This window comes from Podarcis liolepis, assembly GCF_965112155.1.
Source record: "Podarcis liolepis genome assembly, chromosome: W".
NCBI lineage: Eukaryota > Metazoa > Chordata > Lepidosauria > Squamata > Lacertidae > Podarcis > Podarcis liolepis.
Window position 1 is genome coordinate 2086627 of NC_139568.1, and position 72089 is coordinate 2158715.

Below are 72089 nucleotides of genomic sequence, written 5' to 3' on the forward strand. Positions count from 1 at the left end.
GCATCCACAAAAATTATCACTGCTTTTCTATTAATCTTTACTTCCAACAACTCTAAAATGTCTATAATGTTCCTTACATTGTCTGACATATGTCTCCCTGGGAGAAAGCCTGTTTGGTCCTTATGAATCTCCTGCACCAAAACTCTCTTCAGTCTTTTTGCTAAAATATCTGCAAAAATTTTGTAATCCACATTGAGTAATGATATAGGGCGGTAGTTTTTGACCTGATTCTTTTCAGTCTCTGTTTTCGGTATAAGTGAAATGAAAGCTTCTTTCCACGATTCGGGTGCCTTTTTCCCTTCCAAAATTTCGTTACAAACTTCCTTCAATGGTTGTATTATCCATTCCTTCAATGCCTTATAATATCTAGCAGTCAAACCATCTGGTCCTGGAGATTTTCCCAATTTCATCTTCTGAATGGCATCCTCTATTTCTTGTCCTGTTATTTTCTCATTCAAAATCCTTTTACTTTGATCTGAGATCTTTGGTAATCCGTACTTTTTAATAAATTCTTCTAATTCCTGCTCATTAACCGGCCCTTGTGCATATAGTTTCCTAAAGAAACTTTGAAAACAGTTATTTATCTCATTTGGTTTGTGGATAATTTTTCCTTCCATTTCCAGACTTGTCACAGTATTCAATTTTTGTCTCTTTTTCAGTTGCCATGACAGGAGTTTCCCACATTTGTCTGCCGATTCAAATGTTCTTTGTCTCATTTGCTTTATCTTCCCATTCTGTCTCTTGATTCATCAGTTCCATATATTGTGTCTGATAATACTTTATTTCTCTCAAAATCTCATGAGACTTTGGTTTGGACCTCAATTTCTTTTCAGCTTCTTTTATCTTTTCCAGAAGTTTTTCTTTTCTCTCATTCTGTTTTTTCCTCTTTATGGAGTTTTGTTGTATTAGGAAACCTCGCATCACGGCCTTGCTAGCGTCCCAAATTGTTCTTTTTTCCACATCAGTTCTCAAATTTATCTCAAAGTAATCTTTCAATGCTTTTGGGGCCTTTTTGTAGATCTCTTCATCTCTAAATAGGGTGTCATTCATCCTCCATCTGAAGGTTCCAGTTGTTGTTAGTTTCATCTCTATCTTCACTGCGTTATGGTCGGAGCAAGTCTTTGGGCAGATTTCTGCTTTTTTTATCTTCGGTGCCATACAACTAGTTACCCAAATTTGGTCAATCCTTGTCCAGGTCATTTTCGCTTCAGAGAAAAAAGTTCCCTCCCTCTCCAGAGGGTTCTTTACTCTCCAAATGTCAATCAAGTCCAGTGTTTCAGTCATCTCAAAAAAAGTCTTTGGAAGTCTTCCATCGTTGGAGATTGTCTGTCTCTGAGCCTTATCCATGTTAGTAGAGACAACACCATTCATGTCTCCCATCATTATAATTTTAAAGTCCAGATAGTCCATTAAAGTCTCATGCAACTTCTTGAAGAATTCCGCCTTCCCCTCATTTGGTGCATATATTCCCAATATCATAATTTTTTCTCCTTGAACTTGTATTTCTATTGCCAGGTATCTTCCTTGTTCATCTTTAAAAATCATTTTGGGAGCCAATTTCTCTTTTGCATAAATCACAACACCTCTTTTTTTGACTTTATCTGATGAAATGAATTCTTGTCCAAGCCTCTTATTTATAAGTAGTTTCCTGTGTGTCCTGGTCACATGCGTTTCTTGTAGACATATTAAATCCAATTGCTCTCTTTTCAAAATATGAAAGACTTGGCGTCTCTTCCTGGGGAGGTTAAGACCATTACAATTCCAACTAAGAAGTTGCAGAGACATTTTGGTACTATGTACCTACTCCTCCAACTGCTCCAAGTTTTTGTTCCTCCCCCGATGGTGGTAAAAGTCCAAATGAGAGATTTGCAATATCTGTCGATTCTTTCTCTACTGTTGTATCTACTGTTCCTTTCTGTAAGTCCTCCTGGTTTCTTTCCAAAAACAATTCTTTGTCTTGAACTGTTTTTATTTTGATCTTCCTTCCTTGTGGGAACTCCCACCTGAAAGGTATGCTGTTCTTCTTCAGAAGATAAACCAGATCTTTGTAGAAGGCCCTCACCTCCAAAATGTATTTAGGGATGTCTTTAAAGATCTGAACTTGATAATTCTGGATTACAAGAGCCTTTTGGTAGTGTAGATTTAGTATTTTGTCTCTTTCTTCTTTAGATCTCAGTGTAATCAAGCAATCCCTAGGCTTCTTGCCTTGCCTTCTGCCCAACCGGAAGGCCGTTGTTATTTCAAGTTCTTCCTCCTGAAGTTCGTCCTGCCAAAATTCCAGAATATTTTCTGTGAGGAATTCTGCAAGACTGTCTTTCTCATCCTCTGGAACTGATGTTAATTTAAGATTTTTCTCCTTTCTCTGAAGTTCCCACAAAGACAAAGTTGCATCATGTTCATTCACCTTTTTTGTAATTGGTGCAAGCTCCCTCTTAGTCTCTTCTGCTGTATCTTTTGCACTTTGAGCAATCTTTCTTGTTTCAGAATTTTCTTGAATAAGTTTATTTATAGAATCTGTATTAGAAGCTACACTTGCCGTGTTCAAGTCCAATCTTGTTGTCAGATCATTCAGTTTTTTTGTATTCTCCGCCGACTGCTTTGTCAATGCTTCCAAAGACTGGTTTATTTTGAGCAATGCCTGTGTCATTGACTCCATAGATGCAGTTGGTGCTTTTTCCTGTCCAGCTGGTGTTATGCCTTGCATCGAACCCCTTTTCTTTTGAGTTTGCTGAGTTTGTTTTGCTTTGGATCTAGTTGTTATCTCATCTGGTTGGCTACTCATGTCCTCAAGGTCAGTTCTCACAGGAAAGGCTTAGAAGTGGAAAATTCCACTCTTTTCCTCTCACAGTAACAAATTTTCTTTAAGTCCTCTAGAGGGAGCATTTAATTGTATCCAATTTAGAAAGTCAGAGACACATAAGGCAGGAAACAAAGAATCCAGAAAACAGAGTCCAAAAGTCCACAGTCAAAACACTTATTACAGTTTCAGTATCCTCAAATGTTCACAAAATAACTCCATTAAAGTCTTGTAACTTTATTTCAGTCAAAACCCCAACTTTGTATCCAGTTTAAATTGACAGTTCAGTTGCCCGGTGCCTTACTCCGGCAGCCCGACTCAGGGTTTTTGACAGTGGAAGATCTCTTTCCTCCGCTCCTTCAAACAGGTTTATAAATTTCCAATCTTACTTCCCCCCTTCTCCTGCTTACTGGGGGGAAGTTTAAGTCCGATGTCAGGTTTTAACAGCTTAGAAGTTAACCTACATTTAAATGCAGCTTTGTTCTTTCGTTGCTTTATTTACATGCAGTCCGGGGAGGCAGACTGTCGCGTATTCCACGCGGCGTTTTCAGCAAAGCACTAAGAGTTCCAGGTTTTTCAGTGCAGTCCTTTTTAATGTGAGCTATACACAGGCTATATACAAAAGAAACAGTCCATACAGAGTACTTACAAACGAATACTCTCCACCACAGCACCACCACACTACAGCACAACCACCACACCTCCTGTTAAACAGGCTCTCCTTTTTAAAACAGGTGATAGCCAATTACACTAATCACACTCCTGCTGAGTCACTCTGACCCAGCAGAGTATTGCATCATCCTGTTGAAGCCTGTAGACTTATCCAGTATCCTGCGAATCCCAACACTCCTCCTTAAGTCAAAGGCTTGAGACCCAATAATTCTCTTAAGTCTCGAAATTTAGGAGCATCCAAACATTTTGTATACAAATCTGCCACATTACTTTTTGTGTTACTGTGCTGTACCTTTAACACATTTCTTTCCAAAGCATTTTTCACATTTCCGTATCTTATCGCAATATGTTTACTTTTGCTTTTAAAGTTCTGTTGGTTGGCAAGCTGTTGTGCAGCCATGTTGTCACTTAGCACAGTGATTGGCATTTCAGAAGGTATTCCAAGCTCTTTTGTTAGGCAAGCAAACCACTCTATTTGTGATACACATTCGCTTATGGCTGAGTACTCTGCTTCACAAGTACTTGTGGCAACAAATGTTTGTTTCTGGGATTTCCACTGAACCAGGGCATTTCCAATATATATGGCATAGCCAGTGGTAGACTTTCCATTTTCTCTGTCCCCCCAGCTGGCATCAGCGTATGCATACACTTGCTGATCATGTCCTGTATCCAGCACCAGTTTGTAATCTTTTGTGCCTTTCAGATACCTTAGGATTCTTTTAAGTGCTACCCAATCTCTCTGAGCCGGGTCTGCACTTCTTTGGCTTAACATGTGCACTGCCAATGTTATGTCGGGTCTTGTCCAACAACTTAAATATAACAGAGAACCCAACAGAGAATGAAACGCTGTTGCATTCTCACATTTTTGCCCTTCTGGTTCATTTTTGTACTGGGTAGTTATGGGAGTGTCAACCTCATTTGCCCTCTCCATTCCATATGTCTTCAGTAACTTTTCGATTTTTTCCTTCTGACTCAGAGAGTAAACGCCCTCTTCATTTCTCTGAACCTCTACTCCTAAGTAATTCTTAATCTCTCCCAAATACTTCAGTTTGTATTTTTTACCTAGGCTGTTTATAAACCAAGACACTTGCTTTTGTGCAGTTGTTATTAGACAGATATCATCAACATACAAAAGTAAATAACAAACACTTCCTTGCACCATCGCTGAATATAAACAGGAATCAGCCAGGCTTTGTTTGAATCCCATCTTTTTCAAAGTTGTGTCTATGCATTCATGCCATAGACGTGCACTTTGGTGTAAACCGTATAGTGCCCTTTGCAGCTTTAACACCATGCTGTCTTTTTCTAGCTCATAACCTGGTATTTGCTGTAAATATACCTCGGCGTCAATAGGAGCATTTAAATATGCTGAGGCAACATCAAAATGATTAACTTTTAACCCTCTCAGACTTGCCATTGCTAAAACTGATTTTACTGTTTCAGCTTTTGCTGTTGGGGCAAACACTTCATCATAATGTATCATTTTCCTCTGTGTAAAGCCCCGTGCAACCAACCTGGCTTTCCTCTGACAACTACCATCAGCCAGCTTTTTCACTTTAAAAACCCACTTACAGCTTATGGGCTTTTTACCTTTAGGCAATTCTGTAGGTACAAACACATTGTTGTTTAGCAGAGAGTTATACTCTGCCTGCATTGCCTTTAACCACGCCTCTTTCTCTAGAGTAGGTAACTCTTGCACTTCTTCAAAGTTTTCTGGCTCAGTTACACAAACCTGGTTTATGGTGGCTGGGAACCCATAACGGTCTGGAGGTTGACCTTTATTACTTCTTGCAGACCTCCTTGGTTCATTAATCTCACCCCCTGGGCTACCTTCAGGACTGCTTTTGGGGTGGATTGACTCTGGAGATCTACCTCCTCCTGTCCCTGTTGCACTTTCTTCTCTCCCCTGCTCCATGCTAGCAGCTGGAGAAAAATGCTCAACCTTTACTTCCTCCCTTTCAGTTTCTCTGGGAGAGCTGCCAATTCTTAGCTTTGTTTCAGCTGCCTTATCAGGTATGCTCGGCAGTAAAACTTTTTCTGGCAGCAGGTTTGCATGTATCTTGGGCCAATTTCTTTGCTCATTAAAGCTGGCTGATCGACTATAACTCAAAAGGTTTTTATCATCTTCAAACCTGTAGGCTTTCGTACCACTTTCATACCCAAGAAATAGCAACTGCTGTGCCCTTTTCCCACCTTTTCTTCGGTTTTTCACAGGTATGTCAACCCATGCCTTTGTCCCAAAGATTCTTAAATGTTGCAAACTGGGACTTTTGTTATAGAGAATTTTATAGGGTATGTCATCTAGTACCCTTGACCACAAGCGATTCCCAATATAATTCGCGGTCTTAATACTTTCAGCCCAGTACTTAATTGGAAGATTTGCATCTGCTAACAATGCTTTCATTTGTGTCTGCAAGACACCTCCTCTACGCTCTGCTACTCCGTTCTCCTGAGGCGTGGCCACATTGGTAAGCCTATGTTTAATCCCTTGGGCACGCAACCAGTTTCTTAGGGAGCTTGCCATAAACTCCCCTCCCCTGTCTGATTGAATAGAGGACACCTTTTCACCAAGTTGCCTTTCTACCCTTCTTACCCAGAACTTCAAGGTTTGGGCAACGTCAGACTTTTGCTTTAACGGATAGACCCAGCCAAATCTAGAAAAATCATCCACTAGGATCAAACAGTATTTATTGTGGGAGACACTAGGTGGAAAAGGACCAGTTACATCAGCATGAATCAACTCCAGTGGTTTTTTGGTTTCTCTCTGGCTTGCTCTTGCTACTGGGCAAGCCCTGCTTTTAACCTCCTTGCAGATATTGCAGTCTAAGTAATTATCACAACTTTTTATGTTTTTCATCCCCCCACATAACTCCAATGTTTTGTTTAGCACCTTATAGCTAGCATGAGCCAGACGCCTGTGCAGGAGATGAATACACATATCATGGGTTGGGACATTTTGCACATTCGCAACCTTAGATTCACACTGCAGTACATACATATTAGTTCTAAGGCTAGCATTTGCCAACACTGCCCCATTTTGCTTTATCTGGCACTGATCTCCCACAAAACTTACTTCAAAGCCTGCTTTTGCCAAATCAGGAATGCTCAGGAGATTGTTTTGCAAACTAGGCACACACAACACATTCCTGAATGTGTGTCCCAGCTGTGGGAACACAACCTCCCCCTCACAAACCACATTAGCTTTCTGGCCCGTAGCAAGACTTACATGTTTTTTGTTTGAAGCCCTAGCATCAATTAGCAATCCTTTTCTTTTACAAAAGGTTTGAGAAGCTCCACTGTCCAGAACCCACAGCTCCTCATTTTCCTGACCATCTGCAGACACCCAAGCGGTAGACTCTCTCTGCTGCCTCCTGTGCTTCTGCTGTTTTTGTTGTTTCCTCGGGCAGTCCCGAAGCAGATGTCCACTGGACTTACAGCAAAAACACCTTTTTACTTTGTTGACCACCGGCTGGTCTGCAGCAGCTCCTCCTGGCTGTTTCTCCGGCTCCCGACACCTCTGCTCTTCTCGGCTGTTGTTCCTTCTGGGATGCTCCAACAGCTGGGCTGAGGTCATCTTTCGCTCGGCACGCCTGTCCTGCTCTGCATACAACCGTCCGGTCACGTATTCCAGAGTCAGCTTATCAGTCTCTACAGACTCGAGGGAGTTGACCAGCATATCATAGCTGTCATCAAGGGAACTCAGGACTATAAAGACTTTGTCCTCTTCCCCCACAGGCCTCCCTCTTAAGGCTAGCTCCTGGAAACAGCCTGTTAGGAATTTTAGGTGGTTTACCAGGGAGTCCCCCGGTTTCTTCCGACACCGGTACAGTCTCCTGGTCAGTGTTATCAGTGAGCCAGCTGTCTCTCGCACATGGACAGCCTTGAGCGCATTCCACGCCTCACTTGCCGTCACCTTATCAGCTACGTAGACTAGCTGGCTGTCGTCCACTCCAAGAATGATCGTAGCCAAAGCTTTCTCATCCTTTTCAAGCTGGGCCTCTGCTAGTGCCAGCTTTTCATCGTCGTCCTCATCCTCCTCTGGGGGCTGCGGTGGCTCTTCCACCACTTTCCACAGGCCCTCACGCTTGAGGAAGTGTTGCATGCGGACCGACCAGGTGCTGTAGTTCGTGGCCATCAGCTTCTCCAGCAACACGCCAGTTCTGGACTGCTCCATCCCTGCAGCTCACCTCCAGCACCCACGGCTAGATAACTGCCACCTGTACTCTTGCGCAGCGGGAGCGTGCTGGGCCCATAACCCTGTCGCGTATTCCACGCGGCGTTTTCAGCAAAGCACTAAGAGTTCCAGGTTTTTCAGTGCAGTCCTTTTTAATGTGAGCTATACACAGGCTATATACAAAAGAAACAGTCCATACAGAGTACTTACAAACGAATACTCTCCACCACAGCACCACCACACTACAGCACAACCACCACACCTCCTGTTAAACAGGCTCTCCTTTTTAAAACAGGTGATAGCCAATTACACTAATCACACTCCTGCTGAGTCACTCTGACCCAGCAGAGTATTGCATCATCCTGTTGAAGCCTGTAGACTTATCCAGTATCCTGCGAATCCCAACACAGACTTCCTTACTTTATGCCTTTCCCGTTTTCAGCCAAATTTCTCAATTTCAACTTTAAATGTCCCGTTCCGTCTATCACTCTTACTCACGGGTTTTGCAGTCCAATTTCAGTTTCAGGAAGAAATCAGCGCTCTCTGTTCAATGGCGACGCGGCTTCACTCCGCAGGCTGGGTGACGACTCTCAGCACCGCGCTCACACCCGATGCCGCTCCGTAGCCTTTAAAAAGGCTCTTTCGCAGTACCGGGGGGCGCAAAAGGTGCCCGCCGAGTCTCCTTGCTCACAGGCTTCAGCGCCTGTGATTTTAGGGGTCCCCCGCTCGCCGTAGCGGGTCAGACCCGAACTTGCGGAGCAGTCCTCCCTCGGAGCTCGAGGCAAGGATCGCCATTAAACACTGGCGCCGACCGGAAGTCCCATTCCAACGTTTTTCTAACATTCATTAATTTTACAGTATTTCTGTAAATAGTCTTTAAACTTTTTCCAGTCTTCTTCCACCGACTCTTCCCCCTGGTCTCGGATTCTGCCAGTCATTTCCGCCAATTCCATGTAGTCCATCAACTTCACCTGCCATTCTTCCCTGGTGGGTAAATCTTGTGTCTTCCAATATTTCGCGATGAGTATTCTTGCTGTTGTTGTTGGGTTGGGGTCAGTTCTAGGTTTGGGTTAGGGTTAGGGTTAGGGGTTAATACTAGGCTTGGAATAGGGTTAGGGGTTAGGGCTAGGATTGGTTTAGGATTAAGAATAGGGTTTTGGTTAGGGTTGGGTTAGGAATAGGGTCAGAGTTAGGGTTAGGGGTTAATGCTAGGGTTGGTTTACGGATATGGTTGGGTGTCAGTGCTAGGGTTGGGTTAGGGGTCAATGCTAGGGTTGGGTAAGGAATAGGGTTAGGGTTAGGGCTCAGTGGTAGGGCTGGGTTAGGATTAAGAACAGAGTTAGGGTTGGGTTAGGAATAGGGACAGGGTTAGGGTAAGGGGTCAATGCTAGGGTTGGGTTAGGGATAGGGGTCAGGGCTAGGGTTGGGTTGGGATTAAGAATACAGTTAGGGTTAGGGATGGGTTAGGTATAAGGTTAGGGTTAGGGTTAGGAATAAGGTCAGGGTTAGGCTTGGGGTCAATACTAGGGTTGGGCTAGGGGTAGAAATAAGGCTAGGGGTCAGTGGTAGGGTTGGGTTATTGTTAGGCGTCAGTGCTAGGGTTGGGTTATTGTTAGGGGTCAGGTTTGGGTTAGGGTTAAGAATAGGGTTAGGAATCGCGTCAGGGCTAATGTTAGGGATTTGGGTTAGTGCTAGGGTTGGGTTAGGAATAGGGTTAGGAATAGAGTCAGAGTTAGGGGTCAGTGCTAGTGTTGGGTTAGTGTTAAGAATAGGGTTAGAGTTAGGGTTGTGTTGTGTTGGTTTTGGGAATAGGGTTAGGAATAGGTTCAGGGTTAGGGTTTGGGGTCAATAATAGGGTTGGGTTAGGGTAGGGTTAGCAATTGGGTTAGCAATAGGGTCAGGGTTAGGGTTATGGGTCAATGCTGGTGTTGGGTTGGGGTTAGGACTCAGTTCTGTGGTTGGCTTAGTACTAAGAATAGGGTTAGGGTTAGGGTTGGTTTAGCAATTGGGTTAGTGTTAGGAATAGGGTTAGGTTTAGCGTTAGGGTTATGGGTCAGTGCCAGGGTTGGGTTAGGGTTAGGAATAGGTTAAGGTTTAGGGGTCAATGCTAGGGTTGCATTAGGGTTAGCGGCGAGTGCTAGGGTTGGGTTAGGATTAAGATTAGGATTACGAATAGGGTTAGGGTTAGGGTTGGTTAGGAATAGGGTCAGGGCTAGAGTTGGGTTAGGACTAAGAATAGGGTTAGGGCTGGGTTAAGATTAGGGTTAGGGGTAGGGTAAGTTTAGCGTTAGGGTTATGTGTCAGTGCTAGGGTTGGGTTACTGTTATGGGTCAGGACTAGGGTTTGGTTAGTATTAAGAATAGGGTTGAGGTTAGGGTTGGGTTAGGAATAGGGTTAGGGGTCAGTGTTAGGGTTGGGTTAGGGTTAGGAATAGTTTTAGGTTTAGGGGTCAGGACTAGGGTTGGGTTGGGACTAAGAACATGGTTAGGGTTAGGGTTGGGTTAGGTATAGGGTCAGGATTAGGGTTATGGGTCAATGCTAGGATTGGGTTGGGGTTAGGAATAGGGTTAGGGGTCAGGCCTAGGGTTTGCTTAACATTAAGAATAGGGTTGGGGTTAGGAATAGGGTTAGGGGTCAGTGCGAGGGTTGGGTTAGGGTTAGGGGTCAGGCCTAGGGTTCGGTTAAGATTAAGAATAGGGTTGGGGTTAGGGTTGGGTTAGGAAAAGAGATAGGAATAGGGCCAGGGTTAGGGTTAGGGGTCAGTGCTCTGGTTGGGTTAGGGTTAGGGGTCAGGCCTAGGGTTGGGTAGGGTTAGGAATAGGGTTAGGGGTCAGTGTAAGGTTGGGTTAGGGTTAGGAATAGCTTTAGGTTTAGGGGTCAGGGCTAGGGTTGGGTTGGAATTAAGAACACGGTTAGGGTTAGGGTTGATGTAGGTATAGGGTCAGGATTAGGGTTATGGGTCAATGCTAGAATTGGGTTGGGGTTAGAAATAGGGTTAGGGGTCAGTACTCGGGTTGGGTTAGGGTTAGGGGCCAATGCTAGGTTTGGGTCGGGATTAGGAAAGGGTTAGGTGTCAGTTCTAAAGGATTAAGAATAGGGTTAGGATTAGAATTGGGTTTGGAATATGGTGACTGTTACAGTTGGGTTAGGAATAGGGCCGAGGTTAGGGTTAGGGGTCAATAGTAGGATTGGGTTAGGGTTAGGGGTCAGGGCTAGAGTTGGGTTATTATTAAGAATAGGGTTAGGGTTATGAATAGGGTCAGGTTTAGGCAAAGGGTTCAATGCTAGGGTTGAGTTAGTGTTAGTGGTCAGTGCTAGGAATGGTCAGTGCTAGGAATGGGGTTAGGGGTCAGTGCTAAATTTGTGGTAGGATTAGGTTTAGGATTAAGAATAGGGTTAGGGTAAGGGTTAGGGTTCAGTGGTATGGTTGGGTTAGGGTTCGGGGTCAGGGCTAGGGTTGGGTTAGGATTAAGAATAGGGTTAGGGTTAGGGCTGTATTAGGAATAGGGTTAGGGTTAGGAATAGGGTCAGGTTTAGCGTTAGGGTTATGGGTCAGTGCTAGGTTTGGGTTGGGGTTAGGAATAGGTTTAGGGTTAGGGGTTAATGCTAGGGTTGGGTTAAGAATAGGGTTGGGGGTCAGTGCTAGGGTTGGGTTAGGAATAGGGTTAGGATTAGGGCCAGTGCTAGGGTTGGGTTAGGAATAGGTTTAGGAATAGGGTCAGGGTTAGGGGTCAATCATAGGGTTGGCTTACGGTTCTAGGGTTGAGTTAGGGTTAGGGTTAGGGCTCAGTGCTAGTGCTGGGTTAGGACTAAATATAGGGTTAGGGCTGGATTAGTAATAGGGTTAGGGTTAGGAATAGGGTCAGGTTTAGCGTTAGGGTTATGGGTCAGTGCTAGGGTTGGGTTAGGGTTAGGAATAGGTTTATGGTTAGGGGGCAATGCTAGGGTTGGGTTAGGGTTAGGGGTCAGTGCTAGGGTTGGGTTAGGAATAGGGTTAGGGTTAGTAACAGGGTCAGGGTTAGGCTATGGGGTCAATGCTAGGGTTCGGCTTAGGAATAGGGTCAGGGTTAGCCTAAGGGGTCAATGCTACGGTTTGGGTGGGCTTAAGTATTGGGTCAGGGTTCAGTTCTAGGGTTGGGTTAGGGTTAGTGGTTAATCCTAGGGTTGGGTTGGGGTTAGGAATAGGGTTAGGGTTAGGCTATGGGGTCAATTCTAGTTTTGGGTTGGGGTTAGGAATAGGGTTAGTGGTCAGTTCTAGGGTTGGGTTTGAGAACAGGGTTGGGTTAGGGTTAGGGGTCAGTGCTAGGGTTCAGTTAGGGTTAGGAATAGGGTTAGGGTTAGGAATAGGGTCAGGGTTAGGGTTAGGGGTCAATGCTATGGTTGGGTTAGGGTTGGGGGTCAGTGCTAGGGTTGGGTTAGGAATTGGGTTAGGGGTCAGTGTTAGGGTTATGTTAGGATTAGTATTAGGGGTCAGTGCCAGGGCTGGGTTAGGATTAAGAATAAGGTTAGGGTTAGGGTTGGGTTAGGAATAGGGTTAGGAATAGAGTCAGGGTTAGGCGTCAATGTGAGGGTTATGTTAGGAATAGGGTTAGGGGTCAGTGCTAGGTTTGGGTTAGGACTAAGAACAGCGTTAGGGCTGGATTAGGAATACGGTTAGGGTTAGGAATAGTGTCAGGTTTAGTGTTAGGGTTATGGGTCAGTTCTAGAATTGGGTTAGGGTTAGGGTTAGGGTTAGGGTTAGGGGTCAGGGCTAGGGCTGGGTTAGGATTAAGAATAGGGTTTTGACTTCCGGAGGCGGCGCGAAACAGGCAATGGCGGTCCTCTTTAGTCTCTGAAGAGGGGCTCCGCAGGAAAGGATCGTTCGCTACGGCACAGCGACGATCCACTATGAAAAACCACGGGCAGAGTGAGCTCGTGGCCGTGGGACTCGGCGGGCACCTGGAGCGACCCCCAAAACGAAGAAGGGACCCCGTAAGGGGTTCCGGAAGCGCGGAGGGGAAGCGGTGCTGTGAGTTCATCGCTCTTTCTGCGGGAGCGAAGCCACGCGGCTGCTGCTGATGAGCGCCGACCTTTCTTCCTTAAAGATTGGACTCTAAATCATCTACTCGTGAGTAAGAATTGCTCTACTTTGGAATTACAAATTTTAAATTTGGCTGAAAGCGGGAGACGAAAAAAAGGAAGTCCATCTTCCGGCAAGGCTTAAAGATCAAAGGCAAAGGAACTGACAAGCTGGAAGCAGTAGAAAGGGATTACAAAACTGGGAATATCATGTGTCTGGTAGAACTGGTGGCTGGAACGAAAGGCAAGTTTTCTTTTTTCTTCATGTTATTGTGTTGACGTAAACTGGGAACCTTCTCCCTTTGTGGACTTTAAAGATTTTAAAACCCAGCCTCGGGATGGCAGGGGAAAAGAGTGCTTTTTGCGGATACAATTTATAAAGCTGAAACAGATACATAGAGGCACTACTGGAAGATACAATCAAGTAACTGTATCTTGCACCTTTGGATGTGACTTTTGTGGTAACTTTGAAAGGGCTCTGCAAGTGGAAAAAGTTTTAAGGATTATTGTTAAACTACCCAGCTGCAGGAATTTTAATGGCGACTAAAACTTTCTTCCTTCTTTCATGAACTGCAATAATACTCCCTCTAGTGGAGGTTGGGATTTACAAATTCCTGGGAACTAACTTTGTTTTGACTCTCTGCTGGTGTTATCTACATTGAGGACTGTTCTTCTCATGGAACATTTGACAATTTGACCTTGACTCATAGACAGGTGTGGAATGAGTGGCCCTCCGAAAACAAGATCTGCAAAAGCGAAAGCTGGGAAAGGCCAACTTGTGCAAACAACTTTGACCTCTCAGTCACGCAGATCATCAGTCCCTGCTGTATTAAAGGGAATTGAACCTCCAACAACAGCTGAATTAAAGGGAATTGAACCTCCAACAACAGCTGAATCAAAGGAAGCTGAACAGCCAACAACAGAGGATATGGCTGTAGGGGGATCTGATACACTTCTAAAGGAAATGTTACAACAATTTGCAATCTTAAATAAGAAGGTTGATGACCAAACAGCAAAAATTGACCTAGCCACATCCTCTATTACAAAACTATCTGAACAAGTGGCACAGCATTCACAAGCAATTGGGAATTTTAAAGACGCCACTTCTGAGAACCGGAAACTGGCTGAAGCTGCGAATGAAAAAGCCGATCAAGCAATTCAAAAAGTGGATGAATTGAAAGGAGAGGTAAGGCCACTACACAAGCACATTGGCGACCAGCAGGCCTACCTGTCTATGGTGGAATTGAGAAATCGAGAAAATAATTTGAGATTACGCTCTATCCCAGAGCTTGAGAAAGAAGATTTGACCGGTTATTTGACAGCAGAATTTTCCAAATTCTGGGGTATAAAGGAAGACGAAGACTTTAAAATAACAACTGCATTTAGATTGGGAAGAGTTGCTAAGAAGGACAGACCCAGAGACTGTCTGATCATCCTAAGGACTAAACAGGAGAGAGACAAAATACTTGACCTTCATTTTAACAAATCACTTGAGATCCAGGACAGAAAAGCGGAAATCTATAAGGATATACCAAAACAATTATTGGATCTCAGATCTATCTATACTGACCTAGCAAGACTTTTGAGAAGTAACGGGATACCCTACAGGTGGGAGTTTCCACAAGGTCTATCATTTAACTACAAAGGAAAGAAGGTTAGAATCAAAACAAAAGAGGACAATCAGAAGTTCCTGCACGACCACGGAGAGGATCTCCAGAAAGGAACAGCAGTCCCTTGGCCTCCGCCACAGCCTGGATTTGAACCAACACCATCTCCCTCGGACCTGGACAAAAAAGAGGACACCCCATAAAGAGTAACAACAGATTGATACAGGATGTCTCTGCAGCTGTATAGTTGGAACATTAATGGGGCAAATTCCCCAGAAAAACGAAAAAGGATTTTCCATATTTTGAAAAAGGAACATCTGGATATAATTTGTTTGCAGGAAACACATGTGAGTAGGCTCCATAGGAAAGTGTTAATCAACAAAAGACTAGGCCAAGAATTTATCTCATCAGACAGAGTTAAAAAGAGAGGTGTGGTGATCTATGCAAAGGAGAACCTATCACCGAAATTTTTGTTTAAAGATGAACAAGGAAGAATCCTGGCAATTGAAATACAAACTCAAGGAGAAAAAATCTTGAAATTAGGAATCTACGCACCAAATGAGGGGAAATCAGAATTCTACAAGAAGCTACATGAGACATTACTGGACTATCTGGACTACTCTAACATCATTATGATGGGAGATATGAATGGGGTGGTCTCTACTTACATGGATAAGTCACAGAACCAGAATTTAACTAAGGATGGCAGACTACCAAAAACTTTTTTTGAATTAACTGACAATATGGACTTGATTGATATATGGAGGACGAGAAACCCCTTAGGTAAAGAAGGAACTTTTTTCTCTGAGGCCCACCTGTCATGGACAAGAATCGACCAAATTTGGACAACTAGAGGGCTGGCACCTAAGACTACAAGAGTGGAAATCTGCCCAAAGACCTGCTCCGACCACAACGCCTTGAAAATGGAAGTGAGACTCACTCCAGCCGGTTCCTTCAGATGGAAAATGAATGACAACCTGTTAAGAGATCAAGAGATTGTAAAGAAGGCTCAAAAAGCTTTAAAGGACTATTTCGAAATTAATTTGAACACTTCAGTGGAAAAAAGAATAATCTGGGACGCAAGTAAAGCTGTAATGAGAGGGTTTCTGATACAACAGAATACGATCAAGAAAAAACTTTGGAATGGAAGAAAGGATAAGATACTAGAGAAGATAAGAGATGGAGAGAAAAAGTTAAGATTGAATCCTAAATCAAAAGAGATTTTAAGAGAAATTAAATTCCACCAGTCACAATATACGAAATTGATAAACCAAGAAGTGGAATGGAAAATTAAACAAATGAAACAAAGATCTTTTGAATCTGCGAATAAATGTGGAAAACTGCTAGCTTGGCAGTTGAAAAAGAGACAAAAACTAAATTATGTTACCAATCTTGAAGTTGAGGGCAAAAACATTCAGAAACCTTGAGAAATTAGAAAGTGTTTCCAGAAATACTTTAAAAAATTGTATACCCAAGGGCCTGAGGAAGTGACTGAGATAGATCAATTTTTGAAAGACAATGGCTTACCAGAACTGTCTCAGGAGAAGAGATCAATCCTGAATCATAAAATAACACAACAGGAAATTGAGGATGCCATTCAGAACATGCAGCTAGGCAAATCTCCGGGACCTGATGGACTTACCTCCAAGTATTACAGGACACTAAAAGACTATGTGATACAACCATTAATGGAGGTTTGCAACCAGATTATGGGGGGAGGGAGGGCACCAGAAACGTGGAAAGAAGCATTCATCACACTGATACCTAAAGTGGAAACTGAAAAGACTCAACTTAAGAACTACCGTCCCATCTCACTCCTAAACGTGGATTACAAAATATTTGCAGACATTTTGGCAAATAGATTTAAAAAGGTTTTAAATGAAGTAATTCACAAGGACCAAGCAGGCTTTCTCCCAGGCAGACATTTGTTTGATAATACCAGGAATATTATTGACATTTTGGAACTTTTGCAAACAAATATTAATACCAAAGCAGTGTTGATATTTGTTGATGCAGAGAAGGCCTTTGATAATATTTCTTGGAAGTTTATGAAGAAAAATTTGGAAGGGATGGGAGTGGGACGGGGGTTTGAAAATGGAATAGAAGCAATCTACTCAGAACAAAAAGCTAAGCTGATAGTGAACAATGTGGTGACAGAGGAGTTGCATATTGAAAAAGGAACACGGCAGGGGTGCCCCCTATCTCCTTTATTGTTTATTTCAGTCCTGGAGGTGTTGCTGAATATGATTAGAAAGGACCGGCAGGTACAGGGAATAAGGGTCGGAGCGAAACAATATAAATTGAAAGCTTTTGCAGATGATTTGGTTCTAACATTACAGGAGCCAGAGTCTAGTACAAAAAGAGTTTTAGAATTGATTCAAGAATTTGGTCGGGTGGCGGGATTTAAGTTGAATAAACAAAAAACTAAGGTACTAGGAAAGAACTTGACATCTCCTGAAATAGATGGGTTTCAGAAGGAAACAGACTTAAATGTTGTTAAAAAAGTGAAATACCTGGGGGTTAACTTGTCCTCCAAAAATCTGAATTTATTTAAAGACAACTATGAAAAATGTTGGACAGAAGTTAAAAAAGATCTTGAAATTTGGTCAAAATTGAAACTATCCTTGTTAGGCCGAATTGCTGCTATAAAGATGAACGTTTTGCCAAAAATGTTGTTTTTGTTTCAGGCCTTGCAGATCGTGGACAGAGTGGAATGTTTTGGAAAGTGGCAGAAGGATATTTCAAAGTTTGTCTGGCAGGGCAAAAAGCCCCGAATAAAGTTTAAAATATTAACTGATGCAAAAGAAAGAGGGGGGTTTGCCCTGCCGGACTTAAGGCTATACTATGAAGCAGCAGCCTTCTGCTGGATGAAAGATTGGATTTTGTTAGAAAACACTGATGTCCTAGATCTGGAAGGCTTCAATAATTCGCTAGGTTGGCATGCGTATTTGTGGTATGACAAGGCAAAAACACATGGAATGTTCAAAAACCATATTGTCAGAAAAGCAATATTTATGGTCTGGTTAAAATACAAAAACCTACTTGAAGGTAAGACTCCGAGATGGCTATCACCAATAGAGGCCAAAGCTCGGAAAAAACCCAACATGGAGGCCGGCTGGCCGAAATATTGGGAAATAATAGAAAATATTGGAGGCAATTGGAGGTTGCAGAGCTTTGAAAAATTAAAGGATAAGGTGCAAGATTGGTTTCATTATGCCCAAATTAATGAGATTTTTAAGTTGGACAAAAAAACAGGATTCCAGGTGGAAAAATCGAAACTTGAGACAGAGCTGTTAGAACCAAAGACCAAGCTACTATCGAGAATGTATAACTTGCTGCTTAAATGGAACACTCAGGATGAGACAGTTAAATCAGCCATGATAAAATGGGCTCAAGACATTGGGTACAATATTATGTTTGAAGACTGGGAAAGGTTATGGACCACCGGTATGAAATTTACGGCATGTAATGCCCTGAAAGAAAACATTATGAAAATGATATACAGGTGGTACATGACCCCAGTCAAACTTGCTAAGATATACCATCTGTCTGACAATAAATGCTGGAAGTGCAAAGAGGCTGAAGGGACATTCTTTCACCTTTGGTGGACTTGCCCAAGAGTGAAGGCCTTCTGGGAAATGATCTACAACGAGTTAAAAAAGGTGTTTAAGTACACCTTTCCTAAAAAACCGGAGGCCTTCCTCTTGGGTATTGTCGGCCAAAAGGTGTTAAAGAAGGATAGAACTTTTTTCATGTATGCAACTACAGCAGCAAGAATTCTTATTGCCAAATATTGGAAGATCCAAGATTTACCCACACTGGAAGAATGGCAATCGCAATTGATGGACTACATGGAGTTGGCCGAGATGACTGCCAGAATCCGAGATTTGGGAGAAGAAGCAATGGAGGAGGACTGGAAAAAAATTTAAGGACTATTTGCAAAAATTTTATAAGTTATATGAACTATAAGATGCTGCATGACTTGGAATGTTAGCCCCAGCAATGAGAGTGGATTATATATGAAATTGGATAATACTATTGAAAGAATCAAAGTTTAAATGGTTAAAAATGACAATATGTTTTGTTTTTAGAGTAAATGGATAATAAGGGATTTAAACCTAAATTGTAATTGAAAGTACAAAAGAAACACATGAAACAAGGTTATAATTTGCTGATAAATTTATTGTTAAGAATGCACTGTGCGGGAGATGTGGGGAAGTTCGATAGAAAGTTGAAATAAGTTGTTGAAATGGTTTGGTTTTTTTCTTTTTCTTTTCTTATCTTTTCTTTTTCTTTTTTCTGTTCCATCTGTAACTGGAAAAAATGTAATAAAAATTATTATTAAAAAAAAACAAATAACATGCTTTTATGAGTCAGAATAAGTACTAAATAAATAAAGAGCCAAATAAACCTAAAAAAAAAAAAAAGAATAGGGTTTTGGTTAGAGTTGGGTTAGGTTTAGGAACAGTTATGGACCACAGGTATGAAGTTTATGGCATGTAATGCCTTAAAAGAGAATTTAATGAAAATGATTTACAGGTGGTACATAACACCAGTCAAGCTTGCAGAAATCTATCATTTGCCCGATAATAAATGCTGGAATGTAAGAACCATGAACCTGGGTAAGTTGGATGTGGTCAAAAATGAGATGGCAAGAATAAATATTGACATCCTGGGCATCAGTGAGCTAAAATGGACGGGAATGGGCGAATTCAGTTCGGATGACTATCATATCTACTACTGTGGGCAAGAAACCCATAAAAGAAATGGAGTGGCCCTCATAGTCAACAAAAGAGTGGCGAAAGCTGTACTGGGATGCAGTCTCAAAAATGATAGAATGATCTCGATACGAATCCAAGGCAGACCTTTTAACATCACAGTAATCCAAGTTTATGCACCAACTACTGGTGCTGAAGAAACTGAAATTGACCAATTCTATGAAGACTTACAAGACCTTATAGAAGTGACACCAAAGAAGGATGTTCTGCTCATTATAGGGGATTGGAATGCTAAAGTAGGGAATCAAGAGATAAAAGGAACAACTGGCAAGTTTGGCCTTGGAGATCAAAACGAAGCAGGGCAAAGGCTAATAGAGTTCTGTCAAGAGAACAAGCTGGTCATCACAAACACGCTTTTCCAACAACACAAGAGACGACTCTACACATGGACATCTCCAGATGGGCAACATCAAAATCAGATTGATTATATTCTCTGCAGCCAAAGATGGAGAAGCTCTATACAGTCAGCAAAAACAAGACCTGGAGCTGACTGTGGCTCAGATCATCAGCTTCTTATAGCAAAATTCAAGCTTAAACTGAAGAAAGTAGGAAAAACCACTGGACAGGTAAGATACAATCTAAACCAAATCCCTTATGAATACACAGTGGAAGTGAGGAACAGGTTTAAGGATTTAGATTTGCTGGACAGAGTGCCTGAAGAACTATGGGTGGAGGCTCGCAACATTATACAGGAGGCAGCAACTAAAACCATCCCAATGAAAAAGAAATGCAAGAAAGCAAAGTGGCTGTCCAACGAGGCCTTACAAGTAGCGCGGGAGAGAAGGCAAGCAAAATGCGAGGGAGATAGTGAAAGATACAGGAAATTGAATGCAGATTTCCAAAGAATAGCAAGGAGAGACAAGAAGGCCTTCTTAAACGAGCAATGCAAAGAAATAGAGGAAAGCAACAGAATGGGAAGAACCAGAGATCTGTTCAAGAAAATCGGAAATATGAAAGGAACATTTCGTACAAAGATTACCATAATAAAGGACAAAAGTGGTAAAGACCTAACTGAAGCAGAAGACATCAAGAAGAGGTGGCAAGAATACACAGAGGAATTATACCAGAAAGATATGGATGTCTCGTACACCCCAGGTAGTGTGGTTGCTGACCTTGAGCCAGACATCCTGGAGAGTGAAGTTAAATGGGCCTTAGAAAGCACTGCAAATAACAAGGCCAGTGGAAGTGATGGTATTCCAGCTGAACTGTTTAAAATTTTAAAAGATGATGCTGTTAAGGTGCTACACTCAATATGCCAGCAAGTTTGGAAAACTCAGCAGTGGCCAGAGGATTGGAGAAGATCAGTCTACATCCCAATCCCAAAGAAAGGCAGTGCCACAGAATGCTCCAACTACCGCACAATTTCACTCATTTCACATGCTAGCAAGGTTATGCTTAAAATTCTACAAGGAAGGCTCAAGCAGTATGTGGACCGAGAACTCCCAGAAGTGCAAGCTGGATTTAGAAGAGGCAGAGGAACCAGAGACCAAATTGCAAACATGCGCTGGATTATGGAGAAAGCTAGAGAGTTCCAGAAAGACATCTACTTCTGCTTCATTGACTATGCAAAAGCCTTTGACTGTGTTGACCACAGCAAACTATGGCAAGCTCTTAAAGAAATGGGAGTGCCTGATCACCTCATCTGTCTCCTGAGAAATCTCTATGTGGGACAAGAAGCTACAGTTAGAACTGGATATGGAACAACTGATTGGTTCAAAATTGGGAAAGGAGTACGGCAAGGCTGTATATTGTCTCTCTGCTTATTTAACTTATATGCAGAATTCATCATGCGAAAGGCTGGGCTGGATGAATCCCAAGCCGGAATTAAGATTGCCGGAAGAAATATCAACAACCTCAGATTATGCAGATGACACAACCTTGATGGCAGAAAGTGAAGAGGAATTAAAGAACCTTTTAATGAGGGTGAAAGAGGAGAGCTCAAAATATAGTCTGAAGCTCAACATAAAAAAAAAAACGAAGATCATGGCCACTGGGCCCATCACCTCCTGGCAAATAGAAGGGGAAGAAATGGAGGCAGTGAGAGATTTTACTTTCTTGGGCTCCATGATCAGTGCAGATGGTGACAGCAGTCACGAAATTAAACGACGCCTGCTCCTTGGGAGAAAGGCGATGGCAAACCTAGACAACATCTTAAAAAGCAGAGACATCACCTTGCCAACAAAGGTCCGTATAGTAAAAGCCATGGTTTTCCCAGTAGTGATGTATGGAAGTGAGAGCTGGACCATAAAGAAGGCTGATCGCCGAAGAATTGATGCTTTTGAATTATGGTGCTGGAGGAGACTCTTGAGAGTCCCATGGACTGCAAGAAGATTTAACCTCTCCATTCTGAAGGAAATCAGCCCTGAGCGCTCACTGGAAGGACAGATCGTGAAGCTGAGGCTCCAATACTTTGGCCACCTCATGAGAAGAGAAGACTCCCTGGAAAAGACCCTGATGTTGGGAAAGATGGAGGGCACAAGGAGAAGGGGACGACAGAGAATGAGATGGTTGGATGGTGTTCTTGAAGCTACCAGCCTGAGTTTAATCAAACTGCGGGAGGCAGTGGAGGACAGAAGTGCCTGGCGTGCTCTGGTCCATGGGGTCACGAAGAGTCGGACACGACTAAACGACTAAACAACAACAAATGCTGGAAATGTAATGAGACAGAAGGTACATTCTTCCACCTTTGGTGGACATGCTCAAGGATTAAGAACTTCAGGGAGATGATTTATAATGAAATGAAAAAGGTATTCAAATATACCTTCTTGAAGAAACCAGAGGCCTTTCTCCTGGGCATGGTTGGCCAATTGGTGCCAAAGAAGGATAGAACTTTTTTTATGTATGCTACAACAGCAGCAAGAATACTTATCGCAAAGCAGTGGAAGACACAAGATCTACCCACCAGGGAAAAATGGCAGATGAAGCTGATGGACTACATGGAACTGGCAGAAATGACTGGCAGAATCCGAGACCAGGGAGAAGAGTCGGTGGAAGAAGATTGGAAAAAATTTAAGATATATTTACAAAAGCATTGCAAAATTAATGAATGTTAGAAGGATGCTGGAATGAAGTTACATGGTTTTAGCAGAAATGTTATAAAGAATTAAGTAAAACTGGGTTGTTAATGGGCCAAAGTGTAAACTATAAGGTCAGAATGGGTTAAGGTAAATTATAGAACAAAAATTGAGTAAGATGGAAAGGATTTGCTGAAATAGCTAAATTGAATTAGAATACAAAAAAGGGAGGTGTGAGGAGGTCGATGAAATAAGTAAATGAAAGACAACAATATGGAAATACTGGATGTGTTTTTAAATGTTTTTGTTTTTAAATGTTTTTGTTTCTTCTTTTTTATTGTTGTGCTGTATTCTTTTTTTATTCTGCTTTTTATCTTTTTTTGATGTATTGTAACTTTTTATTGCTCTTGTTCTTTTTTTGTTTTGTTCTTTTTTTCTCTTTCTTTTTTGTAATTGTTAAACTTTTAATAAATATTATTTTAAAAAAAGAATAGGGTTTTGGTTAGGGTTGGGTTAGGTTTAGCGTTAGGGTTATGGGTCAATTCTAGGGTTGGGTTACGGTGAGGAATAGGTTTATGGTTAGGGGTCAATGTTATGGTTGGGTTAGGGTTAGGGGTGAATGCTAGGGTTGGGTTAAGATTAAGAATAGGATTGGGGTTAGGGTTTGGTTAGTAATAGGATTAGGAATAGGGTCAGTGTTAGGGTTGGGTTAGGGTTACGGGTCAGGGCTAGGGTTGGGCTGATATTAAGAACACAGTTTGGGTTAGGGTTGGATTAGGTATAGGGTCAGGATCAGGGTTATGGGTCAATGCTAGGGTTGGGTTGGGGTTAGGAAATGGTTAGGGGTCAGTTCTAGGGTTGGGTTAGGGTTGTTGGCTTTTTGCAGTATGGTAGCGCTGCAGAGAGCTTGCTGGGGAGATCATGCATTAAAAAGAAAGGACTCAAAAATAACTTAAAGAAGGTTTTAATAAGAAAAACAAAAACTCCATTAACACTAAATACATTAACAAACAAACATGACCCAACCACCAACCCATCCCCCAGGGTAATGGGAGAGCTAGATGCTGCTCCTTATATACTCTACCCAAATGCTGACACCACACCTTAATCAAATACAACTCAGCAGCACCTGCTATGTTACACAGCTGTAAAGCTGGGTCTCGTTATCTTGCTCTGGCCCTTGCTCTGGCCCCTTAAAGACATACACATGGAGTGGAACAATGATGAACCTTTACATTTAAAGAAACCATTCAACAAGGGTTAGGGGTCAGGGCTAGGGTTGGGTTCGGATTAAGAATACAATTAGGGTTAGGGTTGGGTTAGGGATCAGTGCTAGTGTTGGGTTAGGCTTAAGAACATGGTTAGGGTTGGGGTTGAGTTAGGTACAGGGTTAGGGTTAGGAATAGGGTCAGGGTCAGGGTTAGGGTTAGTGGTCAATACTAGGGTTGGATTAGGGTTTGGCCTCAATGCTATGGTTGAATTTGGGTTTGGGTTAGGAATAGGGTTACGGTTATGGTTGGATTTGGAATAAGGTCGGGGTAAGGAAGCGAAAGGAAAGTCCAATGCTGTAATGAAAAATATTGCATAGGAACCTGGAATGTAAGAACCATGGACCTGGGTAAGTTGTGTCAGTATCTCAGCTCACAGTCAGAGGTAAACTGGCCTCCCCCGGGCAATTGAGTGAGATACTTTGTTTACCTTCCGTCTGCTACTCCCAGCAGGCTAGGTCGTAAACCGGCGATTCTCCTCATTAGATGTGAGGAGAACACACCCTCTGCTTCTCTCTGCTTCTCTCCCTCCCTGCATTCCTCCCAGGGAGGGGAAATGAGACAGACAGGAGTCCTATTTACATGTTTTATTCCTGTCATTCAGCAGTACATAGAAAACGTGACTGCTCCCTTCAGACTCCATCAGAAGAGTCACAGCTCCTCCCCTGTACTTCCAGCACAGGTCAGATGACACTCTGAGCTAACATCCGGTGCTCAGTACAGAGAATAGACTCCTCCTTTTTGCCAACAGTACAGTTGCAAACCACAACATCCTGTTTTGCATTCCAGCCATCTGGAGCTGGCTTTTGCATTGCTGCTTTTATCCAACAAGTTGGATGTGGTCAAAAATGAGATGGCAAGAATAAATATTGACATCCTGGGCATCAGTGAACTAAAATGGACGGGAACGGGCGAATTCAGTTCGGATGACTATCATATCTACTACTGTGGACAAGAAACCCGTGAAAGAAATGGAGTGGCCCTCATAGTCAACAAAAGAGTGGTGAAAGCTGTACTGGGATGCAATCTCAAAAATGATAGAATGATCTCGATACGAATCCAAGGCAGACCTTTTAACATCACAGCAATCCAAGTTTATGCACCAACTACTGGTGCTGAAGAAACTGAAATTGACCAATTCTATGAAGACTTACAAGACCTTATAGAAGTGACACCAAAGAAGGATGTACTTCTCATTATAGGGGATTGGAATGCTAAAGTAGGGAATCAAGAGATAAAAGGAACAACTGGCAAGTTTGGCCTTGGAGATCAAAACGAAGCAGGGCAAAGGCTAATAGAGTTCTGTCAAGAGAACAAGCTGGTCATCACAAACACTCTTTTCCAACAACACAAGAGACGACTCTACACATGGACATCACCAGATGGGCAGCATCGAAATCAGATTGATTATAATATCTGCAGCCAAAGATGGAGAAGCTCTATACAGTCAGCAAAAACAAGACCTGGAGCTGACTGTGGCTCAGATCATTAGCTTCTTATAGCAAAATTCAAGCCTAAACTGAAGAAAGTAGGAAAAACCACTGGGCCGGTAAGATACAATCTAAACCAAATCCCTTATGAATACACAGTGGAAGTGAGGAACAGGTTTAAGGATTTAGATTTGCTGGACAGAGTGCCTGAAGAACTATGGGTGGAGGCTCGCAACATTATACAGAAGGCAGCAACTAAAACCATCCCAATGAAAAAGAAATGCAAGAAAGCAAAGTGGCTGTCCAACGAGGCCTTACAAGTAGCGCGGGAGAGAAGGCAAGCAAAATGCGAGGGAGATAGTGAAAGATACAGGAAATTGAATGCAGATTTCCAAAGAATAGCAAGGAGAGACAAGAAGGCCTTCTTAAACGAGCAATGCAAAGAAATAGAGGAAAACAACAGAATGGGAAGAACCAGAGATCCGTTCAAGAAAATCGGAAATATGAAAGGAACATTTCGTACAAAGATTACCATAATAAAGGACAAAAGTGGTAAGGACCTAACAGAAGCAGAAGACATCAAGAAGAGGTGGCAAGAATACACAGAGGAATTATACCAGAAAGATATGGAGGTCTCTTACATCCCAGGTAGTGTGGCTGCTGACCTTGAGCCAGACATCCTGGAGAGTGAAGTCAAATGGGCCTTAGAAAGCACTGCAAATAACAAGGCCAGTGGAAGTGATGGTATTCCAGCTGAACTATTTAAAATTTTAAAAGCTAATAAAAATTGATAAAAATAATAAAAACAGCATCAACTGATGGGGAGCTCAAGTCGATGCTACTACTAACGACGACGCCATCTTGAAAACTGGGCAAAAATAGGAATGAGAAGGACCCCTTTGTTGTTGTATGCTGATGACGCGGCCATCATCTCGCGTTCCAGACCGGGCTTGAATTATCTGTTGAGGAAATTTTCTGATTACTGTTCTGGAAATGGTTTATCCATTAATTATGAAAAATCTAAAATTTTAGTCTTCGAAAGAAGATTCTCCCAGTCTAAATGGGTGCTGGATGGCCATAACCTTGAACAGGTAAAATACTTCAGTTACCTAGGGCTCACATTCCATCATACAGGATCTTGGAAGCACCATTGGCAACCTCCCTTCAAAGGCGGAGATTACAAAGCTAGCCATACATAGATTCTTCTTCACAAAGGGTGGTGTCAGGGAACTGACATCGGAGCCAGAGGCGGAGGCAAGGCTCCAAAGTGATGCTGGAGAAGGGCCCAGCAGGGAGAGAGGCAGCTCATCACTTGGGGAAGGAAATCAGCGTAACACCAGGGATAAAGGGGGGCAGATGGGGGAATCGGCGAGAGGGCTCCAGGACTCCTCGCCGGACACCAGCGGGGAGAGCATGGGTCCTCCGCTACCCACACCCTCCCTGCGAAGGGAGAGTAGGAGGAGACTTGGCATCAAACAGCTTTTATGCTGGAAAAGGTTTAAGAAACGCCCACTGACGGATTCTGCTAGCGACTGAAACAGCCACGAAGTGAAGGGCTGTCCAGACAGAAAAGGTTTAACCAGGCAACCTAGCCAGGAGTGGTGGCAACTTACGCACGAGCAACCCCTATTATTATTACAGCAATCCGTCAGTCACTGACGTTGCTTGTGCACAGCGACAGGCAGGCAGCATAATGAGCCAAACCGAAGAAGCCGGCGCCACGGAGGGAGCAGCTGGAGTGCAAAATCTGGTGGAGAGGAACCGAGATTTGGAACAGCATGTGGCTCTTCTGACGGCGCAGTTGGACAAAAGGCGGGCTCACGATGCACAGGTCAGACCCACCCCCGTAGCAAGGAAGGTACCGGGACTGGTACACAAGTATGGGGGGGGGGGAGCCCCAGAACTACAATGCGTTCCGAATGGAAATAGAGTACGCTTTGGAACTGCAGCAGAAGGACTTTGCTGACGATGGGGAGAGGGTGGCCTATATTGTCGGGCATCTACAGGATGGGGCCAGGGAATGGATCAGGCCCCTAATGGCAACGCAAAATGCCGCATTGAAAGACCTTAGGAAATTCTTCCAGGCGATGGATGCGATGTATTCCAGTGATGAGCAGCAAAGCGTGACTCGGTGGGAACTGTTGGGATGCAAACAGGGGAACCAGTCAGTGAGAGACTACCGGTCGCGCTTTGCAATGTTAATCCACCAACTCGGGTGGGAATTGGACTCTGAACCCATTCAAATGTTGTTTGAGGAGGGGTTGTCCCCAACGGTGAAGGACGAGCTTTCCCGTGCGCCACGCCCGCAGTTGATGGATCAGCTGACCAAGGCTGTGCTTGCGATTGGCGTAAGACAGGAAGCGCGGGCTCAGGAGAAGCGCGAAGGGAGAGGGGAACGTTGCCATGACTACCGCATTCCTGAAATACCGAGGCAGCCCTCCCCGCCGGCGGAGCCAATGGAAATAGGTGGCGCGCGCGCGCGAAGTTTCAAACTCCAGTGAAGGTCGCAAGAGGGAGGGTAAGGATGGGAAAACCACCAAGAAGTGTTTCCTCTGCCAACGGCCAGGACATTTTGCCAAGGTCTGCCCTCAAAGAAAGGCCTGGCAAGGGATGGTGGGAGCTGCTGGCGGTGAGGAGGAGGGGAGAAAGGGGCAGGAGCAGAGAAACGCCAACGCTTGGCTGCCGATCAGCGGGCACAGCAGCCAGGCCAGCAACCAATAGAAGTGCCCCAGCCAGAACCCCCCAGGGCGGCTATAGCCATAGAAGTGGTGCTAGAACTCCCGAATGGGCACCCAGTCAAGGTGAAGGGGCTGCTGGATTCAGGCAGTTCCTGCAATTTCTTCAGCAAGGACTTCGCCCTAGAGCACCAGCTCCACCTGCGGCCCCTAGATTTTCCCTTGCAAGTGACCACCATTGATGGCAGGGAGCTTCTGGGAGGGGAAGTGACGCATCAGACCCCACCAGTGAGAATGAGGGTCTCCAGGCACACGGAGACCATTGCCTTTCACGTAGCCACACTGGCAGGACCCCCAATAATATTAGGGATGAGCTGGCTGGCACTACATGATCCAGTAGTGGCATAGCATCAGCAGACAGTCACCTTTGGGTCAGCTTACTGCTTGGAACACTGTCTAGGGGGGGGGACCCAAGGATGACCGTGGCCAGGGTGGCTGGGATAGCTGTGGAGCCGAAAGGGGAGGTGCCACCACAATATGCTGACCTGCAGGAGGTCTTCAGCGAGAAGGAGGCGGATAGACTACCCCCCCATAGACCCTTTGACTGCCAAATCAACTTGCTCCCAGGGGCTCAGCTGCCGGTGGGTAAACTGTATGCCATGTCGGACAGGGAGATGAAGGAGTTGCGGGAGTTTATTGACAAGAACCTGAAAAGAGGTTTCATAAGAGAATCAAAGGCGGTGGGGGGCAGTCCGGTGTTCTTTGTGGACAAAAAAGACACTAATCAACCCAGGCTCGTTGTGGACTACCGGGGGGTCAACCTGGTATCAGAACCCGTGACCTTCCCAATGCCCAGGATTGACAACATTTTAACAAGGGTGAGGCAGGGGAAATTTTTTACCAAGCTGGACCTCAGGGGAGCATACCATTTGATTAGGATGAGGGAGGGGGACGAATGGAAGACCACAATGTTCACCCCCCTGGGGGCCTTTGAGTACTTAGTTATGCCATTTGGATTACAGTCGGGCTCTGCCTGTTTTCAAGCTTTCATGCACCACGTGTTGGGGTCTCTGCTGTACAAGAACTGCGTAGCCTTCTTGGACGACGTCTTAATCTATTCGGACAATGAGAAGCAACATGTCAGAGACGTCAGGGAAGTGCTGAAGAGACTGCAGAAGCACCAGTTGTGGGTCAAGCTGGAGAAATGTCAGTTTCACGCCAGAGAAGTTGAGTTTTTGGGGTACAAGTTGTCAGACAAAGGCTTAGCGATGGACCCAAGCAAGGTGCAGGCGGTGCTGGAGTGGAAGGCTCCCAAAACCCAGAAGGACGTGCAGAGGTTCCTAGGGTTCAGCAAATTCTACAGGAAGTTAATCAAGAACTTTGCCCACTTGACAGCACCCATCACAGATTGTCTCAGTAGCAAAAAGAAATTCGTCTGGACAGAAAGTGCCCAGCAATCCTTTGAAAGACTGAAGAAGGCGTTCGCATCGGAAGAGCAGCTCCTGCACGTGGATTTGCAGAAGCCAATGAGACTGGACACCGACACGTCAGACCGAGCCATCGGAGCAGTACTGTGGCAGCCAGGGGCCCAGCAGCGCTGGAGGCCGTGCGCCTTTTTCTTGAGAAAGCTGAGCAAGTCGGAGCAAAACTACACGGTGTAGGACCGCGAATTGCTAGCAATTTATGCAGCATTTCGACAATGGAGACATCTGCTAATAGGGGCGCAGCACAAGATCCAGGTGTGTACAGATCACAAGAACTTGGAATACTGGTGGACTGCGCGAGTACTCAACCAGAGACAGATTCGATGGGCACAGGAGTTCTCCAAGTTTTCCTTCGAGATCCGGTACGTACCGGGAGAGGAAAACGTAAGAGCAGATGCTCTCTCCCGGAAGCTGGAGTACATGGAAGGAGAGGGACCACTGGAAGTCAAACACGTGTTCCTCGAGAACCGATGGGTGTGTGGGGGAGTGTTGGTTGGGAAACGAGAACTGGCCGGGCTTACTAGAAACGACGAATTCGCTCAAACTAAAATCCGGGAAATCCGGGAAGGAAGGGAAAACCATGGAGGGTTTGAGGAAAAGGAAGGGCTACTGTACTACAAGGGGGGGCTGTACGTACCGGGGGAGACCTTGAGGGGAAGGGTACTCAAACAACTCCACGACAGCCCAACAGCGGGGCACTTTGGTCAACACAAAACCATGTTGCTTGTCACCCGGCAGTTCTGGTGGCCAAGGGTAAGGGAAGATGTACGGGAGTATGTACGGGGGTGCGACCGCTGCCAGAGGGCAAAGGGGGAGAGGGCTGCCCCCGAAGGGTTACTAGAACCCTTACCCACGCCGGGAAGACCCTGGGAGGTGGTATCCATCGATTTTATGACAGATTTGCCCAAGTCAAGGGGGAAGACAGCAGTCATGGTAGTGGTCGATCTACTGACAAAAATGTGCCATTTTATAGCTTGCTCACATGCGGTCACGGCAGAGGAAACAGCCAGGTTGTTTGTGGATCACATCTTCAGGCTGCATGGGGCTCCCTCGAGGGTTACTCCAGCAATACCTACGCTGCTTCGTCAGCGAGAGGCAGAACGATTGGGTAGAGAAACTAGCGCTGGCTGAATTTGCATACAATAACGCTGAACATGTGTCCACGGGAATGAGCCTGTTCATGGCCAATTATGGGTGTCACCCTAGGGCCTTACCGGGGAGTGGGGAGGAAGGGTGGAGCGTACCTGCGGCAGAGCAGTTTGTGGAAGAAATGGAGGCCCTGCACCAGCAACTTAAGATGAACTTGGAACGGGCCAAGGAAATTTACAAGAGGCAGGCAGACAAGCACCGTAGGGAAGGGGAGACCATACGGGTGGGAGACCGGGTATGGTTGTCAACCCAAGGGTTACCGTTTAAGGGGGGTGCAAGAAGTTGCAGCCAAGGCGGCTGGGACCCTTTGAGGTAACACAGCAGGTGAACCCCGTGGCATTCAAGCTCAAGTTGCCTGACAGCATGAAGATACACCCGGTGTTCCATAGGTCCCTACTCTCACCGTACAGGGAGGGGCGGGAATTCCCGGGGTGAGAGGGAGAAGTCACCACCCACTTGCGGGTAGAGGAGAGGGAACACCACAACCTGGCCACGGAAATACTGGACTCAAGGTGGCGAGGACGCCAGGTGGAGTACTTGGCAGCTTGGGAGGGAGAACCCGGGTCGGAAAACACGTGGGTTCCCGCGGAGGCAATCAATGACGGGTATCTTGTGGAGGAATTCCACCGCCTGTTCCCGGACAAACCCAAACCACTAGTGAGATTCTGGGAGGAGCAATTTGGAACCACAGACGATGAAGAGGATTTTGTGGGTTTTTCTGCCTCCGAAGAGGAGGGAGGAGAGGCTTCAGAGGAAGAAGAATCAGACTGGGAGGCCCACCCCGTGGGAAGGGATCGGAGCGGGTGGGAAGCGGGTTTTGAATCCTCAGAGGATGGCGACAGCTCCTTCCGGGGGTTCCCCGCATCGTCGGCCGAGGAAAGGGACGAAGTTAGATCAAAAGGTCGGGCTGGGTGTGGAGGGGGTCCTGGGGGGGAGGTGGATGTCAGGGAACTGACATCGGAGCCAGAGGCGGAGGGAAGGCTCCCAGGTGATGCTGGAGAGGGACCCAGCAGGGAGAGAGGCAGCTCATCACCTGGGGAAGGAAATCAGCGCAACACCAGGGATATAGAGGGGCTAATGGGGGAATCGCCGAGAGGGCTCCAGGACTACTCGCCGGAGACCAGCGGGGAGAGCATGGGTCCTCCGCTACCCACACCCTCCCTGCGCAGAAGACTTCCGCGCAGGGAGAGTAGGAGGAGACTTGGCGTCAAACAGCTTTTATGCTGGAAAAGGTTTAAGAAATGGCCACTGACGGATTCTGCTAGCGACTGAAACAGCCACAAAGTGAAGGGCTGTCCAGACAGAAAAGGTTTAACCTGGCAACCTAGCCAGGAGTGGCGGCAACTTACACACGAGCAACCCCTATTATTATTACAGGCGGCAAATATGTTCCAGCAGCCTTAAGGGTTTTCAACGCAAAGCCCGTTTCCCAACTCCTGTATGCAGCAAATGTCTGGCATAATGGGGACCTGCCAAAGCTAGATGGCTTTCAGGCAAAATTTATACGATCTCTGCTGCAGGTACCTAACTGCGTCCCTAACTCCATACTTCTGTTGGAAGCTGGTGAATGCCCAATTTCAGCTAGAGCGTGGTGGGCTGCCCTAAAACATTGGCTCAGGATTTCAGTGTTTAATCTAGGGAAGGGTCTGTACCAACATTTGACCAATGAGGAATTTGTCAGCAATTGTCAGAAAACCATGGCTAAAAAAGCCACCTCTATTGGTCTCCCCCCCCCCCAACTGTATTACCTGGGCTATGAAGGCACTCAAAAGGTTTTAAAGCAAAGATTATGGGACAATGCACACAGTGACTTGCGATCTCGGTCACACGCAGTCTGTAGTCCGCTGGCAGCAGGAGTTCAATATGGGTATGTCTTTGAGTTAACATCTTACATCAAAAACCTAACAGTACCTAACTATCGAAGGCTTTTCACCAAAGCCAGACTGAATGTCTTCCCCTCTGCAGTGCTGGATGGTAGGTTGAGAGGAGTTCCTTACCAGGACAGACTTTGCTCGTGTGCTCAAGACATCGATTCCATAGATAATATTTTGTTACATTGTGCGAAGTATGAGCAGGCCAGGGCTGAACTGTTACTACCCTTGCTGGTGCCTTTCCTGGGAAAGTCAGAGGCTCACTATGTCAGGTTCCTACTGGAAGACCGGACAAAAGCTAGAACGTTGGCAGTGGCAAAGATTTTATCGGTGGTTGCAAGAACAAACGAGCCCTATATTCCAAACAAAGTGCTTGATTAACCTGGAGGTAGACTGTATGAATTCTGTATTAATTTGTAATGTTTTGTTGGGTCTCTGGACCGTAATAAAGATTGATGATGATGAAAATTTTAAAAGATGATGCTGTTAAGGTGCTACACTCAATATGCCAGCAAGTTTGGAAAACTCAGCCGTGGCCAGAGGATTGGAGAAGATCAGTCTACATCCCAATCCCAAAGAAGGGCAGTGCCAAAGAATGCTCCAACTACCGCACAATTTCACTCATTTCACACGCTAGCAAGGTTATGCTTAAAATTCTACAAGGAAGGCTCAAGCAGTATGTGGACCGAGAACTCCCAGAAGTGCAAGCTGGATTTAGAAGAGGCAGAGGAACCAGAGACCAAATTGCAAACATGTGCTGGATTATGGAGAAAGCTAGAGAGATCCAGAAAGACATCTATTTCTGCTTCATTGACTATGCAAAAGCCTTTGACTGTGTTGACCACAGCAAACTATGGCAAGTTCTTAAAGAAATGGGAGTGTCTGATCACCTCATCTGTCTCCTGAGAAATCTCTATGTGGGACAAGAAGCTACAGTTAGAACTGGATATGGAACAACTGATTGGTTCAAAATTGGGAAAGGAGTACGACAAGGCTGTATATTGTCTCCCTGCTTATTTAACTTATATGCAGAATTCATCATGCGAAAGGCTGGGCTGGATGAATCCGAAGCCGGAATTAAGATTGCTGGAAGAAATATCAACAACCTCAGACTTCCGCAGGCGGCGCGAACGGCAATGGCGGTCTCCTTCGCTTGGTGAAGGGGAAGCTCCGCAGAAACGGGTCGTCCGCTACGGCGAAGCGGAGACCCACGTCGGAAAACCACAGGCAGAGCGAGCCTGTGGCCGTGGGACTCGGCAGGCACCAGAAGCGCCCCCAGAAACGAAGAAGGGACCCCGTAAGGGGTTCCGGAACGTGGAAGGGCTGGCGCGGTGCTGTGAGTCGATCGCTCTTTCTGCGTGAGTGAAGCTGCATAGCTGCTGTCGGTGAGCGCTGACCTTTTTTCCTGGAACATCAGATTCGGAAACATCAGCCCGTGAGTAAGAGAGACTAAAGCAATCGGATTAAATTATTTTAAAATTCGGCTAAAGCAGGAGACGTAACCAGGAAGTCCGTCTCCCGGTCTGCTTAAAGCTCTAAAGCAAAGACTTTGATCTGAAGCCTTTTGAAGAGGAGTTAAAAGCTATAAGTTCGTGTATCCTTGGAATTGTTTTTATTGGACTTAAGGGACTCAATTTTCTTCTTTTTATTTCTTGGTTTTGGACTTGGTCTTTCCTCTCTGTGGATTTAAAATTTTTTACAAAGAAACCCAGGTATCCGGACTGCCATTACTAGAACTGTCAGATTGCAGACTATAACTTTGTTACTTTGTTACTTTGAACTGATACATCTGAGTGTTGCAGGGACTATTTATTTGGAAACATCGTCATCAGGCACTTTTTTAGAAACATTGTTTTATAAGGAGCAACTCTGCTGACTATTAGAGAGCTGAAAGTCTTTTTGAAATTTTTGATTGATTGGACATTGTTAAAACTTCTAAGCTTTTGGAACAAGTTTTGGAAAATTTCCTTTGTTTCCCTCAAGACACGTTTGAACTCCCCCTAGAGGACTTTGGAATTATAATTGCCTGAGACTTGTTTTTTTTTTTCTCTTTCTTCTACTTTTTTGTTTACTTTCTGGGTCTGTGGATTCCCATGGGACTATACATAATTTGACCTTGGCACGTAGACAGGACTGGAATGAGTGGCCCTGGGAAAACAAGATCGGCTAAAGCGAAAGCTAAACAATTAACACAAACAACCTTGACTCCGCAGCTGCGTAGATCATCTGTTCCTGCTATTTTGGGGGCACAAGAGGAAGAAACGGAGCAGACTTTACAAGAAGGTATGGCTGGAGGAGGATCTGGCTCAGTACTAGACCAAATCTTGGGAAAATTGGAAAGTTTGGAAAAAAGGCAGATGAGCACTCGGCTAAAATTGATCAAGCTACAGCCAGTGTTAACAAATTGACTGAACAAGTTGCTCAGCACGCACAAGCAATTGGGAACCTCCTTGAAGCCACCGCAGAAAACCGCAAATTAGCTGTGGAAGCTAATCAAAAAGCTGAAGCATTAAAGGGAGAAGTAAAGCCACTACATAAGCAGATTGGTGAACAGCAGGCCTACCTGTCTATGATTGAACTACGACATAGGGAAAACAACCTCAGACTGAGAGCAATCCCAGAACTTGAACAAGGGGATCTAATTGACTATTTGACAAAAGAATTTTCCAAGTTCTGGCCCTTGGAGGAAGACAAGGACTTTAAAATTGTGACTGCCTTCAGACTGGGAAGAGTAGCAAGGAAAGATAGACCCAGAGATTGTCTGATTACTTTGAGATCCAAGGAAGAAAGAGATAAAATTCTAAGCTCACATTACGAAAAGTCAATTGAAATTCAAGGTAAGAGAGCCAAAATCTACAAAGATATCCCAAAACAACTTTTGGATCTTAGAGCTACTTATACAGAGTTAGCAAAATTGCTGAGAAGCAACGCAATTCCTTTTAGGTGGGAATTTCCCCAAGGACTATCTTTTACATTCAGAGGGAAGAAAGTAAAAATTAAGACACCTGAGGATAAAGATAAGTTCCTGAACGACTACGAAGAAGACCTTCGGAAAGGGATCACAGGACCAGGGTCTTGGCCACCGCATATACCTACACCTTTGGGATCTGAGGACCAGAAGAAAGAAACGCCACCACCTACGGAATAACAGATTTGCCCAGGATGTCTCTGCAGCTTTTTAGTTGGAACATTAATGGCGGCAACTCCCCGGAAAAAAGGAGAAGGATATTCCATTTATTAAAGAAAGAGCAATTGGACATTATCTGCCTACAGGAAACACATGTGACTAGGCTCCACAGAAAAGTACTAATTAATAAGAGACTAGGCCAAGAATTTATTTCATCAGACCGAGTGAAAAAGAGAGGAGTAGTGATCTATGCAAAGGAGAGCCTGCCACCAAAATTCCTTTTTAAAGATGAGCAAGGAAGAATTTTGGCAATTGAAATACAAACACAAGGAGAAAAGTTTTTGATATTGGGAATTTATGCACCAAATGAAGGGAAATCGGAATTTTACAAGAAGCTGCATGAGACAATGCTGGACTATCTGGACTATAGCAACATCATAATGATGGGAGATATGAATGGGGTGGTTTCTACAAATATGGATAAGTCACAAAACCAAAATTTGACAAAAGACGGCAGACTACCCAAAACCCTTTTTGAGGTAACTGACAATATGGACTTGATTGATATTTGGAGGACAAAGAACCCCTTAGGAAGACAAGGAACATTCTTTTCTGAAGCCCAACTGACATGGACAAGAATCGACCAAATATGGATAACTAGAGGCCTGGCTCCTAAGACTAGAAAGGTGGAAATCTGCCCAAAAACCTGCTCCGACCATAACGCAATAAAGATGGATATGAGACTAACTCCAACCGGCTCCTTTAAGATGGAAGATGAATGACTCCTTGCTAAGAGATAAAGAGATCATTCAGAATGCCCAAAAGACTTTGAAGGACTATTTTGAAATAAACTTGAACACCACAGTCGAAAAAAGAATAATCTGGGATGCAAGCAAAGCCGTTATGAGGGGGTTCTTGATACAACAGAACACGATAAAGAAAAGAGCACAGAATGAGAAAAAGGATAAGATTTTGGAAAGAATAAAAGAAGGTGAGAAAAAATTAAGACTGAAACCAAAATCACAGGAGATCTTGAGAGAAATTAAACTTTACCAATCACAATATTCTAAACTGATAAATCAGGAAGTGGAATGGAAAATTAAAATGATGAAACAAAGGACATTTGAATCAGCAAACAAATGTGGGAAACTGCCAGCTTGGCAGTTGAAAAAGAGACAAAAGCTGAATACGGTCACAAATTTAGAGATTGAAGAAAGAAACATTCAGAAACCCGAGGAAATTAGAAAGTGCTTCCAGAGATATTTTAAACAATTATATACGCAAGGGCCGCAAAAAGAGACTGAAATAGACCAATTTTTAAAAAGAAATGGGTTACCAAAACTGACCCAAGAAAACAGAACAATCCTGAATTATAAAATAACACAACAAGAAATTGAAGGCGCCATTCAGAATATGCAACTGGGCAAATCTCCAGGGCCAGATGGGCTTACCTCCAAGTATTATAGGACATTGAAAGAGTACTTGACACAACCATTAATGGAGGTTTGCAATGAGATTATGGAGGGGAAGAAGGCACCGGAATCGTGGAAAGAAGCTTTCATCACATTGATACCTAAATTGGAAACTGAGAAGACACAACTTAAGAACTACCGTCCCATCTCTCTCCTAAATGTGGATTACAAAATCTTTGCAGATATTCTGGCAAGCAGATTTAAAAAAGTATTAAATGAAGTAATTCATAAAGATCAGGCAGGCTTTCTCCCTGGTAGACACTTGTTTGATAACACTAGGAACATTATTGACATTTTGGAACTTTTACAAACAAACCTTAACACAAAAGCAGTGTTGATCTTTATAGATGTGGAGAAGGCCTTTGACAACATTTCATGGAAGTTTATGAAGAAAAATTTGGAAGGGATGGGAGTGGGACGGGGGTTTGAAAACGGTATAGAGGCAATCTACTCAGAACAAAAAGCTAAATTGATAGTTAACAATGTGGTGACAGATGAGTTTAAGATTGAGAAAAGAACACGACAAGGGTGCCCTATTTCCCCTCTGTTGTTTATTTCAGTCCTGGAGGTGCTCCTGAATATGATTAGAGGGGACCGGTTGGTTGAAGGGATCCAGGTCGGAGCCAAGCAGTACAAACTTAAAGCTTTCGCAGATGACTTGGTTTTGACATTACAGGAGCCAGAATCTAGTACGAAAAGAGTTTTAGAATTGATTCATGAGTTTGGTCGGGTGGCGGGATTCAAATTAAATAAGCAAAAAACTAAGGTTTTGGAAAAAAAATTGACACCTTTGGAATCAGAAAGGTTTCAGAAAGAGACAGATTTAAATGTGGTCAAGAAGGTAAAATACCTAGGGGTAAATATGACAGCTAAAAATCTGAACTTATTTAAAGACAATTATGAAAAGTGCTGGTCAGAAATTAAAAAAGATCTAGAAAGCTGGTCAAGATTGAAACTTTCCTTGTTGGGTCGGATTGCTGCTACAAAGATGAATGTATTGCCAAGAATGCTGTTTTTATTTCAGACCCTACAGATTGTGGACAGAGTGGAATGTTTTGGAAAGTGGCAGAGAGATATCTCTAAATTTGTCTGGCAGGGCAAAAAGCCCCGAATAAAATTTAGAATACTAACTGATGCTAAGGAGAGAGGGGGATTTGCCCTGCCAGATTTGAAGTTATATTATGAAGCTGCAGCTCTCTGCTGGATGAAAGATTGGTTTCTTCTTGAGAACACTGATGCCCTAGATCTGGAAGGGTTTAACAATGCTTTTGGATGGCATGCATATCTGTGGTACGACAAGGTTAAAATTCACAAGGCTTTTAAGCACCATATTGTCAGAAAGGCAGTGTTTAAGGTCTGGACAAAATATAAAGACTTATTAGAGAACAAGACCCCAAGGTGGCTGTCACCAATGGAAGCCAAGGCCCAGAAAAGACTCAATATGGAGGCCGCATGGCCGAAATATTGGGAAATATTAGAAAAAGAAGGAGACACTTGGAGATTGCAGAGTTTTGAGAAATTAAAGGAAAAAGTGTGAGATTGGCTTCATTACGCTCAGATTAGGGAGGTTTTTAACTTGGATAAAAAAACAGGTTTCCAGGTGGAAAAATCGAAATTAGAAACAGAACTGTTAGAATCTAAGACCAAGGTACTTTCAAAAATGTATAACTTGCTGTTGAAATGGAATACTCAGGACGAAACGGTCAAATCAGTTATGATAAAATGGGCACAGGATATTGGGCATAATATTATGTTTGCTGACTGGGAAAAGTTATGGACCACCGGAGTGAGGTTTACGGCATGTAATGCCTTGAAAGAAAATATTATGAAAATGATATACAGGTGGTACATGACCCCAGTCAAGCTTGCAAAAATATATCATTTGCCCGACAATAAATGTTGGAAATGTAAAGGAACTGAAGGAACATTCTTTCACCTCTGGTGGACATGTCCAAGGGTTAAGGCTTTCTGGGAAATGATTTATAATGAACTAAAAAAGGTATTTAAGTATACCTTCCTGAAGAAACCAGAGGCCTTCCTTTTGGGCATTGTAGGCCAAGGGGTGTTAAAGAAAGATAGAACCTTTTTTATGTACGCAACAACAGCAGCAAGAATACTCATTGCAAAGCACTGGAAGACACAAGATTTGCCCACGCTGGAAGAATGGCAGACGCAACTGATAGACTATATGGAATTGGCAGAAATGACTGGCAGAATCCGGGATTTGGGAGAAGAGACGGTGGAAGAGGACTGGAAAAAGTTTAAGGACTATCTACAAAAACACTATAAGCTATATGAATGCTAAGAGAATGCATGATAGAAAACAACATGGCACCAGACACTTAGTTATATAATGTATGAATAAGTGATGATTAAGATAAGGATGAAATCTGAAGTAATATTATGTTTAAGTTAAGAAGTCTATTACATGATATAATATCGAAAATCTGGGACATAATATCTGAGAATGATAAAACTAGAATTGAAATAAGTTAACAACTTGCTGCCTATAACTATATGGCTGAGAACGCAGGAAGGGGTGATGTGAGGAAGTCTAAAGATTATGAAAATAAGATTTGAGGAGAAATTGATTTTGTTGTCTTTTTATTGTATGTTTATCTTTGAAATTGTTTCTTCTTCCTTTTTTTCTTCTTTTCTTCTTTTTGCTGTTGTCTTTGTTATGGTCTATGGTGATGGTATTTTGTATGTTTATTGGGTTGTTTTTCCTTTGTTTAAAATTTGCAATAAATATTATTTTTTAAAAAAAACAGATATGCAGATGACACAACCTTGATGGCAGAAAGTGAGGAGGAATTAAAGAACCTTTTATTGAGGGTGAAAGAGGAGAGCACAAAATATGGTCTGAAGCTCAACATCAAAAAAAAACGAAGATCATGGCCACTGGGCCCATCACCTCCTGGCAAATAGAAGGGGAAGAAATGGAGGCAGTAAGAGATTTTACTTTCTTGGGCTCCATGATCACTGCAGATGGTGACAGCAGTCACGAAATTAAAAGACGCCTGCTTCTTGGGAGAAAAGCAATGACAAACCTAGACAGCATCTTAAAAAGTAGAGACATCACCTTGCCAACAAAGGTCCATATAGTAAAAGCTATGGTTTTCCCAGTAGCGATGCATGGAAGTGAGAGCTGGACCATAAAGAAGGCTGATCGCCGAAGAATTTATGCTTTTGAATTCTGGTGCTGGAGGAGACTCTTGAGAGTCCCATGGACTGTAAGAAGATGAAGCCTCTCCATTCTGAAGGAAATCACCCCTGAGTGCTCACTGGAAGGACAAATCGTGAAGGTGAGGCTCCAATACTATGGCCACCTCATGAGAAGAGAAGACTCCCTGGAAAAGACCCTGATGTTGGGAAAGATGGAGGGAACAAGGAGAAGGGGACGACAGAGGACGAGATGGTTGGATGGTGTTCTTGAAGCTTCCAGCATGAGTTTGATCAAACTGCGGGAGGCAGTGGAGGACAGAAGTGCCTGGTGTGCTCTGGTCCATGGGGTAATGAAGAGTCGGACACGACTAAACGACAAAACAACAACAACAACAAGGAATAGGGTCAGGGTTACGGTTAGGGGTCAATCCTAGGATTGGGTTAGGGGTAGGAATAAGGTTAGGGGTCAGTGCTAGGTTGGGTTATTGTTAGGGGTCAGGCCTAGGGTTGGTTTGGGGTTACGAATAGCGTTAGGGTTAGGGGTCAGTGCTAGGGTTGGGTTAAGATTAAGAAAAGGGTTGGGGTTAGGGTTTGCAACCCTGCCAACCTAGCAGTTCGAAAGCACGTCAAAGTGCAAGTAGATAAATAAGTACCGCTCTGGCAGGAAGGTAAACGGTGTTTCCGTGCTCTGCTCTGGGAAAATGTACAAAACTAGTTCAAATATATGTTGGAAGTGTAAGGAAAAGGAGGGACATTTTATCATATGTGGTGAGATTGTAAGGTAATTAAAAAATTTGGTGACTTTCAGGATGAATGGGAACCTTTTACAAAGTATCTGAAGACGCAACAAAGCAAACTGGACTCCTGGGCTGGTTTTGAAGAAACAGTCACCAACTTATTCTTGATAATAATCAGCTAAATAGTTGGAGGATCTAGACAACTGTGTAACACGCAGAAAACAGCATTATTGGGGAAACCAAAGACTGGAACTGAGGGAAGTCGGGGTGGGGGTGGGTGAGTTCTGTGGGGGAGGGAGGAAAAATGGGGGGGGGGAATAAGGATGATATGTTTCTGGATAATATGTTTTGTTTTAATTTTGAATAAAAAAGTTATTTAAGAAAAGGAATAGGGTTAGGTTTAGGGCTCAGTGCTAGGGTTGGATTAGGACTAAGAATAGGGTTAGGGTTAGGGTCTGGTTAGGAATAGGGTCAGCATTATGTTTAGGGTTCAATGCTAGGGTTGGGTTTGAATTAGGATTAGGTGCCAGAGCCAGGGTTGTTTTTGGGTTAGGAATAGGGTTAGGATTAGGGCTCAGTGTTATCGTTCGGTTAGGATTAAGAATAGGGTTAGGGTTTGGGTTGGGTTAGGAATAGGGTTGGGGGTAGGAATAGGGTCAGGGTTAGGGTAAGGGGTCAATGTTAGGGTTGGGTCAGGGTTAGGGGTCAATGCTAGGGTTCGGTTAGGATTAAGAACACGGAATGTTTAACGTTGGGATAGGAATAGGGTCAAGGATAGGGTTAGGATTGGTTAGGAATAGGGTCAGGGTAGGGTTAGGGTTAGGGGCCACTCCTAGGGTTGGGTTGGTGTTAGGAATAGGATTAGGGGTCAGTGCTAGGGTTGGGTTACGGTTAGGGGTCAGGACTAGGGTTGGGTTAGGATTAAGAATAGGGTTAGGCTTAGGCTTGGGTTAGGAATAGGGTTTGGAATAGGGTCAGGGTTAGGGTAAGAGGTCAATGCTAGGGTTTGGTTAGGGTTAGGGGTCAGTGCTAGGCTTGGGTTAGAATGAAGAACAGGGTTAGGGTTAGCGTAGGGATAGGAATAAGGTCAGGGATTGGGTTAGGATTGGTTAAGAATAGCGTCAGGGTAGGGTTAGGGTTATGGGTCAATGCTAGGGTTGGGTTAGCGTTATGGGTCAGGGCTTCGGTTGTGTTAGGGTTAGGGTTGGGTTCAAATTAAGAATAGGGTTAGGCTTAGGGTAAGGGGTCGATGCTAGGATTGGGTTAGGGTTAGGAATAGGGTCAGTGTTCGGGGTCAATGCTAGGATTGGTTTAGGATTAAGAATAGGTTTAGGGTTGGGTTGGGTTAGGAATAGGATTAGGGTTAGGAATAGGGTCAGGCTTAGGGTTAGGCTTAGGGTTAGGGCTAGGCTAGGGTTAGAAATAGGGTTAGGGGTCAGTGCTAGGGTTTGGTTAGGATTAAGAATAGAGTTAGGGTCTGGTTAGGAATTGGGTCAGGGCTAGAGTTAGGAGTCAATACTAGGGTTGGGTTAGGATTAGGATCAGGGGCCAGTGTTGTTTTAGGGTTGGGAATAGGGTTAGGGTTAGGGGTCAGTGTTATGGTTCGGTAAGAGCCAGTGCTAGGGTTGGGTTAATGTTAGGAACAGTGTTAGGGGTCAGTGCTAGGGTGGGTTACGGTTAGAGCTCAGGGATAGGGTTGGGTTAGGATTAAGAATAGGGTTACTCTTAAGGTTGCGTTAGGAATAATGTTAGAAATAGGGTCAGGATTAGGGCTCACTGCTAGGGTCCTGTTACGACTAATAGGGTTAGGGTTGGTTAATAATAGGGTTAGGGGTCAATGCTAGGGTTGGGTTAGGGTTAGAAGTAGGGTTAGGGTTGGTTAGGAATAGGCTCAGGATAGGATTTGGGTTAGGGGTCAATGCTAGGGTTGGGTTAGAACTAATGCTAGGGTCAATGCTAGGGTTTGGTCAGAGCTAGCAGGGCAGCAGTTGAAGAAGGAGCAAAAAGGGTTTTCTTGTGTGTGTGTGTTTCTTTGTGGCTAATTAGCTGTTCTCCCTGTGCAAAGGTCAGAGGGGGCAGGGTTTCTGTTGAGGCAGGTGATTAGCTGTGGGAGGAGCCTATCAGAGCTAGCAGGGCAGCAGTTGAAGAAGGAGCAAAAAGGGTTTTCTTGTGTGTGTGTGTTTCTTTGTTTTTTTATAAATATTTATTAAGTTTTCACAAATTTAAAAACACATACAATACACACAATACAAAGATATACATACAATAACAAACAAACACATATAATTTCAACTCCTTTTTTTCTTAAACTTACTTCATCGACTTCCCCATACCTCCCCTTTCTGCATTCCAATTCCCAAAATTATTTCAGCAAATCCTTCCCCTTAATTTTGTCCGATTTTTTTCCTTTTCTTTTCTTTTACTTAATCTTTAACAGCTGTAATCCCTTACTTTATATAACCACAACATTTTAACATTCATTAATTTTGCAATATTTCTTAAGATAAATGTCAGAGCTGCCCGAGGTCCCAGCTCACAAAGGACCAACGCCAGTTCGTTGTTATATACAAAAGTCTTTATTGACATTCAGTTTCGCTTTCACAGCCGTAGCGTGCAGCTCTACGTCTGAAACTCTAGACCGCTGAAGCTCCGTCTGAATCTCCTCCCCCCAGACACCAGTTTAAGACTCTAGCCTTGCTCCACCTCTTCCTTTGCTCTTTCCTCCTCTGGCTCCGCCTGTCAGCTGGGGTCTCGCCCTTCCTAGACTCTTCTGACGCTGAGTCCCCTGAGTCTTCCCCCTGCCTCCGGCGGGCTTTAGGACCCTTGTTTCTGGTGTGTCCCCCCTGGGACCCCCCTTGCCCTGACCATCGGCGCCTCCTTCTGGGAATCTTCTGATTTGCTGGAGAAGCTCATGGAATCTCCTGGGTCACTGTCATACTCCCCTACGCTGCCCTCAGATTCTTTCCCTTCGCTCTCCATGTCCTCTCTCCCCTGTGCCTCTGTTCCTGAGCCCCTGACAATAAATTTTAAATTTCTTCCAATCTTCTTCTGCCATCTCTTTCCCCTGGTCTCGGATTCTGTCAGTCATTTCAGCCAGTCCCATGTAGTCAATCACCTTCATCTGCCACTCTTCCAAGGTGGGTAGATCTTGTGTCTTCCAATACTTTGCTATGAGTATTCTTGCTGCTGTTGTAGCATACATAAATAATGTTCTGTCCCTTTTTGACACCAATTGGCCGACAATGCCCAAGAGAAAGGCCTCTGGTTTCTTAGGAAAAGTACATATAACACTTGTGATGTAAAGAATGGTCTGAGGAGAAGAAACTGCAGATAGAAAAACTTTATAACACATTCCGATACCGAGACGAAGGGAAGTCAGTTAGTGTTATGTGTTTTGTAGTTAATGTAGTTAATCTGTTGTTGTTCTATGTTAATTTTTTATGTATTCTTATTAGTGTGAATGTGTTATGTATGTCTTTTTTGTTTGGTTTAATGTATGAAAATCAATAAAAAACTTTTTTTAAAAAAAGTACATTTAAGTACCTTTTTCATTTCATTATATATCATTTTCCAGAAGACCTTAATCTTCGGGCACGTCCACCAAAGGTGAAAGAAAGTACCTTCAGTTTCCTTACATTTCCAACATTTATTATCGGGCAAATGGTAGATCTTTGCAAGCTTGACTGGAGTCATGTACCACCTGTAAATCATTTTCATAATATTCTCTCTTAAGGCATTACATGCCGTAAATTTTATACCGCTGGTCCACAACTGTTCCCAGTCGGCAAACATGATGTTGTGACCAATGTCTTGTGCCCACTTAATCATGGCTGATTTAACTGTTTCATCTTGCGTATTCCATTTCAGCAACATGTTGTACATTCTTGACAAATTCTTAGTATTGGGTTCTAACAGTTCTGTTTCTAATTTTGTTTTCTCCACCTGAAAGCCAGTTTTCCTGTCCTGTTTGTAAACCTCCATTATTTGGTAATAATGGAGCCAATCTCGTACTTTAAGCTTCAATTTCTCATAACTCTGTAATTTCAGTTTATCACCCTCTTGTTCCAAAATTTCCCAATATTTTGGCCATTTGGCCTCCATATTGAGCTTTTTCACGGCTTTCGCCTCCATCGGCGACAACCACCTTGGGATTTTATTTTCCAACAAGTCTTTATATCTAATCCAAACATTGTATAATGCTTTCCTAACAATATGGTTTTTAAAAGCTTTATGAGCTTTAACCTTGTCGTACCATATATATGCATGTCATCCAAATACATTGTTAAAACCTTCCAAATCCAAAATGTCTGTATTCTCAAGAAGTAGCCATTCTTTCAACCAGCAAAAGGCTGCTGATTCATAATAAAGTTTAAGGTCTGGCAGGGCAAATCCCCCTCTTTCCTTTGCATCAGTTAAAATCTTAAATTTTATTCTGGGTTTTTTGCCCTGCCAGACAAACTTCGAAATATCTTTCTGCCACCTCTTGAAGCAATCCATCTTGTCCACAATTTGCAATGTTTGAAATAAAAATAACATTCTAGGCAATACATTCATCTTAATAACAGCAATTCGGCCTAACAAGGAAAGCTTCAAATTTGACCATGTTTCTAGGTCTTTTTTTTACTTCTGTCCAGCATTTCTCATAGTTATCTTTAAATAAATTCACATTCTTAGATGTCATATTAATCCCCAAGTATTTCACCTTCTTAACCACAGTTAATCCTGTTTCATTCTGGAACCTCTCCCTTTCAATAACTGTTAAATTTTTCTCCAATACTTTAGTTTTTTGTTTGTTAAACTTAAATCCTGCAACTTGACCAAATTCTTGAATCAATTCTAAAACCCTTTTCGTACTAGTGTCTGGCTCTTGTAAAGTAAGTACCAAGTCATCTGCAAAAGCCCTCAATTTGTACTGTTTAGCTCCGACCTGTACCCCTTTAACCAGCTGGTCCCTTCTAATCATATTTAGCAAAACCTCCAGGACTGATATGAAAAGTAATGGGGAAATTGGGCACCCCTGTCGTGTCCCTTTTTCTATTTTAAATTCTTCCGTTATCACATTATTTACAATTAATTTAGCCTTTTGTTCTGAATATATTGTACCCATACCATTCTCAAATCCTTGTCCTACCCCCATCCCATGTAGATTCTTCTTCATAAAACTCCAAGAGTTGTTGTCGAAGGCTTTCTCCGCGTCCACGAATATCAGTACTGCTTTAGTGTTTACGTTCACTTCTAATAGTTCCAAAATGTCTATTATATTCCTCACATTGTCTGACAAATGTCTTCCTGGGAGAAAGCCTGCTTGGTCCTTATGAATCTCTTCCATCAGTACTTTTTTCAATCTTTTTGCCAAAATGTCTGCAAAAATTTTGTAATCCACATTGAGTAATGAAATAGGGCGGTAGTTCTTAAGCTGAGTCTTTTCAGTCTCTGTTTTCGGTATGAGTGTGATATAAGCTTCTTTCCACGATTCTGGTGCCCTTTTCCCCTCTAAAATTTCATTGCAGACTTCCTTCAAAGGTTGTAATAACCACTCCTTCAAGGCTTTGTAATATCTGGAAGTCAACCCATCCGGTCCTGGAGATTTGCCCAATTGCATGTTTTGAATGGCACCTTCTATCTCTTGTTCAGTTATTTTCTGGTTCAGATCTATTTTATTTTGATGAGAATTTTTTTGTAATCCATATTTCTTTAGAAACTCATCTATGTCCCCTTCTTTCTGCGGCCCTTGCGAATAAAGTTTTTTAAAGTAGCTTTGGAAACAATTTCTAATCTCATTTGGCTTAAAGATATTCTTTCCTTCAACCTCTAAGCTTGTAACCGTATTTAATTTTTGTCTTTTCTTCAATTGCCAAGCCAGAGGTTTGCCACATTTATCTGCAGATTCAAATGTCCTTTGTCTCATTTGTTTAATCTTCCATTCTATTTCTTGATTTGTCAATTCCATATATTGCGTCTGGTATAGCTTAATTTCTCTCAAGATCTCTTTGAACTTTGGTTTAGATCTCAATTTCTTTTCTCCTTCTTTTATCTTTTCCAAAATCTTAACCTTTTTCTCATTTTGGCTTCTCTTTATTGTATTTTGTTGTATCAAAAATCCTCGCATAACAGCCTTACTTGCGTCCCAGATTACTCTTTTTTCAACATCTGTTTTTAAGTTTATTTCAAAGTAGTCTCTCAAAGTTTTTTGGGCCTTTTTGTAGACCTCTTCATCTCTAAATAAGGTGTCATTCACCCTCCATCTGAAGGAGCCAGCTGTTGTTAACTTCATCTCCATCTTTACAGCATTATGGTCGGAGCACGTTTTTGGGCAGATTTCCACTTTCTTTATCTTTGGTGCCATCCCACTAGTAACCCATATTTGGTCAATTCTAGTCCATGTCATCATTGCTTCAGAAAAGAAAGTTCCCTCTCTCTCGAGAGGGTTTTTTGTTCTCCAAATATCAATCAAGTCCATATTTTCAGTCATTTCAAAGAAAGTCTTTGGTAGTCTCCCGTCTTTAGAGACTACCTGTCTTTGTGCTTTGTCCATATTTGTAGATACTACTCCGTTTATGTCCCCCATCAAAATTAAGTTATAGTCCAAATAATCCAGTAAGGTCTCATGCAACTTCTTAAAAAAATCAGATTTCCCCTCATTTGGTGCATAGATTCCCACGATCAGAAATTTTTCTCCTTGAACTTGAATTTCAATTGCCAAAAATCTTCCTTGTTCATCTTTAAACATCAATTTCGGTAACAATTTTTCCTTTGCATAAATCACAACTCCTCTTTTCTTAACTTTGTCAGATGAAATAAATTCTTGTCCTAATCTTTTGTTAATAAGTAATTTTCTATGCAGCCTCGTCACATGTGTTTCTTGTAAACAAATCAAGTCCAATTGTTCTTTTTTCAATATATGAAACACATTTCTCCTCTTTCAAGGAAGGTTCAAACCATTACAGTTCCAGCTTAGAAGTTGCAGAGCCATCTTACAGTTATTTACTTGCCCCTCCTACCACTCCGAGTAGTTGTTTGTCAACAATCGGTAATTTCAGTCCAAATGATAGATGGGCAATGTCAGGTATTGCTTCTACTGATAATCTAGGTTCCACTCCAACCACTTCTTTCAAAAGGTCTTCTTCGTTGTCTCGTAAAAATAGAACCTTGTCACTCACAGATTTAATTTTTATTTTCCTTTCCTTAAACTTAAAAGATAGGCCTTGAGGAAATTCCCACCTGAAAAGTATTCTATTCTTTTTCAGTAAGTCGACCAAATCTTTGTAGTGAGCTCTGACGTCCAAAATGTGCTTGGGTATGTCCTTGAAGATTTCCACAAAGGAATTTTCAATTTCCAAAGTCCTTTGATAATGTAAGTTCAATATTTTATCTCTTTCTTCTTTTGATCTTAAAGTTATCAGACAATCCCTTGGTTTCTTTCTGTTTTGTCTTCTGCCCAATCTGAAAGCAACCTCTATTTTATTTTATTTTTTAAAAAAAATTTATTGCTTTTTTCAGATACAAGTGTAAAGTCAGCATAAAGAAATAACAGTAATAGAAAAAGAAAAGAAAAAAAGAAAGAAAGAAAAACAAAAGAAAACCATCTTTCCAAAATGTTTTCTCATAACCAACTGGACTTCCCCACATCTCCCGCACCCTGCATTCTTTACAATAAAGATATCAGCAAATTATTACCTTGTTTCATGCATTCCTTTGTACTTTCAAATAGTTATATTTTATGTTTAAGATACTTATTATCTGATTACTTTACCTTAAAGTAAATATGATGTTACTTTAAACATTAGTCCTTTCATAATTATAACTTAATTTTCCATATCACCGAATCTTATTGCTGAACCTAAATTTTCTAAGTCATGCAAACTCTTAACATTCATATAACTTATAATATTTTTGTAAATAGTCTTTGAATTTCTTCCAATCCTCTTCCATTGTTTCTTCTCCCAAATCTCGGATTCTGCCAGTCATTTCGGCCAATTCCATGTAGTTCATCAAGTGCGTCTGCCACTCTTCCAGTGTGGGCAAATCTTGTGTCTTCCAATATTTTGCAATAAGTATTCTTGCTGCTGTTGTTGCATACATATAAAAAGTTCTGTCCTTCTTTAACACCTTCTGGCCGACAATGCCCAGGAGAAAGGCCTCTGGTTTCTTGGGAAAGGTGTATTTAAACACCTTTTTTTAACTCATTATGAATCATTTCCCAGAAGACCTTCACTTTTGGGCAAGTCCACCAGAGGTGAAAAAAAGTACCTTCAGCCTCCTTACATTTCCAACATTTATTATCAGACAAATGATATATCTTAGCAAGCTTGACTGGGGTCATGTACCACCTGTATATCATTTTCATAATATTCTCTTTCAAGGCATTACATGCCGTAAATTTCATACCAGTGGTCCATAACCTTTCCCAGTCCTCAAACATAATGTTGTACCCAATGTCCTGAGCCCATTTTATCATTGCTGATTTGACTGTCTCATCCTGAGTGTTCCATTTAAGCAGCAAGTTATACATTCTCGAAAGTACTTTAGTCTTTGGTTCTAACAGTTCTGTCTCTAGTTTCGATTTTTCCACCTGGAAGCCTGTTTTTTTATCCAACTTAAAAACCTCTTGTATTTGAGCATAGTGAAACCACAACCTCTATTTTAAATTCTTCTTTCTCCAACTCCTGTTGCCAAAAGTCCGAAAATTCTTTTGTGAGAAAGTCTGCCAAACTATCTTTCTCACTTTCAGGCACTGCTCTTATTCTCAAATTTCTCTCTTTTCTTTGCAGTTCGAGCATAGACAAAGCCAGCTCATGTCCTTCCAATTTTTTATGAACTGGTGGTATCTTTTCCTGGGTAGTGACAGCAATCTCTTTAGCCTCTTCTGCAATCTTTCGAGTTGTGGCCGATTCTTCTAAAAGTTTCCCAATAGACTGCGTGTTAGAATTCACCTTCTCACCCAGGTCATTAATACTTTTCGTGTTCAAATCAAGTTTTGCTGCAACCTCAGCCAGTTGTTTTCTAGATTCCGCCAGTTGTTCGCTGGATTCCGCACCTTGTTTTGTCAAAGATTCCAAAGACTCATTTATTTTACAGAGAGCTTGCGTTACGGCATCAGTAGACATAGCTTTTGGTTTTGTCTGACCAGCTGCAGCTGTTACTGTACCAGAAACTGAGGCCCTTCTCCGGTGTGAGGCGTCAGTCTTGTATTGTTTACCCGATCTAGTTTCATATGCCATAACACTCTCACACCAGCCAAGGTCGTTCCCATGCCTGTAGGTTGTTTTCAAGTGGAAGTTTCCAATGGCTTAACTTCTAAAGTCCCATTTGCAGCTATTTTAACCAAATCCTCTAGGGGGGGGGGGAATCTCCAGAGTTATTGCAACAAAATGTCTCTTTAAGAAGATTCCAGGTTTCCTGTTGTAACAATTCCCCCAAAGTCTTATAATCCAGTAATTCTGTATCTTTCACAGAGTTAAGTGTCAATTTAGAAGAATTTCCTTTAACAAAGTAACAGTCCTCTATTTGGCTTCCCTGTCAAGACAGTCCGTTCCCAGGGTTTTAAGACAGCAGATAAAGTTCCAAAAGTTCCTTTTCATGCAGGTATATCAAATAAGCCTTCCTCCCCCTCTGCTCCTGCATGCATGAGGGGGATTTCAAATTCAATGTCTAGTTTACTGATTTTCAAAATAGTCCTCTCAAGTTACGCTTTGCGCTCTCTTTGCTTTGATCTTTCTGCAGTCCGGAAAGGCAGACTTCCTTATTTTATGCCTTTCCCGTTTCCGGACAAATTGTTCAAAAATTTGTCCCAATTCCAGATAGTTATTTGTATCCTACTCACGGGTAGTTGTTTTCACTCCGAATTACAGGAAGGAATCAGCGCTCTCCGACAATGGCGACGCGGCTTCGCTCCACGGGCTTGAACGACGACTCTCAGCACCGCGCCTCACACCCGCTGCCGTTTCAGAGCCTTTAAAAAGGCTCCTTCGCGATTCCGGGGGGGCGCAAAGGTGCCCGCCGAGTCTCCTTGTTCACAGGCTTCCGCGCCTGTGATTTTTAAGGGTCCCCGCTTCGCCGTAGCGGTCAGACCCGAACTCGCGGAGCAGACTCCCTCCGGAGCTTGGAGGGAAATCCGCCATTAATCGCTGGCGCTGACCGGAAGTCTCTCAGTGTGTGTGTGTTTCTTTGTGGCTGATTAGCTGTTCTCCCTGTGCAAAGGTCAGAGGGGGCAGGGTTTCTGTTGAGGCAGGTGATTAGCTGTGGGAGGAGCTTATCATAGCTAGCAGGGTAGCGGCGCGCGCAGTTTGATCCATCTTTTAGATTTAGAGGAGCTAGTCTCAAACGTTTGTTGGGGGAGACCTGGGTTTTTTTGTGGGGGGAGTTATTTGTCCTGTCTTCACGCTTTTTATGATGGAGGACCGCTGTAGCCACCCCCAACGACACGTTCTCAAGATGGAGGGGGAGGGAACAGCTGCAGTCGCCTGCGGTTCCTGCCCAATGTTTGCCATCTTGCCAAAGGTTGCAGGCAGCTTTACTTGCAACAATTGCATGTTGATTGCCATCTTAAAAGACAAAGTCCAGCAACTGGAGGAACGTGTAGCTACGCTCCAAAGAATTAGAGAGCTGGAGCTCTTCTTGGAAGCAACAGAGCACACCGTCTCCACCAAGGAGGAGACAGGGGACTCCCCTGAGAAGGAGGCTAGTTCACCAACACAGGAGCCAGATATATGGAGAAACGTGACTCAAAGAAGTAGGAGGCCCAGGGTTCGTTCTGATTGTTTAGAAATACACAATCGCTTTGAGGTCCTCTCCCTTAGCATGGAAGACGAAGAGCAGACTCCATTTGAGGATCTCTCCCTCATTACAGTCGATCAGGTATATGAAGACGAGCAGGAAAGTCAGTCCTCAGGGAATGTGCAGGCGACCTTGGAATGGACAGCTCATCGAAGAACCCCGACCAAACCTAAGAGGAGGCGTGTAGTGATGATAGGGGATTCCCTACTGAGGGGAACAGAAGCAGTGATCTGTGGGCCTGACAAGATGTCTCGGGAAGTGTGCTGTCTCCCCGGGGCTAAGATCCAAGATGTAACTGAACGACTGCAAGGAATCATAAAACCCACTGACAAATACCCCTTCCGCTTGGTTCATGTGGGAACCAATGACACTGCAAGCAATAGTCTCCAGAAGATCAAAAGAGACTACGAGGGAGAGAGGGGAAAATAGTGGAAGTGAACAGCTGGCTTCGCAAATGGTGTAAACAGGAACGGTTTGGATTCTTAGATCACGGACTGCAGTTTCTTGAAGATGGACTTCTGGCAAATGATGGGCTGCACCTCACAACGGTTGGAAGAAATGTTTTTGCCAAAAATCTCAGAAACCTCATCAGGAGGGCTTTAAACTGACTAATGTGGGGGAGGGAGACAGTGCTCCTGAAGGTAGGAGTCTATCAATTGATGAAGATGATCATCCAAATGTCATAGACCAAATGGAGCAAACAACACGCAGACCTAGTGGTGGGAGGAAAAAAATCCTTAAATAAGAGACATGGGGGAATGATTAATGGACTTCAATGTCTGTACACTAATGCGCAAAGCATGGGAAATAAACAAGATGAGCTTGAGCTCTTGGTACAGCAAACTAAATATGACATAATAGGCATCACTGAAACCTGGTGGGATAAGTCCCACGATTGGGATGTAATAATGGGGGGATACAATCTATTTCAGAGAAACAGACCAGACAAGAAAGGAGGAGGAATGGCGTTATATGTCAGGGATGTGTATACCTGTGAAGAGATCCAAGATTTAGAACCTCAAAGCCAAAGTGAGAGCATTTGGGTCAAAATTAAGGGAGAGAAGAATAACAGTGACCTCATTGTGGGAGTTTACTATAGATCCCCAAGCCAAACGGAGGACATAGATGATGCCTTCCTGGAACAGATGGCCAAGCATGCAAAAGGAAGGGAGATAGTAGTAATGGGGGACTTCAATTACCCGGATATTTGTTGGATGTCAAACTCAGCCAAGAGCATAAGGTCAAACAGATTCCTCACTGGCCTTGCAGACAACTTCATTGTCCAGAAAGTGGGAGAAGCAACAAGAGGAACATCCATTTTAGATCTGGTCCTAACCAATGTTGATGACCTGGTTAGTGGGGTAGAAGTGGAAGGATCATTAGGCGCGAGTGATCATGCTCTTCTGAAGTTTACTATACAGCGGAAAGGAGCAGCCAAGCATACTAGGACTCAATTTCTTGACTTTAAGAAAGCCGACTTCATAAAACTTAGGGAAGTGCTGGGTGAGATCCCATGGACAGTAATACTAAAAGGAAAGGGAGTTCATGATGGCTGGGAGTTTGTTAAGAGGGAGATAGTAAAAGCACAACGTCAGGCAATACCAATGAGACGGAAACATGGAAGGTGCCTAAAGAAGCCAGGGTGGCTATCTAAAGAACTTTTAACTGAGTTAAGATTAAAAAAGGATGTGTACAAAAAATGGAAAAGGGGGGAAACCACCAAAGAGGAATTCAAACAAATAGCCAGCACGTGTAGACACAAAGTCAGAAAAGCTAAAGCACAGAATGAATTCAGGCTTGCTAGAGAGGTTAAAAGCAACAAAAAAGGCTGTTATGGGTATGTCCGTAGCAGAAGGAAGAACAAAGAAACAGTGGGGTCACTCAGAGGAGAAGATGGTGAAATGCAAACAGGGGACACAGAAAGGGCTGAACTCCTCAATGCCTTCTTTGCCTCAGTCTTCTCCGATAAAGAAAACAATGCCCGACCTGAAGAATTTGGAGCAAATGATTCAGCGAAGGAAACACAGCCCAGAATAACTAAGGAGATAGTACAAGAATACTTGGCTAGTTTAGATGTATTCAAGTCTCCAGGGCCAGATGAACTGCATCCAAGAGTATTAAAAGAACTGGCAGATGTGATCTCAGAACCACTGGCAGTCATCTTTGAGAATTCCTGGAGAACAGGCGAAGTCCCGGCAGACTGGAGGAGGGCAAATGTTGTCCCTATTTTCAAAAAGGGGAAAAGAGAGGACCCAAATAATTACCGCCCAGTCAGTCTGACATCAATACCAGGGAAGATTCTGGAGTAGATCATTAAGCAAACAGTCTGTGAGCACCTAGAAAGGAATGCTGTGATCACCAATAGTCAGTGTAATGGGAACTGGGGTTGCTTGTGCGTAAACTGCAAACTGTTCCAAGCTGGTTGTATAGCTAAACCTTTCCCTGGTTTGACAGCCCTTACAACGCGACTGTCTCAGTCACTGGCAGAATCCATCAGTGGGCGTTTCCTAAACTTCCTCCAACATAAAAATTCCTTGACTCCAAGTCTCCTCCTAGATTCTCTGCGCGGAAGCCTTCTGCGCAGCGTGGGCGTGCCAAGCGGAGGTCCTGTGCTCTCTCCGCTGATTTCACTGGAAGAGTCTCGGAGCCTCCCCTCCGCAGTACTCTCAGCCTCCTCTTTCTCCCTGGTGTCCCCTGGATTTCCTTCCCCAGCGGAAGCTCTCTCTCTCTCCTTGCTAGCTCCCTTCCCTGCATCATTGGAGCTTCTTACCTCTCTTCTTGCCTCTGATGGCAGTTCCTTGACAGTCAGCATGGATTTCTGAAAAATAAGTCATGTCAGACTAACCTGATCTCGTTTTTTGACAGAATTACAAGCCTGGTAGATGAAGGGAACGCAGTGGATATAGCCTACCTTGATTTCAGTAAGGCATTTGACAAGGTGCCCCATGATATTCTTGTAAAGAAGCTGGTAAAATGCGGTCTTGACTATGCTACCACTCAGTGGATTTGTAACTGGCTGACTGACCGAACCCAAAGGGTGCTCATCAATGGTTCCTCTTCATCCTGGAGAAGAGTGACTAGTGGGGTGCCACAGGGTTCTGTCTTGGGCCCGGTCTTATTCAACATCTTTATCAACGACTTGGATGATGGACTCAAGGGCATCCTGATCAAATTTGCAGATGACACCAAACTGGGAGGGGTGGCTAACGCCCCAGAGGACAGGATCACACTTCAAAACGACCTTGACAGATTAGAGAACTGGGCCAAAACAAACAAGATGAATTTTAACAGGGAGAAATGTAAAGTATTGCACATGGCCAAAAAAAATGAGAGGCACAAATACAGGATGGGTGACACCTGGCTTGAGAGCAGTACATGTGAAAAGGATCTAGGAGTCTTGGTTGACCACAAACTTGACATGAGCCAACAGTGGACGCAGCAGCTAAAAAAGCCAATGCAATTCTGGGCTGCATCAATAGGAGTATAGCATCTAGATCAAGGGAAGTAATAGTGCCACTGTATTCTGCTCTGGTCAGACCTCACCTGGAGTACTGTGTCCAGTTCTGGGCACCACAATTCAAGAAGGACACTGACAAACTGGAATGTGTCCAGACGAGGGCAACCAAAATGGTCAAAGGCCTGGAAACGATGCCTTATGAGGAACGGCTAAGGGAGCTGGGCATGTTTAGTCTGGAGAAGAGGAGGTTAAGGGGTGATATGATAGCCATGTTCAAATATATAAAAGGATGTCACATAGAGGAGGGAGAAAGGTTGTTTTCTGCTGCTCCAGAGAAGCGGACACGGAGCAATGGATCCAAACTACAAGAAAGAAGATTCCACCTAAACATTAGGAAGAACTTCCTGACAGTAAGAGCTGTTCGACAGTGGAATTTGCTGCCAAGGAGTGTGGTGGAGTTTCCTTCTTTGGAGGTCTTTAAGCAGAGGCTTGACAACCATATGTCAGGAGTGCTCTGATGGTGTTTCCTGCTTGGCAGGGGGTTGGACTCGATGGCCCTTGTGGTCTCTTCCAACTCTATGATTCTATGATTCTATGATAATAATAGGGTTATGGTTAGGGTTGGTTAGGAATAGCGTCAGGGAAGGGTTAGGGGTCCATCCTAGGGTTGGGTTAGGGTTAGGGGTTAGTTTTAGGGTTGGGTTAGGGTCAGGAATAGGTTTAGGCATAGGGTTGGTTAGGAATAGGGTCAGGGTAGGGTTTGGGTTAGTGGTCAATCCTAGGGTTTGGTTGGGGTTTGGGTTATGCATAGGGTTAGGAATAGGTTTAGGGTTAGGGGTCAATGCTAGGGTTGGGTTAGGATTAAGAATAGGTTTAGGGTTAGGGTTGGTTAGGAATAGGGTCAGAGCAGGGGTAGGGTTAGGTGTCAATCCTAAGGTTGGTTTGGGGTTAGGAATAGGGTTAGGGGTCAGGGCTAGGGTTGGGTTAGGATTCAGAATAGAATTAGGTTTGGGTTAGAAATAGGGTTATGGGTCACTGCTAGGGTTGGGTTAGCATTAAGAACACGGTTAGGGTTAGGTTTGGGATAGGAATAGGGTTAGGAATAGGGTCATGGTTAGGGTTATGGGTCAATGCTAGGGCTGGGGTTAGGATTAAGAATAGGGTTAGGGTTGGCTTAGGAAGAGGGTCAGGACTAGGGTTAGGGGTCAATGCTAGGTTTGGGTTAGGATTAAGAATAGTGTTAGGGTTGGGTTAAGAATAGGGTTAGGGGTCAGTGCTAGGGTTTGTTCAGATTAATATTAGGGGCCAGTGCTAGGCTTGGTTTAGAGTTAGGAATAGGTTTAGGGTTAGGGGTCAATGCTAGGGTTGGGTTAGGATAAAGAATAGGTTTAGGGTTAGGGTTGGTTAGGAATAGGGTCAGGGTAGGGTTAGGGTTAGGGGTCAATCCTAGGGTTGGGCTGGGGTTAGGAATAGGCTTAGGGGTCAGGGCTAGGGTTGGGTTAGGATTCAGAATAGGGTTAGGGTTGGGTTAGGAATAGGGTCATGGTTAGGGGTCACTAATAGGGTTGGATTAGAAATAGGGTTTGGGGTCACTGCTAGGGTTTGGTTAGGATTAAGAATATGGTTAGGGTTATAGTTGGGTTAGGAATAGGGTCAGGGCTAGGGTTAGGGTTAGGGGTGAATGCTAGGGTTGGGTTAGGACCAATAATAGGGTAATGGGTAGGGTCGGTTAGGAATAGGGTCGAGGTAGGGTTAGCGTTAGGGGTCAGGGCTAGGGTTGGGTTGGGTTAGGATTAAGAATAGAGTTAGGGTTTGGATTCGGGTTAGGATTCGGGTTAGGAATAGGGTTAGGGTTCAGTGTTATGGTTCGGTTAGAATTAAGAATAGGGTTGGGGTTGGGTTAGGAATAGGGTTGGGGTTAGGAATAGGGTCAGGGTTAGGGTAACGGGTCAGTGCTAGGGTTGCGTTAGGATTAAAAACACGGTTAGGATTAGGATTGATCAGGAATAGGTTCAGGGTAGGGTTAGGGTTAGAGGTGTATCCTAGGGTTGGGTTAGGGTTAGGGGTCAGGGCTAGGGTTGGGTTAGGATTAGGTTTAGGATTACGAATAGGGTTAGGGTTAGGGTTGGTTAGGAATAGGGTCAGGGCTAGGGTTGGGTTGGCATTAAAAATATTGTTAGGGTTAGGAATAGGGTCAGGGTTAGGCTATGGGGTCAATGCTAGGGTTTGGTTATGGTTAGGAGTCAGGGCTAGGGTTGGGTTAAGAGTAAGAATAGGGTTAGGGTTAGGGTTAGGGTTGGGTTAGGAATAGGGTTAGGAATAGAGTCAGGGTTCGGGGTCAATGCTAGGGTTGGGTTAGGGTTGTAGGGTTGGGTTAGGGCTAGGGGTCAGTGCTAGGGTTGGGTTGGGGTTAGGATTAGGGGCCAGTGGTAGGGTTGGGTTAGGGTTAGGAATGGGATTAAGGTTAGGGCTCAGAGTTAGGGTTGTTTTAGGAATAGGGTCAGTGCGTGATGGACTACATGGAATTGGCGGAAATGACTGGTAGAATCCGAGACCAAGGAGAAGAGTCGGTGGAAGAAGATTGGAAGAAATTTAAAACTATTTACAGAAGTATTGCAAAATTAATGAATGTTAGAATGATGCAGTCCAAGATGGCGTCGGCTTGGCAGGCAGGCTTCGGAGCTCCGCTGATAACAGGGCTGTAGTTGGCGTTGACTGCCACCCAGGGAAGTAGTTTTTCCTTTTTTACTTCTCTACTTTTTAACTTACTGAGATTCTGGCAGCACCTTCTTGTCAATGCTGTGGGAGACGTCCTGGGCAAGTTCTGTGAAGCGTCCTGGGCAGGCCGCCAGCTGCTAGCTATTAACCGCCAGCTCCCTTCTATACCTTGTTCCTGAAACTCATGGCAGCCTCCACACAGAGAAGCTCTTAAATTGAACAAACTGAGCACTTTCTATTCTTTTCTCCTTTTTTTGGTTGGGGAAACCTCTCCTTGTTTACTCCCCACGGTGACGCTATGCCTGCTAGTAAACGCCACAGGGACCCAGAGGATGTAGCTCCCTCACCGGTTCCCAAACAATCTAAAATAGAGGACTTTTTTAACAAATCTGCTTTTACAGTTCCAACAAAAAAACGGTTTTCTCCTCTTGAAGATGATTGTGAGTGTGGGGAGAGTATTCAAGGTGAGAGCGTGGAACTGGATCCAGCAATGGGGCAAGCTGATCCTGTGCTCCTCAGAGAGGAAGGAATAACAAGTAGGGAGAGCTCCCAATTAACTCTAATTGCAAGAACAGTTGAGCATATCTTCCAGCAAATTAGAGGTATTGCCTCTCAAATAACCCAATTATCCAAAGAGGTCCACAGTTTATCAGTTAATAACAAGCAGGCATCAACAGAACACCATCGTACCAAAGGAAATTGGCGACAACAAGAGCAGACCCCTAAGCTCAACATAGAACGTGCAGAGGCTCTTAAAACAAACTCTTCTTATTTAATCTTTCAACTAAAAAAGATCTGCATGACAATTTGTGGAAGGCCAGATCAAACTCCTAGCTGGAAAGGTGCCCAGCGTTCCAAACGACATCTATCAGACTTACTTGGCATGGGACTTACAGAGATCGACCTCGTTAAGACTGAACTCTTGAGTACCACAAATCAAAGCCAAAAAAATTATGTTAACTTTTTCCTCTACTAGACTGCCCTCACTGATTCACAAGCTGAAATTCAGATTGTCAAGCAGAGGAGTTTTTCCAACCCGGGTATTTCACAATTCTATTGTTGCACCCTTATGTAAGATGAGGACTGCTGCTTCAGAGGGGCTCACAAAACCAAAGCCTGGACCCCCAATGGAAGTAATAACATCACAAAAAAACTTGGCAGGTGGGGAGGAAACAGACATGCCTGAGTTGAATCCGCAGGATCATGCCCAACATCAAAATAACCAGGTGAGCCAAAAGGAACAGCCAATTCCTCTAGACAATCATCTTCAGGAATATGAGCACTCTGTAAATCCTTTGGAAGAGGATTTTCTCAGCTCCTTTAGGAATCTCCCTCAGGAAGAGCAACAAACAGTTATCAAGAGGCTTGATCTTATGAGCCAGACATTGAAAGAGATTAAAGAACCGGAGGCAGAGATTGATAATAGATCCAATGGCCACAACAGAATGATAACTCTAGAACCACCGGAGTATTGGACAAAGATGAGATATTTAGAAGAGGAGGAGTCAGGAAATACACCCAAGAAATCCCCATTGGCAAACAATTTGCAAAGAAAAGGCCCAGTGATTAAAATTTGAGCACTTTATGTACGACGACTGAAATAATCGAACATCTGGATTATTCCACTAGCATTAGCAATAACCTGTTGCCTCAAAAACTGGTAAACTCCGAGAGCACATCGGCCAACAATTGACTAAGAGTAAATCATTGTAAAACAGTTAAACTTCTCTCATGGAATGTAACAGGGTGGACGAGCAAGATCCAAGACAGTGATTTCTGTTCTTATCTACAAACACATGATATCATTTTTCTTCAAGAAACCTGGGCAAAAGAGGGCACTATGGTTGAATTACAGGGTTTTACAAGTTACACTCAACCAGCTCTTAAAACTGTAAAGTATGGAAGGCCTAGTGGGGGGCTGGCGGTGCTGGTGTCAACCTCTCTTAATGTATCAATTCAACAGTGTCCCTCGTTGACCACTCCTAATTTTTTAGTGTTGTCCCTTTCTGATAGTCTCCTGAGAAATACTTATTGCATATGCGTGTATATACCTCCAGTAAAGTCTTGTGGGGAACCGAGATCATATTGGGATAAACTTGACCAACTACTCGAAAGTATAGACTCTCTGTCCCCTAACCCTCGGTTTATCTTGGGAGGTGACTTCAATGCCCGGATCGGCCTTGTTTCCCCACAAAATACAATATTATCTCGTCTAAACTTGGAGGACGAACCTGAAATTTGCCAGAGGGCAGCAATGGACACCATCCCTAATCGCGCTGGGAAACATCTTTGTGAACTTATAATAAAGCATAACCTTTTGTTATGCAATGGGCACGGTCAAGGGGATCAAGAGGGTTATTTTACTTTTATCTCCCCCAGAGGATTTACTAGCAGCATAGATTATATCCTAACATCTAATAATGTGCCAGTTAACCGAGATACCTTCAGGATAATTCCCAGAGCTGAAAGTGACCACTTTCCACTTGAGTTATCTCTGACATTATTCTTTTCTCCTGCCTTTCCTAAATTATTGGTTGAAACAGAATATCTGATACTTGGAAATAGAAGGTTAAAATGGAATGCACAGGTCAAAGAAAAAATGATTCAGATCCTGGATTCCCATGAATTTGCTCTATTAAAGGGGGAAATGTTGTTAGAAACAGGAAACGTAATTGGACTTTATGAGAACATAATCAACCGAATGCGCCCACTGATGACCACAGCTAGTGTGATAAAAAACAAAAAGTTTAAGAGACAGACTTGGTTTGATAAGGAATGTCAGAATAGCAAAAAAATCCTAGCTAGGGTACTTAGAAAATTGAAGTTAAAACAGGATAAGCGCAATCTTGCCCTACAAGCTGAGGTAGCCCAGTTACGAAACAACTATAAATTATTACTTAAAAGCAAGAAACAAATATATTATGAACAACAGTGGAAAGAATTGGGAGATGCAGCACTTCAGAAGGACTCACGGAAATTTTGGCATCTGGTTGCCCAAGGCACCAATGGGCTGGGCTACTCGTTAGAAGCATCTGTCCAAAGAAAGGATTGGGTGACATATTTTACAGAAATATATCGCCCCTGTCCTGACCTACCCCCAAAAGTTTACTATACTCAGTTATCAGAACTGCCAGAATGGCCAGACGTCACGCCCAATCAGATTAAGAGGCTAATCGCAAGCCAACTAGCTAATAAAGCTCCAGGAGAAGACATGATCCCAATGGAGATCTATAAGATAAGACCTGATTTCTGGTCACCCATTTTTGCAAAATTGTTTTCATACATTAACAGCTCAGGTCATATACCTGAAGGGTGGAAGTTGAGTATAATTGCCCCAATATATAAAAAGGGCGATAAGAAAAACCCTGCCAATTATAGACCCATTAGTTTGTTAGATGTAGCCTCCAAACTATATGCCAGGCTCCTTCTTGGGAGACTAGAAGAATGGGCAGATACAAATAAGGTGATATCTGAAGTCCAGGCAGGTTTCCAAAGAGGGAAATCCACATTGGACCAGTGCTTTGTGCTGAACTTTCTGCTATGTAAATACATCCATAATTTGAAGCAAAAATTATATGTTGCTTTTATCGATCTAAAGTCAGCTTTTGATACGGTCCCAAGACACGCATTGTGGCAAAAATTGGAAAAGACAAATATAGACCTCCGTCTATTATTTCTCATCAAAACATTATATACTGACACATCAATACAAGTAAAGGTGGATCTGGCTGGCCATCTCACCACTAGAATTAAGACCACTACTGGAGTCAAACAGGGATGCATTTTGGCACCTTTCCTGTTCAATTTTTATATTAATGACATGGTTAAAGAACTGGAGGGCCTACAGTTTGCCCCTGTCACAATTCTCGACCAAAAACTCTCAGTTTTAATGTATGCTGATGACCTAGTACTTGTATCTAGAACCCAGGTGGACCTGAGACGGCTGCTTGCAAAATTAAGTTCATATTGCATGAGGAATGCTTTATCTATAAACTATGATAAGACGCAGGTCATTGTATTTGGGAAGCGTTCTAAAAAGCATGTTTGGCACTTGGATGAACACATCATAAACCAAGTAAATACGTTTAAATATCTGGGATTGATGTATTCAAAAACGGCATCTTGGAATATACAGCTATCCAATATTAAATTGCAAACCTTTAAATCAGCAAAAGCCATTCTGAAATTCGCTGCCTGTAAAGGTGGGAATTTGGTCAACCCAGCTCTATCTGTGTATAAAGCAAAAACAATGGCCTAGATTTTATATGGTGCAGAGGTTTGGGGTACCTCAAAGGTCTCGGGTTTGGAACCCCCACAGAATTATTTTTAAAGAGTTCTTTTAGGTTTACCCAAAGACGTGCAATCTGCCATGGTCAGGTTGGAAACTCGCATGTTGAGCATAGAGAGCCTAATAGATAAAAGAATTCTCTGTTACTGGTTTAGAGTTCAACAGATGGACAAAACTAGGCTACCAAAGAAATGCCTGATTGAGCTCTTAAAGGGAAGTTTTCCTTCTGCCCATACTTGCTGCATTTTGGAGAAGCCTTGCACCTTTTCTCTTGCATTCTAGAAAGTCTTGCTTATAATCTTTTCCCTGCTTTTGCACACACTGTACAGTTCTGTTTTAAACACTAAGACATTCTTTCCTTGCTCAGCTCACCCCAAGTTCATGATGACTCGTTCTTTATGCCTAGCTGACCACATCTACAGAACTTGATTGTTATATTGTTTCGTGCCATATTAATCTCTAGTTACAATTTAATTAGGAGGCTTCATGCCTGTCTAGTTCCAGCTTCGATTCCCAGCCTTTACTCCATCGATGATAAATGATCACACGTAATCCCCACCTCTCACATGTAATTCCCGCCTTATGCTTATGTATCAACCAATCAGCGACAAGCACACCTGTGGCAATGCTTGTAATATTCAATAAAAGAGGCTCTCAGGGTCCGCCCAGGGAGACGCCTCATGTTACACCTGCCTCTCGTCTCCTGTGATTTTTCATTCCTACATCTGGTGACCCCGACATGCCAGATCCCTTGCGCAGCCGAGCAGCCAGCCAGCCCTCATACTTCACTTCGACTGGAGAAGTCTTAGCGCGCTGTTTCGTGAGTATGGGAGGGGAATTGAGTAAGCTTCAAAAATTGCATGCTAGGGAATTACTGCAGCTGGTTAGGCAAAGAGGGGTGGGTGTACATATTTCTTTAAAAGAGATTGAACAATTGCTAGGTGAGATCGCATTTCAATGTCCCTGGTACCCTGAGGCGGGCTCCTTGGGGGTAGAGGCTTGGCAAAAGATTGGAAAAACTCTTTTTGCAGAACCCAGGGCTGCAATTCATTGTCTGCTTACTTGGCAGAAATGTGCTGATGCCGTGGCAAACTTAGGGCCCCTGGCCTCTCAGGCGTCTCCCACGGCCCCTGGACTTCTGCCTATTGCTGACAATCCCCCTCCTCCTTATCCCAAACTGTTGCCTTCACAACCTATGCCTAAGCCCACATCCACCCCCAACACCCCCCTTCCCTCCCTCCTGTGTTTCCTTTGCCTGCATCTGCTTCTTCAGAAGCTGTGTCTCAGCCAACATCCACTTCCCCCCCTCTTTCTTCCCCCCCTCTTTCTTTCCCCTCTTTCTCCCCCCTCTTTCTTCCCCCCCCCCACTTTCTTCCCCCCTCCTTCCACCCCTCCCTTGCCTGCCTCAGCTCCTGCCTGTTTCACAGGAGCTGTCCGTGTTGCACTTTCTCAAGCTAGGCAGAAAGGTCTCCTTTCCTTAGAGGGAGAATCTGAGTGGGCTGGTGAAATGCCATCAGCTTTCCCTGTCTCCAGCTCAACCCCATCAGCTTTCCCCATTTCCTACACAAACCCAGGCACTGTGCAACAACAGGTGCTGTACGAAACCCTTCCTTACTCGGTAATGCGAGAATTAAGGAGAGCCATTGTTGATTCCGGTTTAAAATCCTCCTATGTGATAGGCATGCTGGAGGGAATAGCAAATGGTTATACGATGCTACCGCAGGATTGGAAGGATCTTATGCGTATGCTTCTGTCCCCGGCACAGTATGTGGTTTTTGACAGTGAATTTAAACATAATGCCTCAGCCCTGTCTGACCCACAGCATACAGCCAATGAACTTTATGGTGCTGGTCCGTTTGACAATATAACAGCCCAGGCGACGCTGACACCTGCACATTTTAGTCGCACCGCGACCTGCGTACAGCGGGCCTTTCGGAAAGTCCCTGTCTCAGGGCAACCACTGAGCTCCTTTGTCAATATTAAGCAACAGCATTCAGAGCCTTACCATCAATTTATAGATAGATTAAAAGAAGCAGTTACTCGGCAGATTGATAACACCACAGCTCAGAATGAGTTGATGAAAAAATTGGCTTTTGAGAATTCTAACACAGATTGCAAAAAAGCTTTACAGTCCGTCATCCAACGTGTTAAATATGACCTGGCGGATATGATAAAAGCATGTGCGGATGTTGGAAGCCAGAGTCATGCGATGTCCTTGCTTGCCGGTGCCATCCAGGCTGGCAATAAGCCAACTGGTAACTGTTTTAACTGCAAGCGCCCAGGACATTTTGCAAAACAATGCAGAGCCCCCGGCGGGGAGGGCTAGGAAGGATGGCACTGCCAACAAGGCTAGACCTTCCAAAAAATGCCCGAAATGTGGAATTGACTAATGATTGTGATGCTTTTGTCTCTTTTCTCAGTAGGTCTGAATATATCTCTTTAGTTGTTTCTCTCTTAGGAGTCCCTGGATTGGCTGTACGGAATCGTGTGAACATTAATTCTTCAGCTTATTCTGCAGAAAAAGCCCTGAATTTTACTTCAGAAGATCTTCACCTTTTGAATAAAGAACAGAGTGGACTACATAATGGACTTTTACAAAATTGCGCTATAGATTATTTGCTGATGCTTCATCATTATGGCTGTGAACAAGTGGACAACATGTGCTGTTTTAATATTACTGATAATTCCAAAGCCATCCAAAAGCAGATCTCTCATTTGCAGAATCTTACACATCACATTAAACAGGACGTTGGTTTTTCTGGCCTCTGGGATTCTTTCACCCAGTGGCTTACTGCTTGGCTACCTAATCTTACTTGGCTTCGTAATCTCTTTCAATATGCCCTTGTCATTATATGCATCTTAATTTTGTTATGTTGCTTCCTTCAATGCGTTCCTGGCCTCATAAGTCTTTTCTCTCGCCTTCTCTCTCCCCCTCAACCACCCAATAAACTCCTTGCTGCCTACTTTGCGAAATGGCAACACCAACAGTAAACCTATGGTGAGATGTGGACGGATTTATTTTGGGCATACGCTGGCAGACCACGTATCCCGAAATATTCTTGTCCCATCGATCCTGGACGGATTTATTTTGGGCATGCGTTGGCAAACCACATATCCCGAAATATTTTTGTCCCATCGACCCTGGCGAACTTATTTTGGGCATTTGTTGGCACACCACTAATCCTGAAATATTTTTGCCTTATTTACCCAGAATGCCTCGCAAACAAGAAAAGAAAGGGGGAGATAAAGGGAAGTTTTCCTTCTGCCCATACTTGCTGCATTTTGGGGAAGCCTTGCACCTTTTCTCTTGCATTCTAGAAAGTCTTGCTTATAATCTTTTCCCTGATTTTGCACACACTGTACAGTTCTGTTTTAAACACTAAGACATTCTCTCCTTGCTCAGCTCACCCCAAGTTCATGATGACTTGTTCTTTATGCCTAGCTGGCCACATCTACAGAACTTGATTGTTATATTGTTTCGTGCCATATTAATCTCTAGTTACAATTTAATTAGGAGGCTTCATGCCTGTCTAGTTCCAGCTTCGATTCCCAGCCTTTACTCCATCGATGATAAATGATCACACGTAATCCCCACCTCTCACATGTAATTCCCGCCTTATGCTTATGTATCAACCAATCAGCGACAAGCACACCTGTGGCAATGCTTGTAATATTCAATAAAAGAGGCTCTCAGGGTCCGCCCAGGGAGACGCCTCATGTTACACCTGCCTCTCGTCTCCTGTGATTTTTCATTCCTACAAGCTCTCAAATGGATTACCCTTTAAAAACTGGGTACATCATGCTGCCCAACTGATGGGCAAATATGACCTCTCAGTGACTGAGATTAAAGCACTCCCCAGTGATTTGATTTAATTTAATTTAATTTAATTTAATTTAATTAAAGCCAGTGTGGTGTAGTGGTTAAGAGCGGTAGTCTCGTAATCTGGGGAACCGGGTTCGCGTCTCCGCATGCAGCTGCTGGGTGACCTTGGGCTAGTCACACTTCTCTGAAGTTTCTCAGCCCCACTCACCTCACAGAGTGTTTGTTGTGGGGGAGGAAGGGAAAGGAGGATGTTAGCCGCTTTGAGACTCCTTCGGGTAGTGATAAAGCGGGATATCAAATCCAAACTCTTCTTCTTCTTCTTCTATTCACAGAAAAATATTTTTAAACGAACCATAAGGGCAGTGGCAACTAAAAACAATCTAAACTCTATGTGCACATCTACATGTGCCCCATTGTATTTGAATTGACTTTTGCACAGCTTCGAAAAGCTTTTACAGAGCTACGACTAAATACAATAAGCTCTGCTTATAGAGATGGGAGACATAGAGGCATACCAAAAAACGAACGTGTTTGCATTAGGGGATGTTCTGAAGTAGAGGACCTTATGCATTATATCTTGCACTGTCCGTTATATAATGATGCAAGAAAAAGATTTTTGGTACCTATAATGACAGGGTCCCCTGGCCAGAACCCCCTTGATATGATGTTATATCTCCTTGCAGTTACAGATAGGTAGCCGTGTTGGTCTGCCATAGTCAAAACAAAAAAATTCCTTCCAGTAGCACCTTAAAGACCAACTAAGTTAGTTCTTGGTATGAGCTTTCGTGTGCAAGCACACTTCTTCAGATACACTGAAACAGAAGTTGCCAGATCCTTCTATATAGTGAGAAAGTGGGGAGGGGTATTACTCAGAAGGGTGGTGGGAATGGGTGATTGGCAGATAGCTGAGATGAGCGTGTTGACGACTCTTAACGACTGCAATAGGTCTTACAGAAAAAAGCAAGGGGTGAGAAGGTGAGAAATGGCTTTGTCATGTATATCTCCTTGCAGACACAGATAAGTATGTGACCTGGCGGGTAGCACTCTTTGCAACTGCTGCTAGGAAAATTAGAGCAAATTATATAGCCAAGGTAGCCATTAACTGTAAAAGAGATGAATTTATTTGATCCTATCTATCTACCTCAGGCTATGCTCTATCTTTGTCACCAAACTCTGAGTATAAATTGCACACTGTATTAATTGATATTGTTTTTAACATTAGTGACCAAGTGATGATTTTAGCTTATGAATTTTATTGTTTAATGTTTTTATTTGTACATTGGGGTACTTTTATAGCTTTGTTTAGAGTATGTAATGTTTTAATAATATAAATGTTTTAAGTCTTTTTTTACCGATTCAGTATATTTTCTTTTAATTGTTAAATAATTCTGTGTACATTGCAGCAGCCTTTGGCTATGTGCAATAAAACTGACCGAGACTGAGAATGATGTTTGAATGAAGTTAAGCGGTTTCTAGCTGTAATGATATAAAAGAATATGGAAAAATGGATTTTTAAATAGGTAAAAAATTAATGTTATAATATATTAAGATCAAAAATCAGGATAATAAGGAGGGAAAGAAATTGCTGAATTAATTAACTGAATTGGAATACAAAAAAGGGAGGTATGAGGAGGTCAGGGAAACAAGGATATGAATGTAAGATATGGAAAGGTTGATTTTTTCTTTTTCTTTTTTTATCTGTGTACTTATTCTGTATTTTTCTTGTATTTTTATTTTTGTCTTTTATTCTTGTATTTTTTGCTTTAATGCAATTCCTTTTTCTGAAACTTTAATAAATATTTATATATATATAAAAAGGAATAGGGTCAGTGTGAGGGTTTGGGGTCCATGCTTGGGTTGGGTTAGAGTTAGAATAGGTTTAGGGTTAAGGGTCAATTCTAGGGTGGGGTTAGGATTAAGATTAGGGCTAGGGTTCGGGTTCAGTGCTAGGGTTGGGTTAGGGTTGTAGGGTTGGGTTAGGGTTAGGAACCTAACTCTGACCCTATTGCCAACCGAACCCTAACCCTATTCCTAACCCTAGCCCAAACCTAGCACTGACCCCTAACCCTAACCCTGACCCTATTCGTAACCCAACCCTAACTCTATTCTTAAAATGTACAAAACTATTTCAAATATATCTTGGAAGTGTAAGGAAAAGTAAGGGACATTTTATCATATCTGATGGGATTGTAATGTAATTAATTTTTTTGGGGGGAAATGATATGGAACTTAGGGAAGTCGGGGGGTGGGGGGGAACAAGGATGATATGTTTCTGGATAATATGTCTTGTTATAATTTTGAATAAATAATAAAAAAAGAAAAAAGAATAGGCTTAGGGTTGTTTAGGAATAGGGTCAGGGCTAGGGGTCAATGCTAGGGTTGGGTTAGGAATGGGGTCAGGGTTAGGGCTCAGTGCTAGGGTTGATGAACGCAGCAACCCCAGAGTTGTTCGCGACTGGACCTAACGGTCAGGGGTCCTTTTTTTAGCACTACTACTACTACTCTAAGCTGAGGTTCCTGTCTTGTTGATGACCCTGGTGTCCCCTTTTTTGGAGATTTCTGTACGTTGGGCTCAATGACCCTGGGTGACCCTTCTGTTTGGAGATTCCTACAACTGTATTGAGCTTTTTCTTTTTTAAACTGTTGATTATTTATTTGTTTGTTTGTTCATTATCCTTTGTTTTTAATTTTTTTTTAGGAAACAATCCAAATTGTTGAGCTAATAATAATGAGGAGGAGGAAACCAAGCCCCAAGCTAAAAAATTAAGAGAGATTGGGAGTGCATAGAGATTTCTATGAAAAAATGTGGATATGGAAATGAAGTTTGACATAAACGTAAAAGGAAAGACTCGCCAGGATACCAGAAGATATTATAAAGGATCTAATATTATGAAGTATAAATAATGGCCAACACAACCAGGAAAAAGAATCCAAATGCCAATAAGATCTCACATGGGTGAGGGGAAGTCGGGTGGTATTTTGAGAATTATTGAGAATTTGATATAATAATAATAATAATAATAATAATACTATTATTGCCAATGTACAACCTGTGCACAATGAAATTGTATAAAAGTAAAATGATTGTGTTTCTAATTTGAATTATTTTGAATGATTGTGGTTGTAAGTCCCCCCCCCCAGTTTTTACTTCTCTTTCTGTCACAAAAACTTTAAATAATAAATTATTAAGATAATAATAATGAAACCGCCTAAATTGCAGCTTCTTCTTCTTCTTCCTCCTCCTCCTCCTCCTCCTCTTCCTCCTCTTCTTCTTTATCCTCCTCCTCTTCTTCCTCTTCCTCCTCCTCTTCCTCCTCCTCCTCCTCCCCTTCTTCTTCTTCTTCTTCTTCTTTTCCTCCTTCCCCTTCCTCTTCTTCTTCCCCTTCTTCCTTTTCTTCTTCCCCTTCTTCTTCCTCCTCCTCCTCCTCCTCTTCTTCTTCTTCTTTCCAAAAATTTTATTAGTTTTTACAATATTAATGACAAACAAAAACATAAAACAAACAAAACATAACAAACATAAATCATAACCTTATTGAAAATAACAGTTATTTACTTTGTAAAACGGCTTACTCATTTCCCCTTAGTTGAATTTCATTGCATATCCTTATAATGGTTTTCCAAATCCCAATTTTAATACCCTTTAAATTAAACATTAACATCTTTAAATCTTCTCCTTCTTGTATTAAACATATTATTTTATCAGTTAACATAAATGCAATCCTAAGCCCATTAAGTATCTGGAGGCTATTTCCAGTTATTTTAGCTTAACAAATTTAGCTAAATAATCATTAAATTTCTTCCATTCTTTGTGGTGTTCCTCCTCCTTCTGGTCGCGGACTCTTCCGGTTAGATCGGCTAGCTCCATAAAATCCATCAACTTCATCTGCCATTCTTCTACTGTTGGTAATTCTTGAGTTTTCCACTTTTTAGCTAACAAAATACGAGCCGCAGTTGTGGCATACAAAAATAGATTAACATAGAATCATAGAATCATAGAATCATAGAGTTGGAAGAGACCACAAGGGCCATCGAGTCCAACCCCCTGCCAAGCAGGAAACACCATCAGAGCACTCCTGACATATGGTTGTCAAGCCTCTGCTTAAAGACCTCCAAAGAAGGAGACTCCACCACACTCCTTGGCAGCAAATTCCACTGTCAAACAGCTCTTACTGTCAGGAAGTTCTTCCTAATGTTTAGGTGGAATCTTCTTTCTTGTAGTTTGGATCCATTGCTCCGTGTCCGCTTCTCTGGAGCAGCAGAAAACAACCTTTCTCCCTCCTCTATGTGACATCCTTCTATATATTTGAGCATGGACTTCCGGAGGCGGCGCCAACGGCAATGGCAGTCTCCTTCTGAGTAGGAGGAGAAGCTCCGAGGAATCTTTGGGGTCTCGCCACTACGGCGCAGCGGAGACCTGAAAAAACTGCAGGTGGGAGAAGCCTGCAGCCGTGGGACCCGGCGGGCGCTAGAAGCGCTCCCCCATTTAGTGAGGGAACCCCGCGAGGGGCTCCGGAGCTGAGAGGGGGTAGCGCGGCGCTGAGGGGCGATCACTACTTCCTTGGAGTGAAGCCGCGCAGCTGTTGCCGGAGAGTGCTGTACTCTTTCCTTTGAAAATTTGGATTACAAACTTCAACCATGAGTAAGATTTTTAAACCAAGAGATCAAAGGAGAGATCCGACCTTTGATCGGAAAAAAGACTTTGAAATTTGGCACTGAAGCGGGAAAGACGCAAAAAGGAAGTCCGTCTTCCGCTCTTGTAGATAGAAACAAAGCAAAGACTTTTAAAGCTAGAGCCACAGAAATTAAACTGCAAAGGTTCGGATTTCAATGCCTGAAGTAAAAACCCCTCCTCCGGAGTGAGGGGTGAGGGGAATTTTGTGGACTTTACTTTGAGATTGGAAAAAAGGGGGTAAAAGAGAAACCACTGCCTAACCCCTGATTTTGGACTGCCAGAGACAATAAGAAAGTGTTGCACCATTTATAAAGATTTGTAACTGTCTGAGGTAATTCTGTTTTTGAATCGGAAGGGACTCTATGTAACAGCTGGAGTTGGAATTGAAAGAACTCTCTGTAATTGTTGCCTATATTTGGAAAGTGAATATAGGACAGGACTGCCTTTGGAAAATTGTTTTGAAAGCAACATTGTTGCAAAAGCACTCCCCTAGAGGAGGTTTGGAATATAGCTGGGGACTTTCCATTACAAGGTCTGAAATTCTTCCCATCGGAAAGGAATTTGAACTGTGCAAGTGACCTTGATGTCGAACAACAAGACAATGGACCAGGATAAGCCCCAGCTGCATTCAACTAGAAGCAAAACTAAACTACAACAACAAAGAAGACAATCAGTTGCAGCACCGCCTGCTGCTGAAAAAGAGGACACTGGACAAACTACTGCAAAAAGTTCAGGTGCTGAAGAAAATATAAGTGCATCATTGGACAGAATATTTGGAGCTTTGGAAAAATTGTCAGCTAAAATTGATTTAAATACTACAACTATTAGCTCCAATACGCAAGCTATTGACAGACTGGTACAGGAATCTAAATTGACAAAGAAAATTGCTGAGGAAGCCAGAGAGAAGGTGCTGGTGGTTGAAGGAAAATTGCAACCGATCAACAAGGAAATAGAACAACATAAGGCACAACTGTCCTTACTGGAACTGAGAGATAAACAGGCTAATCTGCGGATCAGGGGGGTACCGGAATCAGAAGAAGGAAGCTTGTCTGAATTTCTTACACAGGAATTTGGAGATTTTTGGGACCTTGATCCAGAAAGAGACTTTAAGATAGTGACAGCCTTTAGACTTGGCAGAGGGAACAAAGAGGGAAGAAAGAACAAGGTAAGAGACTGCTTAATAACACTTGGATCCAAAGAAGAGAGAGATAAAATACTAGGCCTACACTATCAGAAATCACTTGAAATAGAGGGTTCAAGGATTGAGATCTATAAAGATATCCCAAAACACCTGCTGGATCTTAGAGCGAAATATAGTGACTTGGTGACCCTGCTAAGAAGGAACAGCATTGTCTTCCAGTGGGAGTTTCCACAGGGACTGTCCTTCACTTACAAAGGGAAAAAAGTTAAAATAAAATCGGAAGAAGATAAAGAGAAGTTCTTGAAGGTGCATGAGGAAGATTTATATAAGGAAGTGGACAGTAGAGAACAAAGGCCGAGACCAGGAACTCTAGACCCAACAAAGCCAACACTGGAGGATAAACTAAAAGCGACACCGCCCACGGACCAAGAGCAAACATTGGGAGCAGTTGGAGGAGAAGCAGAATAACTTCACAATGTCTCTGCAAGTACTAAGTTGGAATATTCGAGGTTTGAATTCCCTGGACAAGAGGGAAAAAATCTTTCATCTATTGAAAAAGGAAAAATTGGACTTGATATGCCTGCAAGAAACTCATGTTATTAGAACACACAGGAAAGTTTTAATCAACAAAAGATTAGGACAAGAATTTATTTCATCAGATAAAGTTAAAAAGAGAGGAGTTGTGATCTACGCAAAAGAAAGTCTATCACCTAAATTTATTTTCAAGGATGAACAA